The 72,089-nt window shown below is 42.3% G+C and overlaps 1 protein-coding gene across 6 annotated transcripts; it reads right to left on the bottom strand.

Annotated features, from left to right (window-relative positions):
* Window positions 1-30,754: 30,754 nt before the first annotated feature.
* Window positions 30,755-71,822, bottom strand: LOC115148589 (BRCA2-interacting transcriptional repressor EMSY). Of its 6 annotated transcripts, none has more exons than XM_029690614.1 (21): window positions 70,712-71,822; window positions 69,498-69,572; window positions 67,800-67,908; window positions 67,563-67,662; window positions 67,346-67,420; window positions 67,047-67,222; window positions 66,679-66,834; window positions 66,179-66,438; window positions 65,471-65,714; window positions 60,701-60,919; window positions 60,359-60,508; window positions 59,988-60,161; window positions 47,611-47,747; window positions 44,311-44,490; window positions 42,716-42,920; window positions 42,190-42,363; window positions 34,707-34,865; window positions 34,032-34,195; window positions 33,189-33,752; window positions 32,055-32,483; window positions 30,755-31,955 (listed from the first exon to the last, which is right to left on the bottom strand). In XM_029690614.1, exons 1-21 carry the CDS (start codon window positions 70,712-70,714, stop codon window positions 31,755-31,757), a joined length of 3,954 nt encoding a protein of 1,317 aa, XP_029546474.1. In that variant the 5' UTR covers window positions 70,715-71,822; the 3' UTR covers window positions 30,755-31,754. The 6 variants fall into 6 exon arrangements, with proteins under 6 accessions (XP_029546474.1, XP_029546475.1, XP_029546476.1 ...); XM_029690615.1 differs by having other exon boundaries at window positions 67,800-67,896; XM_029690616.1 differs by having other exon boundaries at window positions 67,800-67,893.
* Between the last annotated feature and the right edge of the window lie 267 nt (window positions 71,823-72,089).

Below are 72,089 nucleotides of genomic sequence, written 5' to 3'. Positions count from 1 at the left end.
GGGCTTTTACTAGGCCATTCCAAGACATTTGAATGTTTCCTTTTAAACCACTCGAGTGTTGCTTTAGCAGTATGCTTAGTGTCATTGTCCTGCTGGAAGGTGAACCTCTGTCCCAGTCTCAAATCTCTTGAAGACTGAAACAGGTTTCCCTCAAGAATTTCTCTGTATTTAACGCCATCCATCATTGGTTCAATTCTGACCAGTTTCCCAGTCCCTGCCGATGAAAAACATCCCCACAGCATGATGCTGCCACCACCATGCTTCACTGTGGGGATGGTGTTCTCGAGGTGATGAGAGATGTTGGGTTTGCTCCAGACATAGCGTTTTCCATGATGGTCAAAAAGCTCAATTTTAGTCTCATCTCACCACTTCTTCCATATGTTTGGGGAGTCTCCCACATGCCTTTTGGCGAACAGCAAACGTGTTTGATTATTTTTTTCTTTAAGCAATGGCTTTTTTCTGGCCACTCTTCATATAGCCCAGCTCTGTGGAGTGTACGGCTTAAAGTGGTCCTATGGACAGACACTCCAATCTCCGCTGTGGAGCTTTGTAGCTCCTTCAGGGTTATCTTTGGTCTCTTTGTTGCCTCTCTGATTAATTCCCTCCTTGCCTGGCACTTGAGTTTTGGTGGGCTGCCCTCTCTTGGCAGGATTGTTGTGGTGCCATATTCTTTCCATTTTGTAATAATGGATTTAATATGCTCTGTGGGATGTTCAAAGTTTCAGATATTTTTTTATAACCCAATCCTGAACTATACTTCTCCACAACTTGATCTTCATGGTGTCACTTGCTTGGTGGTGCCCCTTGCTTAGTGGTGTTGCAGACTCTGGGGCCTTTCAGAACATGTGTATATATACTGAGATCATGTGACAGATCATGTGACACAGATTGCACACAGGTGGACTTTATTTAAGTTATTATGTGACTTCTGAAGGTAATTGGTTGCACCAGATCTTATTTAGGGGCTTCATAGCAAAGGGGGTGAATACATATGCACGCACCACTGTTCTGTTAAAAAACAATCATATTTTTTTTGTTATTTTTTTCATTTCACTTCACCAATTCGGACTATTTTGTGTATGTCCATTACATGAAATCCAAATAAAAATCCATTTAAATTACAGGTTGTAATGCAACAAAATAGGAAAAATGCCAAGGGGGATGAATACTTTTGCAAGGCACTGGGGATTACTCCAAATATCACACATGGAAATTTCTTATGGCTGGACTCATTCAATATCCTGGACATCCTATTTTCTCTCTTCATTTTGACAAATACTGACTGTATACATCGCATATCTATGTTTTCTCAGAACATTCAAGATATGAAGCTATATTGATTCCAGATATGCTTCTCTTGGCTGAGGTTCATATCCGGATCTTGATATTGTTTTGATATGCTGAAAATAATGACGATTTCTGATGCATTTCTGAGTTTTCAGAACATTCTCAATAATTTGACAAATATGAAATCCATATTTTTCTTTCATGCACAAATACATTTTGAATTCCCTGCAGATAACATACATGATATGGCCGGATATTCACTCATTAGATATGCTAAAATAGGTCTATGTGGACATCTTATTATCTCTATATGATGACAAACACTGACAGTAGGCCTACATAGTATATTTTTCAGCACATACAATGCATATGCTCTTGACTGAGGTCCATATCAGGATCTTGATATGCATTTTGATATGCTAAATAAGGACAATTTCTGATAATTATTTGAGTTTTGAGAACATGCTCAATAATCATTCTTTCCGATTATTGTATTCCCTCTGGATAAAGGCATGCGTAAACCTCAAGCTAAAAGAACTGTTACTGGTAGCCTAGCAACAAGAATCCCATATTGACAGTTCCAACCGTCATTTTTTAATTTGCGCGCCACAAATGAATGTGTAAATGGTGTGTAGTCGAACTGACAACTGGAGAAAGTGGGAAACTGATCAGAAAAGTCCTCCAAGAAGTTAACACGAAAGTGAGTAGCTAATTTTGAGATGTGTTATTTATCTTACAAACTATAATCAAGAAAGTTCAATAATAATTTGACCAGCAGCCAGTATGGCTAGCTAACTAGCTAGCTATCTAGGCTTGATAGGGGGGTTCAAGGTAACTGGTAGCCTAGCTTGCTAACAAATAACAAAATAGCCTTCCCTTCAGAGAAATCATATTTACCCCCTATCAAGGTGACAGCTAATGTTTTAAAATGTTTAGGCATATTTTGAATTAAAAAAATACAGATACATAAATGATGAAGTATTGACTACAGATATGATACATTTTCTGAAAATATGTGGATTCGTTCATGCCTAAGTATAAAGGCTTAGATACTGTATGTCAGCATGTTGACATTTTCAGCATGTACTCCCTTTCCGGAGTTAGAATATTGTGTAGAATATCTTGAACGTATCTCACCCCAAATATCTCTCTGGACATACGGTAGCAGGGAGATTTCTGAGGTCCGGATGGGATGCATGTAGGAACTGTCCAATTTCTGAGAATATCCTAGTTCCATATATGAAATTAAGGGCATGGGTATCTGGAGCATATCTACTCCATATCCGTAAATAAATAGATAAAGATATACCCTGATATTGACAATTTCGCCCAGTGGTAAATTCAGATCACTGAAATTAGTATGATATGTTACATTTGGTATGGTTACATGAGATAGAAGGTTACTTAACCCTTTAACCTAACTCCTAACTCCTAACCCTTACCTTAACCCCTAACCCCTAGCTTAGTTAACGTTGGTCAGCTGGCTATCATACATTTAGCTAATTCGTAACATATCATACGAATTGTAATTCGTAACATATCATACGAAATTGAGTGTCTCGGATTTACATACAGAATAATCAATCAATCAAATTCATTTATAAAGCCCTTTTTACATCAGCTGATGTCACAAGGTGCTGTACAGAAACCCAGCCTAAAACCCCAAACAGCAACTAATGTAGATGTAGAAGCACGGTGGCTAGGAAAATCTCCCTAGAAAGGCCAATACTTAGGAACAAAGCTATAGAGAGGAACCAGGCTCTGAGGGGTGGCCAGTCCTCTTCTGGCTGTGCCGGGTGGAGATTATAACAGAACATGGACAAGATTTTCAAAGGTTCAAAGATGACCAGCAGGGTCGAATAATAATAATCACAGTGATTGTCAAGGGTGCAACAGGTCAGCACCTCAGGATTAAATGTCAGTTGGCTTTTCAAAGCCGATCATTCAGAGTTAGAGACAGCAGGTGCGGTAGAGAGAGGGTTCAAAACAGCAGGTCCAGGACAAGGTAGCACATCCAGTGAACAGGTCAGGGTTCCACAGCCGCATGCAAAACAGTTGAAACTGGAGCAGCAGCATGACCAGGTGGACTGGGGACAGCAAGGAGTCATCAGGCCAGGTAGTCCTGAGGCATGGTCCTAGGGCTCAGGTCCTCCGAGAGAAGAGAGAGAGAAAGAGAGAGAGAAGAGAAAGAGAAAAAGAGAGAAAAAGAGAGAGAATTAGAGAGCATACTTAAATTCACACAGGACACCGGATGAGACAGGAGAAATACTCCAGATTTAACAGACTGACCCTAGCCCCCCGGTACATAAACTATTGCAGCATAAATACTGGAGGCTGAGACAGGAGGGGTCGTGAGACACTGTGGGCCTGTCTGATGTTACCCCCAGACAGGGCCAAACAGGCAGGATATAACTCCACCCACTTTGCCAAAGCACAGCCCCCACACCACTAGAGGGATATCTTCAACCACCAACCTACTACCCTGAGACAATGCCGAGTAGAGCCCACAAAAATCTACCCAACGGCACGAACCCGGTCAGGAAGATCACGTCAGTGACTCAACCCACTCCAGTGACGCACCCCTCCTCGGGACGGCATGGAAGAGCACCAGTAAGCCAGTGACTCAACCCCTGTAATAGGGTTAGAGGCAGAGAATCCCAGTGGAGAGAGGGGAACCAGCCAGGCAGAGACAGCAAGGGCGGTTTGTCGCTCCAGTGCCTTTCCGTTCACCTTCACACCCTTGGGCCAGACTACACTCAATCATAGGACCTACTGAAGAGATGAGTCTTCAATAAAAACCTAAAAGGTCGAGACCGAGTCTGCATCTCTCACATGGATAGGCAGACCATTCCATAAAAATTGAGCTCTGTAGGCGAAAGCCCTGCCTCCAGCTGTTTGCTTAGAAATTCTAGGGACAGTATGGAGGCCTGCGTCTTGTGACTGTAGCGTACGTGTAGGTATGTACGGCAGGACCAAAATTGGAGAGATAGGTAGGAGCAAGCCCATGTAATGCTTTGTAGGTTAGCAGTAAAACCTTGATATCAGCCTTAGCCTTTAACAGGAAGCCAGTGTAGAGAGGCTAGCACTGGAGTAATATGATCACATTTTTTGGTTCTAGTCAAGATTCTAGCAGCCGTGTTTAGCACTAACTGAAGTTTATTTAGTGCTTTAGCAGAGTAGCCGGAAAGTAGAGCATTACAGTAGTCTAATCTGGAAGTGACAAAAGCATGGATACATTTTTCTGCATCATTATTGGACAAAAAGTTTCAGATTTTTGCAATGTTACGAAGATGGAAAAAAGCTGTCCTTGAAATATTCTTGATATGTTCGACAAAAGAGAGATCAGGGTCCATAGAAACGTTGAGATCTTTCACCGTTTAATTTCAGAAGACTGTACAGCCATCAAGATGAAATGTCAGATCCAACAGAATATCGCTTTGTTTCTTGGGATCTAGAACTATTTACTGCCATCCACTTCCTTATGTCTGAAACACAGGCTTCCAGGGAGGGCAATTTTGGGGCTTCTCCATGTTTCATCGAAATGTACAGCTGTGTATTGTCCGCATAGCAGTGAAAGTTAACATTATGTTTCCGAATGACATTACCAAGAGGTAAAATATATAGTGAAAACAATAGTGGTCCTAAAATGGAACCTTGAGGAACACCGAAATTTACAGTTGATTTGTCAGAGGACAAACCATCCACAGAGACAAAGGTAATTTACCACCTTCATGAGTGCAGTCTCAGTGCTATAATGGGGTCTAAAACCAGACTGAGGCGTTTCATATACATTGTTTGTCTTCAGGAAGGCAGTGAGTTGCTGTGCAACAGCTTTTTAATTTTTTTTGAGAGGAATGGGAGATTCGATTTAGGCCGATAGTTTTTAATATTTTCTGGGGCAAGGTTTGGCCTTTTCAAAAGAGGCTTTATTATTGACACTTATAGTGAATTTGGTACACATCCGGTGGATAGGGAGCCGTTTATTATGTTCAACATAGAATGGCCAAGCACAGGAAGCAGCTCTTTTAGTAGTTTAGTTGGAATAGGGTCCAGTATGCAGCTTGGAGGTTTAGAGACCAAGACTATTTTCATCAATGTGTCAAGAGATATAATATTAAGAAACTTGAGTGTCTCCCTTGATCCTAGGTCCTGGCAGTGTTGTGCAGACTCAGGACAACTGAGCTTTAAAGAGGAGTCCGTAATTTGCTTTCTAATGATCATGATCTTTTGGTCAAAGAAGTTCATGAATTTATCATTTCTGAAGTGAAAGCCATCCGCTCTTGGGGAATGCTGCTTTTTAGTTAGCTTTGTGACAGTATCAAAAATTAATTTGGTATTGTTCTTATTCTCCTCAATTAAGTTGGAAAAATAGGATGATCAAGCATCAGTGAGGGCTCCTCGATACTGCTCGGTAATGTCTTTCCAAGCCAGTCGGAAGACTTCCAGTTTGGTGTAGCGTCATTTACGTTCCAATTTTCTGGAGCTTGCTTCAGGGCTCTGGTATTTTCTATATACCAGGGAGCTAGTTTCTAATGACAAATGTTTTTGGTTTTTAGGGGTGCGACTGCATCTAGGGCATTACGCAAAGTTAAATTTAGATCCTCAGTTTGGTGGTTAACCAATTGTTGTACTCCAACATCCTTGGGTAGGTGGATGGAGTCTGGAAGGGCATCTAGGAATCTCTGGGTTGTCCGAGAATTTATAGCACGGCTTTTGATGATCCTTGGTTGGGTTCTGAGCAGATAATTTGTTGCGATTACAAACGTAATAAAATGGTGGTCCGTTAGTCCAGGATTACGAGGAAAAACATTAAGATCCACCATATTTATTTCACGGGACAAAACTAAACCCAGAGTATGACTGTGGCGGTGAGTAGGTCCGGAAATATGTTGGACAAAACCCACTGAGTTTATAATGGCTCCGAAAGCATTTTGGAGTGGGTCTGTGGACTTTTCCATGTGAATATTAAAGTCACCAAAAATTTGAATATTATCTGCCATGACCACAAGGTCCGATAGGAATTCAGGGAACTCAGTGAGGAACGCTGTATACGGCCCAGGAGGCCTGTAAACAGTAGCTATAAAAAGGGATTGAGTAGGCTGCATAGATTTCATGACTAGAAGCTCAAAAGATGAAAACGCAGTCATTTAGTTTTTTGTAAATTGAAATTTGCTAACGTAAATGTTAGTAACACCTCCGCCTTTGCGGGATGCGCGGGGATATGGTCACTAGTGTAACCAGGAGGAGAGGCCTCATTTACCACAGTAAATTCATCAGGCTTAAGCCATGTTTCAGGAAGGGCCAATCACATCAAGATTATGATCAGTGATTAGTTTATTGACTATAACTGCCTTGGAAGTGAGGGATCTAACATTAAGTAGCCCTATTTTGAGATGTGAGATATCACAATCTCTTTCAATAATGACAGGAATGGAGGAGGTCTTTATTCCAATGAGATTGCTAAGGCGAACACCACCATGTTTAGTTTTTCCCAACCTAGATCGAGGCACAGACACGGTCTCAATGGGGATAGCTGAGCTGACTACACTAACTATGCTAGTTGCAGACTCCACTAAGCTGGCAGGGTGGCTAACAGCCTGCTGCGCACCCTATCTCATTGTGGAGCTATAGGAGTTAGAGCCCTGTCTATGTTTATAGATAAGATGAGAGCACCCCTCCAGCTAGGATGGTGTACGTCACTCCTCAGCAGGGCAGGCTTGGTCCTGCTTGTGGGTGAGTCCCAAAAAGAGGGCCAATTATCTACAAATTCTATATTTTGGGAGGAGCAGAAAACAGTTTTCAACCAGCAATTGAGTTGTGAGACTCTGCTGTATAGCTCATCACTCCCCCTAACTGGAAATGCTCTGAGACCATGTTGTGAAACAGACAATCAGATGTATTGGCTTTGGTTGTCGATAACTTTCAGAGCACAGCTTAAAAATTCACCTTCAACATAATTGTATATATTTTTTTGTATTTTACCTCCAATTTCAATCTTGTCTCATCGCTGCAACTCCCCAACAGGCTAAGGAGGCGAAGGTTGAGTCATGCGTCCTCTGAAACATGACCCGCCAAACCACGTTTCTTAACACCCGCCCACTTTAGGCGGAAGCCAGCTGCACCAATGTGTCAGAGGAAACACCATTCAACTGAAGACCATGGTCAGCCTGCAGGCACCCAGCCCTCCACAAGGAGTCACTAGAGCACGATGTGCCAAGTAAAGTCCCCCCGGCCAAACCCTCCCATAGCCCGAACGACGCTGGGCCAATTGTGTGGCGCCCTATGGGACTCCCGATCATGTCCAGTTGTGATACAGCCTCGGATCGAACCCGGGTCTGTAGTGACGCCTCAAGCACAGCAATGCAGTGCCTTAGACCGCTGCGCCACCTGGGAGGCCCCCTTCAAAGTCAGTTAAGATGGCCTAGGAACAGTGGGTTAACTGCCTTGTTCAGGGACAGAACGACAGATTTGTACCTTGTCAGCTGGGGGATTTGATCTAGCAACCTTTACGGTTACTGGCCCAACGCTACCTGCCGCCCCACTTGACAAAAACTGGTTGAATCAATGTTGTTTCCATGTAATTTCCACCAAAAAAATCTATGTGATGACATTGAATCAATGTGGAAAACTGATTGGATTTGCAAAAAGTCCTCAACAAAGGAATTTACAAAAAAAACTACACGTTGAACTGACATCTGTGCCCAGTGGGAACTCCATTAAACCAACATTTCAGTGGACACTTTCTGAAGCTCTGGTATAGTTCCTTCCTATGTCCTGTAAAAATTGAAAAGATGAACCAGTACTTCTGTGCTCCCATCTCCCCTACACTACAGTAAGGCCTCATGCAACAGAGTGGCATTAGCCAGTTTACAAATGGCATCAATTGGAGACTACATGCCAAGGCAGCCTGATTTATTTTTCTTCCATGATATGACATCCCCAGGGCTGAGCCCAGACAGACAATAGACAATAGCCTCCTTCAGATTAACACATTCCTCAGGACCCTCTGTTTTAACAGGTGTCCAGTGCTAAAGCCCGTGCAAAAACTCCAGACCGAAAACCAGAATTTTATCTTGTTCTTCTGTTCATGGCTAAAATCAACGCGGATGTCACAAACACTTGCAGACTTCCCAGACACTCACCGCTGCCATTCTCAAACCGAGTAGAACGGTTCTTTGGAAAGTACCTTATAAAAATGCATATCTAGAAGGCATTTAGGTACACTATAAAGTTGAAGTCGGAAGTTTACATACACTTAGGTTTGAGTCATTAAAACTTGTTTTTCAACCACTCCACAAATTTCTTGTCAACAAACTATAGTTTCGGCAAGTCGGTTAGTACATCTACTTTGTGCATGACAAGTAATTTTCCCAACAATTGCTTACAGACAGATTATTTCACTAAATCACAATTCCAGTGGGTCAGAAGCTTACATAAACTAAATTGACTGTGCCTTTAAACAGCTTGGAAAATTCCAGAAAATGATGTCATGGCTTTAGAAGGTTCTGATATGCTAATTGACATCATTTGAGTCAATTGGAGGTGTACCTGTTGATGTATTTCAAGGCCTACTTTCAAACTCAGTGCCTCTTTGCTTGAAATCATGGGAAAATCAAAAGAAATCAGCCAAGACCTCAAAAAAAAAATTGTAGACCTCCACAAGTCTGGTTCATCCTTGGGAGCAATTTCCAAATGCCTGAAGGTACCATGTTCATCTGTACAAACAATAGTACGCAAGTATAAACACCATGGGACCACGCAGCCGGCATACCGCTGAGGAAGGAGATGCGTTCTGTCTCCTAGAGATGAACCTACTTTGGTGCAAAAAGTGCAAATCAATCCCAGAACAACAGCAAAGGACCCTGTGAAGATGCTGGAGGAAACAGGTACAAAAATATCTATATCCACAGTAAAACGAGTCCTATATTGACATAACCTGAAAGGCCGCTCAGCAAGGAAGAAGCCACTGCTCCAAAACCACCATAAAAAAGCTAGACTATGGTTTGCAACTGCTCACGGGGACAAATATTGGACTTTTTGGAGAAATGTCCTCTGGTCTGATGAAACAAAAATGGAACTGTTTGGCCATAATGACCATCGCTATGTTTGGAGGAAAAAGGGGGAAGCTAGCAAACCGAAGAACACCATGTGAAGCACGGGGGTGGCAGCATCCATGTTGTGGGGGTGCATCGCTGCAGGAGGGACTGGTGCAATTCACAAAATAGCTGTTGTCATGAGGCAGGAAAATTATGTGGATATATTGAAGCAACATCTCAAGACATCAGTCAGGAAGCTAAAGCTTGGTCGCAAATGGGTCTTCCAAATGGACAATGACCCCAAGCATACTTCCAAAGTTGTGGCAAAATGGCTTAAGGACAACAAAGTCAAGGTATTGGAGTGGCCATCACAAAGCCCTGACCTCAGTCCTTTTGAACATTTGTGGGCAGAACTGAAAAAGCATGTGCGAGCAAGGAGGCCTACAAACCTGACTCAGTTACACCAGCTCTGTCAGGAGAAATGGGCCCAAATTCACCCAACTTATTGTGGGAATCTTGTGGAAGGCTACCTGAAATGTTTGAACCAAGTTAAACAATTTAAAGGCAATGCTACCAAATACTAATTGTGTGTATGTAAAACTCTGACCCACTGGGAATGTGATGAAAGAAAAAAACGCTGAAATTAATCATTCTCTCTACTATTATTCTGACATTTAACATTCTTCAAATAAAGTGGTGATCCTAACTGACCTAAAACAGGGATTTTTTACTAGGATTAAATGTCAGGAATTGTGAAAAAACTGAGTTTAAATGTATTTGGCTAAGGTGTACAGTGGGGCAAAAAAGTATTTAGTCAGCCACCAATTGTGCAAGTTCTCCCAAGTTCTCCCACTTAAAAAGATCAGAGAGGCCTGTAATTTTCATCATAGGTACACGTCAACTATGACAGACAAAATTAGGAAATAAAATCCAGAAAATCACATTGTAGGATTTTTTATGAATTTATTTTCAAATTATGGTGGAAAATAAGTATTTGGTCACCTACAAACAATCAAGATTTCTGGCTCTCACAGACCTGTAACTTCTTCTTTAAGAGGCTCCTCTGTCCTCCACTTGTTACCTGTATTAATGGCACCTGTTTGAACTTGTTATCAGTATAAAAGACACCTGTCCACAACCTCAAACAGTCACACTCCAAACTCCACTATGGCCAAGACCAAAGAGCTGTCAAAGGACACCAGAAACAAAATTGTAGACCTGCACCAGGCTGGGAAGACTGAATCTGCAAGAAGTAAGCAGCTTGGTTTGAAGAAATCAACTGTGGGAGCAATTATTAGGAAATGGAAGACATACAAGACCACTGATAATCTCCCTCGATCTGGGGCTCCACGCAAGATCTCACCCCGTGGGGTCAAACTGATCACAAGAACGGTGAGCAAAAATCCCAGAACCACACGGGGGGACCTAGTGAATGACCTGCAGAGAGCTGGGACCAAAGTAACAAAGCCTACCATCAGTAACACACTACGCCACCAGGGACTCAAATCCTGCAGTGCCAGACGTGTCCCCCTGCTTAAGCCAGTACATGTCCAGGCCCATCTGAAGTTTGCTAGAGAGCATTTGGATGATCCAGAAGAGGATTGGGAGAATGTCATATGGTCAGATGAAACCAAAATATAACTTTTTGGTAAAAACTCAACTCGTCGTGTTTGGAGGACAAAGAATGCTGAGTTGCATCCAAAGAACACCATTCCTACTGTGAAGCATGGGGGTGGAAACATCATGCTTTGGGGCTGTTTTTCTGCAAAGGGACCAGGACGACTGATCCGTGTAAAGGAAAGAATGAATGGGGCCATGTATCCTGAGATTTTCCATCAGCAAGGGCATTGAAGATGAAACGTGGCTGGGTCTTTCAGCATGACAATGATCCCAAACACACCGCCCGGGCAACGAAGGAGTGGCTTCGTAAGAAGTATTTCAAGGTCCTGGAGTGGCCTAGCCAGTCTCCAGATCTCAACCCCATAGAAAATCTTTGGAGGGAGTTGAAAGTCCGTGTTGCCCAGCAACAGCCCCAAAACATCACTGCTCTAGAGAATATCTGCATGGAGGAATGGGCCAAAATACCAGCAAGTGTGTGAAAACCTTGTGAAGACTTACAGAAAATGTTTGACCTGTGTCATTGCCAACAAAGGGTATAGAACAAAGTATTGAGATAAACTTTTGTTATTGACCAAATACTTATTTTCCACCATAATTTGCAAATAAATTCATAAAAAATCCTACAATGTGATTTTCTGGATTTTTTCCCTCATTTTGTCTGTCATAGTTGAAGTGGACCTATGATGAAAATTACAGGCCTCTCTCATCTTTTTAAGTGGGAGAACTTTCACAATTGGTGGCTGACTAAATACTTTTTTGCCCCACTGTATGTAAACTTCCGACTTCAACCGTATATACTTTACTCACCGTGAACGACGATAAGCGTTTACCCATCTATTTTTGTACCACTACATCACTGTCAATATCAATTTGTAAATGACAGTGCATGGCAAATGGTGTTATTTGTATCGGAAAAAATTAAGTAGACGTTGTTCCACTTGGAACCCTGACAGAATACTTCCTCTTATTCGTTGTTTCATCGCGCATAGAGGTGGTGGAATTGTGAGGGAATTAAGTTAAGGTCAGAATACAGCTTATCTGTAAACACACCTCTGCCACACCATTTCTTTGATCTCCACCCCCAATGAGTAGTGGGTGAATAGCATGCTATTATCAGGCTTAAGTTCATGGGCAGAATACATGTATAAAAGGGAATTATGCTCCTTTTAAGCGCACTTAACTCGGGTTCGGAATTCCCCGAGTGCTTAACAAACATACAAATCTAAAGCTGCACAACACTGTATGTCATCTATGCTTATTATCTATTTAACTGAAATCTATTTTTGTTAAAGTGAGTTAAATAACCTAGGGCTATGTCTCGCAATTCTCCACATAAAAGTAAGTAAGCTTTAAAAGTAAGTACCAAAAACTCTCTTTAAGGCTCCAAAATGAAACTCACACATTCTCACACGTAAGCACACAACCCTCACGCCCCTTGTTTTCTTCTGTTCCTTTACCAGACAGATGTTTTTGGCAACTCCATGCCACCCCGCCCTAAAGGCATCATTTCCTTTGACGTAGATTTCCTGTCTTGATTTTTTTCTTCTCCTGTGCAGTATTTTGACTTGTTTATGACATGGACCGAGATAAGAGCGGAGTACAGGAGATGCTTGCAGTTTCTTAATTGGAAGCAGACCTCAGTCACTTTCGTCTCAAGTAGTGTTGAGTCACTGAACATCAGTCACCACTGAGTCAGGGGAGAGAGTATTGTTCATGTCAAACTGCACCACCCTTCTATTCAGGGATGGACTGGGACCAGACATTTTCCTGGGCATTTCTAACACACCAGCCCTTTATTTACATTTTTTTGAGGCCACTTATTATCCAAATAATCGTATTACTGCACTGAAGATCGACAAGCCCATCTGCCATTTGCCAGAATTGCCTTATGGCCAGTCCATCTCTGCCTCTACAGTATACCTATCTCAAGGGTGAGCAGCCCACTGAACATACCATGTCTCTATTAGTGCTGTCTCATGATACAATTTACTTTCAAATGGTGACCTTCCAAGCATATACCTCCCTCTGGACAGTTTGTTAACACATCATTAACAAACTGTCCAGAAGGGGCCTGGTCTCCGTGGGACACAAGGAAATTTCAAAAGCATGTCAAAGTTGATATTATTATTTACAAAAGGGAAGTACAAACACCAAGATCATACGGACAATAGCAAACCACTCACATATATAAATAATGACTTTAGTTATGAATAAAACACCACCAAATTGTTTTATTTCACTCTTGAAGATCCAAGAATCCCATGCTATAGAGAGGTAGACACTCCTTTCCTGCTTTCCCCCCTGAAGCTGAAGTTGTCTAGTGAAGTCAGCTTGGGTTTAAAACTGTAATTATGATCAAACTTTGCATCTGTTTAGATTTAGAGGTGCATTATCCCAAAAAGCCAATTTATCTATAAAACATGTACAAGGTGAAATTACCCAAGTTAACTCTGTTTAAAGAGGCTGTAGGGAAGTTTAGTTACAAATTGTTCACGTCAAATGGCTTGAATCTTTCCTTAATGGTACTTATAGACATATGATATAACATTAATCAATGAATGAAACCTTAGTTTTAGGTTGTGCCCCTCTCTGTCCAATGAGGTAATTTCTAGACAATATTTCTTTCCATTTTAGGGGACCCCTTTTGGCTTAGTGGCACCCACCCACAAAGGTAAACGTACTGTATAGCCTCTTTAAGAAAGACTGGTGGATTATGGCCATTGTTGATTAGTCACGTTTTTTCCAAATAGTGACTATTAAATTAAATCCTAGCACATGTGATTTGGCAGGATATTTAGATTCTTTAGCAGGCATTACTTTCCAAACTCTGGTAAATGACCATAAAATGCCATGCAAAACAATAAACAGACAGATCCAACCTGGTTTTCATAAAGCGCATGTTCTTGGACACACCTCAAAGAGAACAAACCAAATGTTCGGAATGGTGTTTTTTTGTTTTTCATTCAAACAACTGATTCATCAAGGAAAGCTAAGTGGCATATGGTTTGATTCCATTATCCTGAGTCTTCTTATTTATGTTCCACCCTCCCATCCCAATGTTTGAATATGGACCTGAGACACACAACAGCTGTCTGCTAGTAACTAGAGTCTTAAAGATACTGGGGTAAAACATTTTCAGATGAAGTTTAGAATGAAACACTTCATTGTAAAAGCGCGTTTCAGTGAGTGGGGATAGGGGTTACACCATACATGAGGTCACCCTTGATCTCTCCCATGCTCCTTGGAGATAAAGAAGGGATGGGGTGAGAAGTGGTGAGATAAGGGATGAGTATGGGAGCTCTATGATATAATGCCATGAGTAAAAGAGCGCAAGGTTTGCTCTGTGTGAATAATATGAATGTGTATATGTCTCCTCTCAGTCTGCCAACCTTATGAGGGAGGGAGTCAGAGCCAGGGGGCCCGGAGAGCAAGGAGCCAGGCACAGCCAAGGCTATGCACACACGCACAAGCACACACACTTTCCTGACGTGAAACAGATGGGCAGTGGACCGAGTCATCATCAGTCATGGACTCAGAACCTTCTCCCGGTCACGCACTTGTAAGTACACTAATATGCCCACAGTGCACACTACCTCTCGAAATTGCACAATATAGATGTAGGATCTTAATTTGAGCCAGTTTGCTACAGCAGGTAAATAATCCTACAGCAACAAGAAATGTAAATTATTATGGAGATTATAATTAATGGACATTTTTTGTAGGGGTTGATACATTTTTCACTAGGGCAAATCAAGTCTGAAATTACAAACTTTAGATGCCTTTTTAAACCTTGAATACACTACAAGTTTGCATTTCCTGCTGTGCAGGAAAATTCTCAGCAACAAAAGAGTGATCAAATTAAGAACCTACATCTGTATAGGGAATAGGGCGCCATTGGAGACGCAACCATCATCTCCCACTACAGAAACCCATTAACTTTTCCACCAGGTCTTGGGCGGATCCTTGAACTTTCTCATTCAGTACATTTTTCCCTTGTTCTTGAAATGTGGATGCGTCAAAAGTGGTCAGAGGCATTGCACTCTGCATTGGCCGCACGTCGCGCACTGCATGTCAAACTGACTTAGTTATGTGGTGTGTGAGTCAGAGACAGGAAAGGAAAGGAAATGGGACTCTCCAATCACTGGCTGCGACTGTTACTGACAGAGCTTGTCATTCACTGAAGGCCTCATTAGAGATGTTGTGCTGAAAACAGACCTCCGGACAGAACTTGTACTCTACCTCCTTTAGTGTATTATGATGACTTGGAGCTGTAAATGGAAACATATGCAGTCCTGCTCCTTAAAACAATTTCGCAAGGGCAATTAATACCAAATAGGGCGGACAACTAACCGACTGAAGACAAGTAGGTCCATAGAAAAATTTAACCTAACATGGTTACAAAAACAGGGAGTTTTCCAAAAAATGTGCAATAGGGATCTTAGTGGGTGACGGCATGTAAGAAGTGCATAATTGCTTTTCTGAAGGTAACCAACTGTCTGCCGTTGGTGGAAAGGAAGCTTGTAATCCATAGTACAGCAACGCTAACGATTGCTTTGCGTTACAGGCGAAAACTACACGTTTGGCTCTTGAGGTCATGAACCTCTACAGTACATAGTTGCGCTGGCTGATTACATTTACTAGACCATTTCTTAGCAAATAGAGCCCAACATCCTTTTTTGCACAGTCATTCCAGCCAGACAAAACATCATTACAGTCTAAACTCCCTTCCGTAGACCCATGGACCAATTTCAACCCCCCCCTAAAATATACAGTGCCCTCCCTAATTATTGGGACAGTGAATCATTTAATTATGTTGGTTCTATACTTCAAAAGTTTGAAATCAAACAATGACTGAGGTTGAAGTACAGACTGTCAACTTTCATTTTAGGGTATTTTAATCCATATCGGATGAACTGTTTAGAAATTACAGCAGAGTAGTAAAAAGTTAAGTATTTGGTCCCATATTCATAGCACACAATGACTACATCAAACTTGTTGGATGCATTTGCTGTTTGTTTTGTTTGTGTTTCAGATTATTTTGTGCCTGATAGAAATGAATGGTAAATAATGAATAAGTTAGATGCACAAATATCATAACCCCCAAAAAATGCGAACCTCCCCTGTTATTGCAATGGGGAGAGGTTAGCATGTCTTGGAGGTATGATATTTGTACGTCTGTAACTTTCTTACTCATAATTAATTACGATTAATTAAGGATGATCCGTAATCATGGTAGCATTAACATTAATGTAGAAGTGTTTAGAAACATATTCTATTCTTATTTACAATAAAAGTGACTCCTAAATGACACAATAAATTATTTACCATTCATTTCTATAAGGAACAAAATAATCTGAAACACAACCAAATAAAAAGAGCAAATCCATCCAACAAATTGCGTGCTATGAATATGGGACCAAATACTTAACTTTTCTACTTTAATACACATAAGTGAATTTCTCCCAATACCTTTTCTATGTACAAAAAGTGATGTACACCCAATATGGATGAAAATACCCTCAAATTAAAGCTGACCGTCTGCACTTTAACCTCATAGTCATTGTTTGATTTCAAATCCAACCTTTTGGAGTGTAGAGCCAAAAGAAGAAGAAATTCTTCGCTGTCCAAATAACCACGGGGGTACTGTGTATATATATATTATTACATTTTTGGGGGGTCTTAACTTACTGTCAAGAGTTAGATTGATAAAATACACAAGGTGCAATTTTGAAATTTGGTTGCGCATCAGTCACTTAATTAGCCCATGTCAGTTTAGATTGGTAAATTAGTCTAGCTGTGTCACGTGTGCTCCCTCTCCGGCCTCTAGGTCACCAGGCTGTTCGTTATGGCGCACACCTGTCACCATCATTATGCGCATCAGGGCATTATGACACTCACATGGACTCCATCCCCTCCTTGATTACCTGCCCTATACAGTGAGGGAAAAAAGTATTTGATCCCCTGCTGATTTTGTACGTTTGCTCACTGACAAAGAAATGATCAGTCTATAATTTTAATGGTAGGTTTATTTGAACAGTGAGAGACAGAATAACAACAAAAAAATCCAGAAAAACACATGTCAAAAATGTTATAAAATGATTTGCATTTTAATGAGGGAAATAAGTATTTGACCCCTCTGCAAAACATGACTTAGTACTTGGTGGCAAAACCCTTGTTGGCAATCACAGAGGTCAGACGTTTCTTGTAGTTGGCCACCAGGTTTGCACACATCTCAGGAGGGATTTTGTCCCACTCCTCTTTGCAAATCTTCTTCAAGTCATTAAGGTTTCGAGGCTGACGTTTGGCAACTCGAAACTTCAGCTCCCTCCACAGATTTTCTATGGGATTAATGTCTGGAGACTGGCTAGGCCACTCCAGGACCTTAATGTGCTTCTTCTTGAGCCACTCCTTTGTTGCCTTGGCAAGAGATTTGACGGTACATGGCCCCGTCCATCGTCCCTTTGATGCGGTGAAGTTGTCCTGTCCCCTTAGCAGAAAAACACCCCCAAAGCATAATGTTTCCACCTCCATGTTTGACGGCGGGGATTGTGTTCTTGGGGTCATAGGCAGCATTCCTCCTCCTCCAAACACGGCGAGTTGAGTTGATTGCAAAGAGCTCCATTTTGGTCTCATCTGACCACAACACTTTCACCCGGTTGTCCTCTGAATCATTCAGATGTTCATTGGCAAACTTCAGAGGGGCAGGTATGTGTGCTTTCTTGAGCAGGGGGACCTTGCGGGCGCTGCCGGATTTCAGTCCTTCACGGCGTAGTGTGTTACCAATTGTTTTCTTGGTGACTATGGTCCCAGCTGCCTTGAGATCATTGACAAGATCCTCCCGTGTAGTTTTGGGCTGATTCCTCACCGTTCTCATGATCATTGCAACTCCACGAGGTGAGATCTTGCATGGAACCCCAGGCTGAGGGAGATTGACAGTTCTTTTGTGTTTCTTCCATTTGCGAATAATCGCACCAACTGTTGTCACCTTCTCACCAAGCTGCTTGGCGATGGTCTTGTAGCCCATTCCAGCCTTGTGTAGGACTACAATCTTGTCCCTGACATCCTTGGAGAGCTCTTTGGTCTTGGCCATGGTGGAGAGTTTGGAATCTGATTGATTGCTTCTGTGGACAGGTGTCTTTTATACAGGTAACAAACTGAGATTAGGAGCACTCCCTTTAAGAGTGTGCTCCTAATCTCAGCTCGTTACCTGTTTAAAAGACACCTGGGAGCCAGAAATCTTTCTGATTGAGAGGGGGTCAAATTACTTATTTCCCTCATTAAAATGCAAATCAATTTATAACATTTTTGACATGCGTTTTTCTGGATTTTTTGTTGTTGTTATTCTATCTCTCACTGTTCAAATAAACCTACCATTAAAATCATAGACTGATAATTTCTTTGTCAGTGGGCAAACGTACAAAATCAGCAGGGGATCAAATACTTTTTTCCCACACTGTATATGTCACTCCCTTTGGTTCCTTCCCCAGGCGTCATTGTTTCTGTTTGTTCCTGTGTCTTGTCTGTGCATTGTTCGGGTTTTCTTGTTTTGTATTATGTTACGTTTATTTATTTAAAAACACTCACTCCCTGAACTTGCTTCCTGACTCTCAGCACACATCGTTACAAGCGGCCATGGATGTAAGGACGCAGAACCACGAGTCACTGCGGCCCCTCATGATGTGTTCCTTTTTTTGTGGCCCCCACCCCCATCAAAGTTGCCCATCCCTGGTCTATAGGGCTCCGCTCCACGGTTCTCTAGGAGGGCCCCTGGATGGAGATGAGAGTCTAAGGAGGGCAGAATTGTTTATGTTTGCATACGACAGACAGAGGTTGCATCCCAAATGGCAGCTTATTCGCAATGTAGTGCACTACTTTTGACCTGGGCCCATAGCGCATATTAAACCAATGTACTGCATTACTTTTGACAAGGCTTGTAGGGCTCTTGTCAAAAGTAGTGCACTATGTTAGGAATAAGGTGCCATTTAGGACGCTCCCAGAGCCTTGTTTCCTCTCCAGGATGATCAATACATTTCCTGTTCTGAAAACTTTTATGAAAGTTTGCCGGTCCTTTTAACTGTTTTAACTGGTTTCATTTGCGCTAGCTAAAACATATCTTCTGAGTCAGCCATAGCTGGTTAGTGTGCACCGTTAACCCACACTGATAAGACTGTCAGTGATCCTAAGTGTGTAAATAGGGATTGTCTGTAAAGTTAACTTCTATGTAAAGTTTAAATCACATGGGGAGACGCTGTCAACGGCGACCAAATTTGCATGCGAGAGTAGAGAGCGTGAATTCACATACACTGTGTAGAGTTTGCCAACCTAATTGTCATGATAAACATTTGTATTTGTTATGTTCGCTATGTAACCCTGGTAAATTATTGTTGTGTGTTTTGACTCACCTTATATGTCCTACGGGAGCCAGCGTACCTGCCTGTGCTAAACAGTTATTTTATGAGCTTACGAACGTGAGAGTTGTAGCTAGTACAGCTGAGCAGTTTATAAAGAATTTAGCTAGTCTCGTTCGTTTACATGACAGTATTCTCTCTTGAAATCAGAGTTCCTCTAGTTTCCCAGCCATTGCCTGCCTAGGTTATACAGGTAGGCTGCAATGGTTTTAGAATATGTAGCCTATTTGACTGATAAACCTTTGCTTACAGCCTAATACATTTTAAACAACATCTTTAGTCTACTTAACATAGGGAAGATCATAACAATTCCTCTAACTTTTATACAAACGATCCACGCAATTGATCAGCTTATTTTACCAGCATTGCTCCGCTGTGAAAAATAGATTTGCTTTTTAATTTCATACGTTACGATGCCGTAGCAGACACTGACAGCGGAGTTGTGCATTCTAAATCCAGCATGCACACGCTGGATTTGGGTTTAAGGCTAAATGGATGTGGATATGTATGGAGAGCAACAATACCCAGATTTAGCAATTTAGAGATAGTTTGTGGGCAGCATTGTCACATACTTATGAAACAGTGAGGAAGGGTGCTAATTAGATATACTTACAAAACTCTGTGAAGTGCAGGGTGCTAGAAAGCTGGATAGTGTTTACAAATTGGCGGCTGACAGGTACAGGACCCTGCTGGACATGCTGCAGGACCCTGCTAGAAACTCATAGATTAGTTAGGCAGCTCAGATAGATTGAGGAGCTGATAGAGACCAAACAGTTGGCCCATACTGTATCCTCCCTCTAGCAGGTGTCCATAAGACCTTGGACATAATGCAATATCAAAACCAAGGACACGTGGTTAACTCCTTATCGTATACATTCAGGGTTTCCACAGCCTTTTTTGTTGCCTGTTTTGCATGTTATTTTGGCAATAATACGTGTCACAGATCAGTTTGCAAACAATGTAGAATAATTCATTTAATACAAACATGGTCTCTTCTCTTTCTTAGTAAGGCAGCTCCAAAATGCAGGTGTTTCAGCTTACCTCAGTGCTTTCTGTGGTGGTGGGGCAGCCAGCGGAAAATACAGAGCGTAGGGGTTGGTAATGTTCTCTAGTTGCGCCGTGATTGGCTCAGTGTTCTGTCACTTGGGGACACTAGGTCACCGCAAAATATACGGGGAGAGCTCAAAAATTCAAGCGCCTTGGGTGCTGTCATGAAGCCACAGATAAAAAGACATAAAATCTCATTATATCTACCATAGCTTTGATTGGACTGATCATGTCAACATAATACTTTCAAAATCTTAGCTAGCAGTCATCATCATGAATCAAGTCGACAATCTACTGGCAAATCCTTTTCAATCCTTGTCATGTGAAGATAAATTATAAAGATAAATTATAGATAAAACTTATCGGTGCTCATCGGCCATTGGACATAAACATTACACAACAAACTGGAAATTGCAAATTCAACAATGAGTGATTTGGAAGGTATCAGTGGCTAACTGCAAGCGTTGCAAAGCAATCTCAAGCCTGCTATTCAGTGGAGTGGGTGTGTGGTCCAAGTCTGGGTTTAAGGGTCTCTTTTCCAAGCTTAAAAGGATAAACATTCAACATTGGCCATGCTGTCAATCCAGCATGATTTATGCCGTGTTCAAAACAACTGGAAACTCAGAACTGGTAAATCTCAGACTTCAGTGAGTTCAAGACAACTGGGAACTTGGGAAAAAAATAAGCTCCGACTGGGAAAATACGCTTTGAACGGTCATCCAACTCGAAAATTAGGCTGAATTAATTGTTTCACTGCGAGACAAGGCTCGCTGATAGCCAGGTATAGCAGTGGTAAGGATTCGCTCCATGGTGCTGAAAAGAAAGCTCTGCTGTTGGGACAGATTTATGTAGGTGTAACAGGGTTGGTTATGTTTCCACTTGCCTCTAAAGAAATGTGTATTTCATGTTCAAGCATTCTTATTGGTTAGTTCAATTCCGATGACAACAAGGTGTGTTGTTATTGGCCCCGCTTGCAGACAGGGGGAGATCACAAACGTCAGGTCTCTCCAGTATGAAAATGTGATGCAAGGGATAGGTCACGTTCTGAATACTGTATTCTATTTTTATATTTTACAATGTGTACAGTACAAGTTTACTGTACATTCCTGATTCATACATGTGTAGGTATATGGTACCTGTTAGGGATTGAGGGGATTTCTGGGATGTGCTTTCTGTATAAGTGTGTTAGCTAGCATGCGCAAATGTAATGGTCACATAAGCTCACTGCTAATTTTACCATCGACAGCCATCAACATCATTAAGCCCTGCACAACTAACGTGCTGTTTCCTATTTAACTACAAGTATTTACACATGTTATATTTTGTATTGTATTTTGTTTATGCCCAGTATGAAAATGTGATGCAAGGGATTTTTACCATTGACAGCCTTCAACATCATTAAGACCTGCACAACTAATGTGCTGTTTCCTATTTAACTACAGATAATAAATAATGCTCTACTGGGACCACCGGCTGGGGTGATTTCTTTGAACACAACGCAAGTAGAGTACGATTAGCATCTGTTAAATAGGCCCTATATAAAGTGTCTGTGTGTAGCTGGTGAGATGAGTCAGGCGCAGGACAGCAGATATGAGTAATGAAAGCAATTTTACTCAATATCACAATAGACGTTGTATAAATACAAGGCCACAAATACCAACCGCAATACAATAAACAATTACTCACAAACAAACATGGGGGAACAGAGGGTTAAATAATGAACAAGTAATTGGGGAATTGAAACCAGGTGTGTAAGACAAAGACAAAACAAATGGAAAATGAAAAGTGGATCGGCGATGGCTAGAAGGCCGGTGACGTCGACCGCCGAACGCTGCACGAACAAGGAGAGGGACCGTCTTCGGCGGAAGTCGTGACACCCTAACAGTTTTCGGGCACCGTTATAGTGCAATTAATGTATTGTTTAATGTTGTGTAGTGGCTTTGCTGGCATGCATCTAAAACATGTTTGGGGAGTTTGCCCCACCAAGATTTACATGCTAAAATTGCCACTGCTTACTGTAACACTTAAAAGGCTGCAAAAGAATGACTGAGGTAAAAACTTTGCTAAAACACCGGTCAATTAAGACAAAATTAGCTGACCAATCAGAACACTCAAATAATTACACACATGACTGCAATGGTTGAATGGGTGGAAAAGTACCAGGATCTGGATGGTTTGGTAAATTACTGATGAAAGAAACATACACAAAACAACTTGCTCTTAAGTAAATACTTGAATAGATGTGCAACAAATAAATATTGTTCCATGAAGTGGCTCCTTAAAGTTTTTGACAGCGGACTTGAGGCATACAGAGACCAACGCTGTCACGTCCTGACCATAGAGAGCTCTTATTTTCTATGGTAGAGTTGGTCTGGGCGTGACTGGGGGGGGGGGGGGGGGGGGGGGGGGGGGGGGGGGGGGGGGGGGGGGGGGGGGGGGGGGGGGGGGGGGGGGGGGGGGGGGGGGGGGGGGGGGGGGGGGGGGGGGGGGGGGGGGGGGGGGGGGGGGTGGGGGGGGGGGGGTTGGATTTAGGTTATTTAGTTCTATGTTGTTTTGGTTCTAGTTTCTTTTTTCTATGTTGGGATTTTTGTATGATCCCCAATTAGAGGCAGCTGGTCATCGTTGTCTCTAATTGGGGATCATATTTAAGTAGTTGTTTTTCCCACCTGTGTTTGTGGGAGATTATTTTGAGTTTGTGCATGGTGCACCTCTTTCGTCACGGTTTGTGTTTTGTTTGTAGTTTATTGTTTGTTTTGCAAAGTTTCACATTAAAATGAAAGATGTGGAACGATACCCACGCTGCGCTTTGGTCTCCTTCCTACCACGAACATGACAGAATCTCCCACCACCAGAGGACCAAGCAGCATGGCCAGGAGTGGACATGGGAGGAGATCCTGGACGGCAAGGGGCCCTGGACGCAGATTGGGGAATATTACCGTCCAAGGGAGGAGATAGAGGCAGAAAAAGAGGAAAGGCGAAGATACGAGGAATTAGCACGGCAACGACGGAAATCCGAGAGGCAGCTCCAAAAAAAATTGACGGGGGGGCACACGGGGAGATTGGCGGAGTCAGGGTTTAGACCTGAGCCAACTCCCCGTGCTTACCGTGGGGAGCGTGTGACCAGTCAGGCACCGTGTTATGCGGTGATGCGCACTGTATCTCCAGTGCGCATTCATAGCCCGGTGCGCACTGTGCCTGCACCCCGCATTTGCCGGGCTAAAGTGAGCATTCAGCCAGGATGGGTTGTGCCGGCTCAGCGTTCCTGGTCTCCAGTACGCCTCCTCGGTCCAGGATATCCTGTACCGGTTCTACGCACCAGGTCTCCAGTGCGCCTCCACAGCCCAGTACGTCCTGTGCCTCCTCCTCGCACTCTCCCTGGAGTGCATGTCCTCAGTCAGGTACGTCCTGTGCCTCCTCCTCGCACTCTCCCTGAAGTGCTTGTCCTCAGTCCAGTACGTCCTGTGCCTGCTCCTCGCACTCGCCCTGAAGTGCGTGTCACCAGTCTGGTGCCACCTGTCCCGGCTCCACGCATCAGGCCTCCAGTGCGCCTTCCCGTTCCAGAGCTTCCGGCGACAGTTCCCAGTCCAGAGCTTCCGGCGACAGTTCCCAGTCCAGAGCTTCCGGCGACAGTTCCCAGTCCGGAGCTTCCGGCGACAGTTTCCCAGTCCGAAGCTTCCGGCGACAGTTTCCCAGTCCGAAGCTTCCGGCGACAGTTTCCCAGTCCGGAGCCTCCGGCGAAGTTTCCCAGTCCGGAGCCTCCGGCGACGTTCCCCAGCCCGGAACCTCCTGAGACGGTCCACAGCCCGGAACCTCCTGAGACGGTCCACAGCCCGGAACCTCCTGAGACGGTCCACAGCCCGGAACATCCTGAGACGGTCCACAGTCCGGAGCCTCCAGCGACGGTCCCCAGTCCGGAGCCTCGGACTGGGGACCGGAGGCGGGTTCGCAGGATGAGAGGGTTCTTCGTCCCGCACCAGAACCGCCTCCGATGCGGGAGGATCCGCGGGATGAGAAGGTTCTTCATCCTGCACCAGAGCCGCCACCAACACTAGACACCCCACCTAACCCTCCCTTTTGGTTTCAGGTTTTGTGGCCGGAGTCCGCACCTTTGGGGGGGGGGTACTGTCACGTCCTGACCATGGAGAGCTCTTATTTTCTATGGTAGAGTTGGTCAGGGCGTGACTGGGGGTTGAGTTAGTGCATGTTGCACCTCTTTCGTCGCGATTTGTGTTTTGTTTCGGAATTTATTGTTTGTTTTGCAAAGTTTCACATTAAAATGAAAGATGTGGAACGATACCCACGGTGCGCTTTGGTCTCCTTCCTACGATAAACGAGGAAATATTGTGACATGAACACTCAGTCGATATAGAACACACTTTTTGCTCTGTCATAGTTCACTGAAGCGCTGTGCCATTGACATTTTGCTTTTCTTTCACTCGAACTGTCCCTAACTTTGTTCCACTATGCTATTCACTAGAAGTAAATGTTACACCCACTATCTGTCTATGTAGAATGTACTGCCCCTCTGTCTGTGGCCTTTATTGAGTGTGTGGGAGAGGGGGAACCTGATAGCTTTGTGTGAATGGCATTTCTCACATAGGGAAGGACAGCAGATGCTATGAGGGGACTTCCTCATTGTTAAAAGTCAATGGCACCCTATTCCCTACATAGTGCACGACTTTTGACCAGGGCCCATAGACAAGGACAGACACACAAAACCTTATCAGTGTTTTGTTAATTGTCATGTTTTGTGTTTTTTTGTGGACAGCAGAAAGAAAAGCTGCTGCCTTTGCAAAAGTTAATGGGGATCCAAATAAACAAACAAAATAACAATAATGAATACAATAAAAACTATATAGGGAAAAGGGTGACATTTGGGGTGCAGACAAGGGTATTCTACCTAAGCTGAATGAACTAACTTGCTAACAATTGCTACCTCTTTGGCAGAGATCTCCCACCTCCCCCTCAAAACAATAATGGGCACTTGAGATAGTTGAGGAAGTTGCTACAATATAATCCTTCTGACATAAGACAGACAGTAAATAACACAAACACACACTACCAGAGACATAGGAAATCATTCAAGATCATCTGTTCCTCATCAAGGTTAAATTCTGTCAATTACAGTGACATTGTATGGTCATATCTTTATTTTGCCTTATGTCATAATTCGATAAAATGCCATAGCATGTCAGCGGGTCTAACAAGAGACAATAGAGATATATGATGGCAGAATCTAAACAAAATACATGGAAAATGTCCATTCACATTTATCAAACACTGCTGACTGTCTGACCTCTTACAACCTTGGAATATATGACAGTGAGGAGCTGAGTCTGTCTCTGGGAGGGAACATGAGAAACCAAGAGGTCAAAGGTGACCTTCAGACAGAGTTATTTATGCCCTCTGCTGTTTCCCTTCCCAGGCAGACTCGCTTTGGCCCTTTTTTTGCCGTTCTTTAGCAAATGCTTTCCAGAGGTCAGTCCATCCCCCTCTCCACTCCATCTTAATTTCCTCCTTCTCCTCATCCTTCCCTTACTTTCCCTCCAACTCCTCCCTCTCCTTGACTTTATCTCCCTTCCTCCTCTTCCTCTCCCCATCTCTCTTTCCTCCTCTCCACCTCCTCTCCCCTCCTGCTACTGACCCCTTACCCTCCTCCTCTCTCCATCCTCCTCATTTCCCTGTCCTCCTTCTCTCTCCCTCCCCCTCTCTGTTCACTGTGGGAGTGCAGTATAGCACAGCCTCATTCCAGTAAAACAGCATGCTCTCTCTCTGACCAATCCAGGGCAGACTGTGTTCAGCGGGGCAAAACTTATTTAGTTAGAAAAATATTATATTGAACAAACATGCTTCTCTGACATGTAGTATAAAGAATCATGTCAGCTTATTTATAACATTTCTAACTGCGGCATTCCACAACGTTTGCTTACTGAAAGTAGACTAAAAGAGTTTGCTACAGAGAGCCTCAATGTTGGACCAACGTGGGTTTGAGGCCTTTAAACATTATAGGCATTGACACACTGTCTGATAATGGTTAGCCGTTGATAGATTGTGTTATAAAATGGGCGCTACAATAGCTGTCCACGCTGATGAGGTATAAAACGTTTAACTTTATCTTAAGTGTTGATGGCTTTGGCTGCTCTGTCCGTCTAATTTACTTGGAATCACCATGAATCAGGACGTGTTATAACAATAATATTTCAATTGGAGCAGTAAAGTGATAAAAAAACTGAAAAAGGCTTTTAAAATGCACTGTAGATATGTTTACCTCACCAGCCCAGTACATATCAGTCACAGATGTTGGCATACACTTCACAAGTTGACAAGAACCTTGGTGGTGTTCCTTTTTGTAATGATATATCGGAGAAGATGGGAGTTGTCATCTAGCAGCATGCTCACAGAAATGTACACACACACACACACACACACACACACACACACACACACACACACACACACACACACACACACACACACACACACACACACACTAAACCAAATAAATAATATTTACACAACTACTACAAAGCTATGAGTTACAGCTGGAAATTCCTTCGAAGAGGGAACATAAATGAATCTGCTGACCCCAGCGAAATCTTAATCTACATAAACCAAGGGCCTGCCTGTGTTCTATCACACACACACGGACACACACACACAAACACACAAGGTCTGGGATTCATTTCCTTTTAAAATAATTCCTATCCCTGTTATACCATGCAAATAAAGGGAGTGGGGGAGAGAGAGTGGGAGAGGGAGAAAGAAAGAAAGAAAGAAAGAAAGAAAGAAAGAAAGAAAGAAAGAAAGAAAGAAAGAAAGAAAGAAAGAAAGAAAAAGAGAGAGGGCCAGATGAGGGTTTAGTGTGTCTCTTTCACCCGGGTGAGTCAGCGAAGCGAGGAAAGCCGTGTCACACACTGGGACTTGGCACATTCATCACAGCTTGAGGAGTGACCGCGGGGGGCAAGAGGGGGAACGGTAAGTCAGCTTGCCCCTCAATAGAGCCACACTTCCTAAGGGCCACTTCCCAACCATGTCTGGGCTGCCGGCTGGATCTCAACCCCAGGAGGACATGCTCAACCCTCAACCCAGGATATCACTTCCAAAGCAGGGGAGAGGCAGACCAAAAGCAGGCCAGGTCAGTGCATACGGGGATACCCAGAGGCCTAGTCACTGCCAAAGAAGCCGCTCCTCTAAGCCTGGACAAACATCGATATGAGGGTACAAAAACGGTGACACTCCCGAATCTACCAGAGAGAGAGCCACAGCAGATGAATACAGGGTGGAATATCATATCAGGGTCTGTATACATCAAGAGTCTCAGAGTAGGAGTACTGATCTAGGATCAGGTCCACCCTGTCCATGTGGTCTTATTAGTTGTGATTTAAAAGGAAAATCTGACCCTAAATCAGCATTTCAACTCTGAGACACTTGATACATACGGCCCCAGATGCCCAGTCAACTCCCTCCACAGACACCACAGTGAAAGTGTTAAAGCCCTGGGATAAGGTTAACCAGGAGTCTTACCACAAACCAGATTCTAGATGACCCGTATACACTGAAGTTATACAACTGAGGTACAATGAATTTGGCACAATGGTTGTGATCCAATGGATTGTTTCTGCACAAAAGCAATGACACAAACATTGTGGAGAGACACAGGGCAATGGTTGTGTAAACTTGTTTGTGCACACAAACTATTGTATCACAACCATTGTATCAAATGCATTGCACATCAGATGTACAACCTGAATGTGTATACGAGGCCATTGAGGTGCAAACCAGAGCAGGGTAATCTGAACTCACTCCCCTCATGAATACCCAGCTGGTGGATTTTGTACTATGTGAATTCTTGTTCTAGAGCTGCCAGTGGATGTCTTAGAAGGACAGGCTTGATGTGCTAGGAATATGGGACAAATACTAAACCTTTGACTACTTTAGTACACACAGGTGAAATTTCCCAATACTTTTGGTCCCCTAAAATAAAGCGGTCACCCGATATGGAGTCAGCACTTTAACGTCATAGTCATGGTATAACTTCAAATCCAAAGTACTGGAGTACAGAACCAAAAGTAATAATAATGTGTCACTGTCCAAATACTTTTGGAGCTCATTGTATCTTGTAGTGAACCTACATTAAATTATCTGAACCTAAAGAAAAATGATCTATGTGTGAGTGAAATAAATGCACACTACTGAGCTAAGCCAAACCGAACAAGCCACACTGTATTGGGCTGGCCTGGTTACGCATCCACCAGAGTTGCTGGAATCGTACTGGAAAGGACAAAGTGAAATGAAAATATTTGAGCCAGTACAGTACAGTTTGAGGTCAGCACGGTTAGGTAAAATAGTATTTCTATATTGAGGCACACCTGTAGGGTGCCAAGAATGCTTGCTTGCCCCAATGCTGAGGTAGGTAGCGGAGTTGAGTGGTTGTGTTAAAGTTGTGGTCGCACTAGTTGATTTGTGGTGGCAAGGTCTAATAATACACAGAGGTTTGGGAGCCTGAACCACACGCATGGCAATGAAAGTGCTCTCAGTTCCTCTTTTATGAAGTTATATTCAGCAGTTGAGACTGCTGAATATAACTTTGTATTCAATGGAAAAATTGTATTCAATGGAATAAATTGGAACAGGGTTCAGATACAGTGGATACTAATAGACATTCATCATGACCAAACAAATAGTTCAATCAGCTTTTGCTATGACGTCCCACAAGGGGCTTCCCGTGTGACCTCACTTCCTTATCTCTCTTAAGCCTTGTTCACACTGCAGGCCTTAATGCTCAAATAAGTTTTGTTTTTCATATCCGTTTTGGAATACTGACTGTCCAAACAGCAAGTTACATGTGCCCAAATCGAATGTGTGTGTTCAGACAGCAGTCATTTGCTGACATGGCAACGCTAATTGTCATAGTAATGACAGGTGTGCACACAGTGGTGTAGGCTGATTGGTGGTGGTGCCTGCCAAGCTAAGGTTCCTGTCATGGATGTTTCTCAGTTGCTTTGAATGTTCAAAATCAGTGTAATAAACACTTTAAATGCCTCAAAAAAGGATAAGATGATCCAACCGATCCAAGATGAACAACTACTTCAAGGTCTCAGAGCGAGTGACATCACCGATTGAAACGCTATTAGCGCGCACTCCGCTAACTAGCTAGCCATTTCACATCGGTTACTCTCGCCTCCCTTTTGACCTCCTTTTCCGCAGCAACCAGTGATCCGGGTCAACAGCATCAATGTATAGCTTCCTTCCCTCTCCTCGCCCCTACCTGGGCTCGAACCAGGGACCCTCTGCACACATCGACAACTGTCACCCTCGAAGCATCGTTACCCATCGCTCAACAAATGGCGCGACCCTTGCAGAGCAAGCGGAACAACTACTTCAAGGTCTCAGAGCGAGTGACGTCACCGATTGAAACACTATTAGCGCGCACCCTGCTAACTAGCTGGCCATTTCACATCGGTTACATGTACTTACATACTTAGTTTTCCAAAGGCTTTGAGGCATGATTAGCATGCTGTTAGGATTCATGTTAATTTTGAGGTATCATTTGACATTTTTATTTACAAAACAGGCGCTTGTCACATGTTCAGCCAGAACCACTTGAACCATCTTTTGACTACTGATGTCATTTGTTAGCACACAATGCTAACCTCTCCTCAACAAAGTCAATGAGGGGAGAGCTAGTTGTTGGCCTACGTCATCCTGCCTTGGGTATACTCCCTGTGGAATACGCTTCAGTGATATCCGGATATGGAAAGTCCCCAGACTTACATGGGAAGATTTGAAGAAGCCCGGTGAGAGAGCGCAAAATCACCCTATGAGCCAGTTGTACACTGATGCTCTGTGGGCTAGTTAGCACAATGGCAAGCCTCTAACCCCAATTGCTGATTACATAGCACTTAGCCCAACTATGTGGTATAAACACTCACAAAACCTATATAGCTTGCCATTATACAATCAACACTATTATGGCACTATCTTAAGGGTGCTGGTATCCACCGAAACTTCCAAACGTACACATACCTTAGGCTAGAAACTGTATGGCATACATCTAGCCTCCACCACTGCCCACAAAGTCCTCAGTTGATGCTTTTTTTTAGCCCTATGATATGATGCAGCATCTACTATGGCAAACAGTGACGTTTTAAAAAATGAATTCAGCCAAAAGAAAAAATGTTTCGCTTAAACATGGGTGATTTTCTCATGTTGACAGGTTGTTTCATTAATATGGACTGCAGGTCCCCGGGTTATGTACAAAACGAAATTCATCAAGGGAACGCAAAATTGTGTGCAGTCCATCTTTAACCTTAGTTAAAGAGTGCAGTAAAGGTAAATGAGAGAACAGAAAAACAGTTCCGTTTTTGTATAAAAGTTTATACAGTTAAAATTCTAAACGTTACACGAAGAGAGAACACAAAACAGAAACACCATTGAAGGAACATGGGTGATTTTTTAAAATATTTTTCTTCCAACAATGTTCTTACCAACAGTATCAACTACAAAGTGCTAATTCATCAAGGCTTATTACTACAAGCACTTTATCATTTACATTTGTGTTATTTAGCATGCACGTGCCCACTATAAACAAACGGTATGTGTACAGTTATGTCATGTATTAAAATGTACCTTAAAAAACAACAAAAGGCTTTGCCAATCAAAAATGGTGTTCAACAAATACCACTATGCAAGCACAATGAATCAGCATAATTACAGCAAGGTCAGTCCAATTTCCTCTACTTATTTTGTTGAGTTAAGTAGATGAAGTTCTTAAAATGTGGTCATGTTTCAGGCTAGGTCCTATTTCCAGTTTAATATTGTCTTGCTATAAAAGTGTTAAATAAAATTTTAAATAAATGACCAGAAGAGCCACATCAACTTTTTAAGCTCCTGAACACAGGATTGCTTTACTAAAATGCCAATTCAGTGAATACAAAATGTCCACTTTGAAATTATCAAAAAACGTTGTCCTTTTTTCCCTGGATGCAGTTCCTGGTCAACTTCACCTGTACACAAGGCAGCCGTTCAGCTTAGCTAGGGTTGACTTAGGTCTCTCTTCGATTCCCTTTGACTCTTAAATAAAAAAAAAAGTTCCTTCTTTCCAGGCCTTTAAGTTCTTCACAAAGCCTTATCTGACATCATCCAGGCATATTTATGAAGTTGCTGCTCAATTAAATAAAAAATAAAAAAACAGAAAAGTCCTTGCGCAGTTATCACACATTTGTGTCCGCTTGCTGCTTAGTCCTTAGGTAACCATGATGACACAGTCATGATCATTTCCAAATCTTCCCTGTCACACCAAGATCATCCCCTTCACACCAAAGCCACAACGTCAATCCCGTCACAAGTGATGGTGTCACTGGGACTGGTCGGGGCAGCCCTCCTCCATGGGGCTGACAGCGGTGGCCTCGTCGTTGCTGCTGTCCACCTCCTGCTCCATGACGCTCTCCTCGTCCAGCCGCTGGCTGGTGTAGTCTGTGATCTCCAGGAAGCCGCTGGGCTCCACCACCACGTTGGACTGACTGGAGTCTGGCATGATGGAGTACTGAGGGATCACCTGGGGAGTGGAGTAGCGCATGTTTAGCTTTTATTGATGATAGATGTTTAAAGCTGAGATGTTTCAGAAATGTTTATCATATGTCTCACAGCAATTTACCTCAATGACGTCCATGTTCTCTTTGCTCTTGGCCGCTAGGCCCTGGATGCGGCTAAACTGGTCATGCAGGGGCTTGGAGTGGGACGAGTGATGCAGGGAGGCCCCTGAGCTGCTTATGACCGGGCCTGAGCCCCCAAGCGCCCCTGAGCCTCCCCCTGCCCCCAAGCCCTTTATGTAGGGGCTGCAGTCACTGGACGAGTCCACCACCATGGGCTCGGCACTGGGGTCGATCTCTGCCTCCATCATGGAGATCTTAAGGATGTCCGAGACAGAGGGCTTCTCGCCACCGGACGAGCTCGAGCTGCTGGGCTCGGCAGGGACCAGCTTGGCAGTGGCCTCACCGCTGCTGGATACGGGCGGGGACTGGTGGCTGCTGCTACTGCCGAAGGTGATCTTGGTGACACTGGCGCCCTGGGTGATGATTGGCGCCTGTGTTGGGAGAGAGAGGCAAAAACAGATGTGGTTGGAACCATAGAAATATAATTACTAAAACAGATATTGACATTCAAGTCAACATTTTGTAATGAGTACACATGCAGCCATATTGAATGTACCCATGAGTGTTAGTTAAATTGCCATGGTCTGAAAGGGCTTTCCCCATTCTAGTAATTATATTTCTATGGTTGAAACTAGAGTAGGGCATGGGAAAACTAAAGCCCAGGTGCTCCTTTTGAAAGAAAAACAATGGGAATTTCTTTTCAGGTGGTCATAAGTGGAGGGCTTTGAAGGTTTTGTCAGGCTCCCTGCCCTGCTGTACAAATAACGATGATGTGATTGGAAGGGAATTGAGCATTGAGGCACGGTGCTCAGAGCTCCGTCTTATCTTTTTTATCTTAAAGGCATATCAAGGGACAGGTGCTGTGAATAAGCACAGGATTAACACGTCTTATTTCTGTATGGAATGGGAACTATGTACATCTGTGTATTGCAAATGCTTTTAAATGCGCAGGACAAAATCCATCTCGAGGGCAAATAAAGTTTAAATGAAGTTCTATTCTAAAGCATTATGGCACAACGCATCTGACTATTGATGATTCGCTGTGTCAACCGGATCTGTCCCGGACAAATAAAATGTCAAAATATATCAAATAGGCACATGACCCTGGATGTGCATCAAAGAGGGAGGGTACTCACCTGGCTTGTGGCAGGAGTCTTGTCTGCACCCACCGGGTGGTGGGCCTGTAATGGCGGCGGCTGGGACAGCTGTGTGTGGATGGGCCTGTGGTGGGAGGTGGGCGCCTGCTGCAACTTGGGGAGCTGGGGGGTGAGTGAGGGAGGCTTGGTGGGGGTGCCCAGGCTTGCCAGCTGGGGGGATCCCAAGGCAGAGGAGGGTCTCTCCTTCAGGCTCTGCCCTGGAGCCTGAGGCTTGGGCTGGTACTGCTCTTGGAGCTGCGGTGGCTTCTTCGCCACTGTGGCGGTGGAAGGCAGGCTCATCTGGGGCTTGCTGTGTAGCTGTGGGGGTGGGGTTTGGGTGGAGTGGGGTATGTGTCTGCCCTGCTCCAACTGGGGCGCCAGGTGTGACTGGCTTTGGTGGTGGGGGTGTGTGTGGGGCTGGGGGGCGGGGGGCTGGGCTGCAGCGGGTTGGATGGAGCGGTAGAACAGGCCCGTCTGGGGGTCCAGGGTGTCCCCCTCCAGTTCGCCCTCCTCCATCCCAGTCTCCTCCGCCTGCTTACTGTGGATCAGCTGGCCCGCCGAAGCCTGGAATAACAATGTACATTGAGACGAGTGTCACAAGTCAAAGAAACTAATGCATACCAGAATATATAATACTGGTAGATGGATAGATGCATATTGATACACTGGAACACTTACCCAGTGAACAGTGGGATCATATGACAGTGAGATAATGAGTATAACATCCACTATCTATAAACTATACAATTTGGGAAAAAATTATTTTGATAAAAAAAAAAACATAGGTGAAGAAGAATACAAAGACTGACAAGGTCATGCATTCTACGTAGGCATTTCTCTCACCAGTTGGACAATGCGTGTGACGGTGACTGTAGAGGAGGTAGGGATGGAATTAACCACCACGGGGGTGTGACTGGTGTTTTGCGAGGGCGCCCCCTGCTGCTGGCTAGCGGACATGACCACGTCCCCCAAGCCTCCAGAGGATGGTCCGGCCCTGCTGGCTTTACCTGCACAAAGTTAGACAGTCATACACATGGAATAAAACTAATCGACATGAAATGCATCACTTCGAGCCATTCCTTAGTGAGCATGGGGAAGTACCGAACAGCCTGTTGTTTTTTCACTTAGCTAATTTTAGCCGGGTTAGGGCGGAGGCAACAATTGTGTGTAAACCCCTGAAGAATACATGAGCAGAAAAGTGCATTATTTTACATCCATGGTGTAATACCTTTATTAAGTGGTGACTACGTATGATATACTTCAATGTATTTAACAACACATTATGAAAAGGCAGTGAACAACATCCATTTAGGGCCGAAACACTTCTGGTTTTCATCCTCTCCTAATAGGGGACTAATTCAGACCTGGGACACCTAGTGAGAGCAATTCACTACTAGGTATAAACAAAAAACAGAAGTGTTTCGACACTCCAGGGCCGGAATTGAACAGCCCTGCTCGATATAGTGCACTACTGTATAGGGTGCCATTTGGGAAATACAGAGTGGTCAGGTCACGTACCGGCAGTGATATATTTAATGGGTGGTTCAGCCTCTACAGTGGACATCTCGGGGGAGCCTAGGGCCTGCTGCTTCTTCTCCTGGGCCAACTGAAGGGGAACAGCCATCTGGCTCAGGTCTATGGTTTGCTGCCTGGGCTTGGCCTCCCCTTTCTCCTTCACTGTGCGGGCAATAGAGATTGATAGTGACAATCATCTCATAACCTACTCCATTTATATTGGAGGGAAGTGGGGTGACAAAGTACTGTCGCTTATATGTGAATTAGAGTTCGGAGCAGTCTGAAAACTCAGGTGTCGGGAGCTGGGACTATCGTCCCAAGTTCAAGTTTAATTGTCACATGCACAAGTACAGTGAAATGCTTAAATTGCATACTCTATCCAACAGTGCAGTAATCAATATCAAAATATACATACATACCATTCGGAAAGTATTCAGACCACTTGACTTTTTCCACTTTCTTACGTTACAGCCTTATTCTAAAATGTATTAATAGTCCCCCCCTCAATACCCCACAATGACAAAGCAAAAATATCTTTGCAAACATATGAAAAATAGAAAACTGAAATATCACATTTACATAAGTATTCAGACCCTTTACGCAGTACTTTGTTGAAGCACCTTTGGTAGCAATTACAGCCTCAAGTCTCCGTGGGTATGACACTACAAGCTTTGCACACCTGTAATTGGGGAGTTGCTCCCATTCTTCTCTGCAGATCATCTCAAGCTCTGTCAGGTTGGATGGGGAGCATCACTACACAGCTATGTTCAGGTCTCTCCAGAGATGTCTGATCGGGTTCAAGTCTGGGCTTCGGCTGGGACACTCAAGGACATACAGGGACTTGTCCCGAAGACACTCCTGCTTTGTCTTGGCTGTGTGCTTAGGGACATTGGTCCTGTTAGAAGGTGAATTTTCACCCCAGTCTGAGGTCCTGGAGCAGTTTTTTATCAAGGATCTCTCGGGACTTTGCTTCTTTCATCTTTCCCTTGATCCTGACTAGTCTCTCAGTCCCTGTCGCTGAAAAACATCCCCACAGCATGCTCCTGCTGCCACCACGGTTCACTGTAGAAATGGTGCCAGGTTTCCGCCAGATGTGATACTTGGTATTTAGGCCAAAGAGTTCAATCTTGGTTTCATCAGACCAGAGAATCTTTCTCACTCTGGCCGGGCGGCCAGCTCTAGGAAGTGTCTTGACCGTTCCAAACTTCTTCCATTTAAGAATGATGGAGGCCACTGTTCTCTGGGACCTTCAATGCTGCAGAAATGTTTTGGTACCCTTCCCCAGATCTGTCCTTCGACACAATACTGTCACGAAGCTCTACGGACAATTCCTTCGACCTCGTGGCTTGGTTTCTGGTATGACATGTACTGTCAACTGTGGGACCTTAAACAGACAGGTGTGTGCCTTTCCAAATCATGTCCAAAAAAATTCAATTTACCACAGGTGGACTCCAATCAAGTTGTAGAAACATCTCAAGGATGATCAATGGAAACAGGATGCACCAGAGATTAATTTCTTGTCTCATAGCAAGGGGTCTGAATACCTACAGTTGAAGTCGGAAGTTTACATTCACTTAGGTTGGAGTCATTAAAACTATAGCTATAGTTTTGGCAAGTCGGTTAGGACATCTACTTTGTGCATGACAAGTGATTTTTCCAACAATTGTTTAGACAGATTATTTCACTTAAAACTCACTGTATCACAAATCCAGTGGGTCAGAAGTTTACATACACTAAATTGACTGTGCCTTTAAACAGCTTGGAAAATTCCCGAAAATGATGTCATGGCTTTAGAAGCTTCTGATAGGCTAATTGACATTTGAGTCAATTGGAGGTGTACCTGTGGATGTATTTCAAGGCCTACCTTCACTCAGTGCCTCTTTGCTTGACATCATGGGAAAATCAAAAGAAATCAGTCAAGACCACAGAAAACAATTGTAGACCTCCACAAGTCTGGTTCATCCTTGGGAGCAATTTCCAAATGCCTGAAGGTACCACGTTCATCTGTACAAACAATAGTACGCAAGTATAAACACCATGGGACCATGAAGCCCTCATACCGCTCTGGAAGGAGACGAGTTCTGTCTCCTATAGATGAACGTACTATGGTGCAAAAAGTGCAAATCAATCCCAGAACAACAGCCAAGGACCTTGTGAAGATGCTGGAGGAAACAGGTACAAAAGTATCTACATCCACAGTAAAACAAGTCCTATATCGACATAACCTGAAAGGCCGCTCAGCAAGGAAGAAGCCACTGCTCCAAAACCGCCATAAAAAAGCCAGACTACGGTATGCAACTGCACATGGGGACAAAGATCGTACTTTTTTGACAAATGTCCTCTGGTCTGACGAAACAAAAATGTAACTGTTTGGCAATAATGACCATCGTTATGTTTGGAGGAAAAAGGGGGAGGCTTGCAAGCCGAAGAAAACCATCCCAACCATGAAGCACGAGGGTGGCAACATCATGTTGTGGGGGTGCTCTGCTGCAGGAGGGACTGGTGCACTTCACGAAATAGATGGCATCATGAGGCAGGAAAATGATGTGGATATATTGAAGCAACATCTCAAGACATCAGTCAGGAAGTTAATGCTTGGTCGCAAATGGGTCTTCCAAATGGACAATGACCCCAAGCACACTTCCAAAGTTGTGGCAAAATGGCTTAAGGACAACAAAGTCAAGGTATTGGAGTGCTCATCACAAAGCCCTGACCTCAATCCCATAGAAAATTTGTGGGCAGAACTGAAAAAACATGTGCGAGCAAGAAGGCCTAAAAACCTGACTCAGTTACACCAGCTCTGTCAGGAGGAATAGGCCAAAATTCCCACAACTTATTGTGGGAAGCTTGTGGAAGGCTACCCAAAATGTTTGACCCAGGTTAAAGAATTTAAAGGCAATGCTACCAAAAACGAACTGAGTGTATGTAAACTTCTGACCCACTGGGAATGTGATGAAAGAAATAAAAGCAGAAATAAATCATTCTCTCTACTATTATTCTGACATTTCACATTCTTAAAATAAAGTGGTGATCCTAACTGACCCAAGACAGTGAATTAAATGTCAGGAATTGTGAAAAACTGAGTTTAAATGTATTTGGCTAAGGTGTATGTAAACTTCCGACTTCAACTGTATGTAAATAAGGTATTTCTGTTCGTTTTTATACATTTGCAAAAATGTCTAAAAACCTGTTTTCTCTTTGTCATTGTGGGGTATTGTTTGTAGATTGCTGAGGGGGAAATTTATTTTATTTTATTTTAGAATAAGGCTGTAATATAACAAAATGTGGAAAAATTCAAGGGGTCTGAATACTTTGAAGGCACTGTATATACAGGGTCAGTGCCATTTCCAAATAGAGGTAGATACAGTGCCTTCAGAAAGTATTCACACCTCTTGACTTTTTCAAAATGTTTTTGTGTTACAGCCCGAATTTAAGACGGATTGAATTTAGATTTTTTTGTCACTGGCCTACACACAATATTATTTTTCTACATTTTTACAAATTAATAAAAAATGAAATGCTGAAATGTCTTGAGTCTAGGTATTCAATCCCTTTGTTATGGCAAGGATAAATAAGTTCAGGAGTAAAACATGTGCTTAACAAGTAACAATAACATTGTGTAACATGACTGTTTTAATGACTACAGTACATACTCTCTGTACCCCACACATACAATTATCTGCAAGGTCCCTCAGTCAAGAAGTGAATTTCAAACAGATTCAACCACAAAGACCAGGGAGATTTTCCAATGCCAAGCAAAGAAGGGCACTTATTGGTAGAAATAAAAAAAAAGCAGATAAGGAATATCCCTTTGAGTATGGTGAGCTATTAATTACACTTTGGATAGTGTATCAATACACCCAGTCACTACAAAGATACAGGCGTCCTTCCTAACTCTGTTGCCAGAGAGGAAGGAAACCGCTCAGGGATTTCACCATGAGGCCAGTGATGACTTTAAAACAGTCAGAGTTTAATGGCTGTGATAGGAGAAAACTGAGGATGGATCAACAACATTGTAGTTACATAATTGACAGAGTGGAAGCCTGTACAGAATAAACATATATCAAAACATGCATCCTGTTTGCAGCAAAGCCCTGCACAAAAGAAAATATGTTTTTTGACTTTTTTTGTCCTGAATACAAAGTGTTATGTATGCTTGGGGCAAATCCAATACAACATATTACTGAGTACCACTCTCCATATTCTCAAGCATGGTGGTGGCTGCATCATGTTATAGGTATGCTTACCATCGTTAAGGACTGGGGAGTTTAACAGGATAAAAAAACAGCCCACCTGTTATGAATATTTGTTAGTAGTGCTAACACCGTTTGATTAATTGTGGGGTCTTTTTATTTGCTTTTAGTGGGTTTTTCATGGGTTAGAAAGATGCCCCTTAAAAAGGGCACAGGAATTACATTTTAGTAGGTATCTATTATCCGAGTTTTGGTTGCACACGTGTACTAAAAATAAAAAATAAATAAAAAACCTGGTACACTAAATGTTTCAAATGTCTTTAAATAATGGGTCTGAAGTACAGGGAAATAAACTCACTTAATGGGGTTAAATGACCTCTGACTTCTGTTCTGACTTCCTGGTGAGGCCTGATCACCCTCACTAGAAAAGCTAGAGACATTGGGTGACATTTAAATGTAATATGTAAACACTGAAAATTAGGAAGAAGTTTATAATTTATCAACAGTCCTATGTGTGATTCAGACCACGAGAAGGAGAGAGTGCTGCCCCTGAATGAGGGAAACCTGTCTCTAGTCTATTTTACTTTGAATAGCGGGTAGTTAGAACGCAAGAATGCTTATTTTTGCGAGACTGACCTTGAAAAAGGTCATGTCTCGTTTTGTTTGGAATTTTCTCAATACAAAAAACATATGGTTGAGACGCAAAGAAAATTCAAGGAGAGGGGGTACAAAATGGTCAGATTAATACTGCCATTGAGAAAATTCTAAACAAAACATGACCTTTTTCAAGGTCAGTCTCGCAAAAGCATTCTTGCGTTCTAACTACCCGCTATTCAAAGTGCTCTGAACAAATTAAAGGAATCGTTCAAACATTGGCACGTTCTAAGATCTGATGATAGTATTAGTAATGTGTTTTCGGACCTTCCCTTGGTCGTATTCTTGCGGGACAGAAACCATGTATTTGCGCCCCTACTGGATGGAAACTACAAGTGTAATGGTTGTGCTCAATGTAATGGCACTTATAAATGTAGATCCTTCAAACACCCCCAAACAGGGAAACAGATCCCAATAAAAGGTGTTATCACATGCTCCACTAAGGCAGTTATCTTATAACTTGTCCTTGTGGTAAAAAATTATGCTGGAGGGTCATGTCAGGATGAGCCTGCAGGAAGGGTCCCACGAGGGAGGAGAATGTCTTCCCTGTAACGCACAGCGTTGAGATTGCCTGCAATGACAACAAGCTCAGTCCGATGATGCTGTGACACACTGCCCCAGACCATGATGGACCCTCCACCTCCGAATCGATCCCGCTCCAGAGTACAGGCCTCGGTGTAACGCTCATTCCTTCGACGATAAAGGCGAATCCAAACATCACCCCTGGTGAGACAAAACCGCGACTCGTCAGTGAAGAGCACTTTTTGCCAGTCCCGGTCTGGTCCAGCGGCGGTGGGTTTGTGCCCATAGTCGACGTTGTTGTCTGGTGAGGACCTGCCTTACAACAGGCCTACAAGCCCTCAGTTCAGCCTCTCTCAGCCCATTGCAGACAGTCAGCACTGATGGAGGGATTGTGCGTTCCTGGTGTAACTCGGGCAGTTGTTGTTGCCATCCTGTACCGTAGGTGTGATGTTCAGATGTTCCGATCCTGTGCAGGTGTTGTTACACATGGTCTGCCACTGTGAGGACGATCAGATGTCCGTCCTGTAGCGCTGTCTTAGGCGTCTCACAGTACGGACATCGGAATTTATTGCCCTGGCCACATCTGCGGTCCTCATGCCTCCTTGCAGCATGCCTAAGGCACGTTCACGCAGATGAGGAGGGACCTTGGGCTTCTTTCTTTTGGTGTTTTTCAGAGTTAGTAGAAAGGCCTCTTCAGTGTTCTAAGTAACTGTGACCATAATTGCCTACCGTCTGTAAGCTGTTAGTGTCTTAACGACCGTTCCACAGGTGCATGTTCATTCATTGTTTACGATTCATTGAACAAGCATGGAAAACAGTGTTAAAACCCTTTACAATGAAGATCTGTGAAGTTTTGGATTTTTACGAAATAACTTTGAAAGACAGGGTCCTGAAAAAGGGACGTTTCTTTTTTTGCTGAGTTTATATATATATAAATAAAGAAAAGGAAGATAAGCTTAGGCCTATGCCCAGAGAGATAGAGATATGCCAGCGACATGCTATGACACCGACATGCATTTCTTTATGCTAGATGGCTACTGTGTCTGCGATACATATATAAACTTACAGGAGGTTCATTTGTACATTTTCAAACAGAATATTTTGTATAAAGATAAGTAATATATTGTTCGATTTTAGGAGTAACTCAGGTAGGCCTGAAACATTCTTCGTCACCTCAAGTTCGACTGTGGTAGTCAATTGGAGTGCTGGTGCGCACTGCCTTCATATCACAGGTTTGCAGTAGCTAAAGCTTAATAGCCATACCAAACCTTTACAAATGTTTCTGAACTTTATTAGGGTAATATCAAAAGTAAGTCAATCCATTATTTATAACGAATATAGGAGCAGGCTATAATATTGCGCAAACACAGCATGACAGTTAGAACTTAATTTGGCCAAAGAAAATGTCTCAACAGAATGAAATAGTTTAAACCTTCAAAAGTTCTGAACAGGATACAGAACTTTTTCTACCAAAAAAGGCAAGTGCCTACCCTACCCAACAAATGACTGAAATAGGCTGATGTTATTTATTTTACAACAGACCCTTATAACCCATCTTGAACTAAATATGGAACAGACAATTAAAAATACAGATCTAATTTAATTTAGCCAATGAAAATGTCTCAACAAACAATTCGCAGACTGGATATTTTGCATTGCTTTGGTAAGACTCTTAGCTCTGTCTAAATTGTTATTTTGCTTTGTGTTAATTATTATAACGTATTTATTGAAATATTCCTATTTGCTATAGCCTATAAGCAATTTACTCAGAATGTCAACCATGTACTCCCCTGCTGTGCGCTACCTGATCCAATTCTGATCGGAGTAATTGTTTGATAGTGATTTTGGGGTGATTTAAAAAAAATCTATATTCTGGATCTCCTTCAATTATTTGTTTTACTTGCCTCGGACAAGAGGACAAGTCATAATGTCGAGCCCTTTAGAGAGTATGTTAGAGTGTATGCTTAATGACTAAAATGTAATGTTCACATGAGAGAGAGTAGAGATAGTGGCAGGGCCAATTCCAATTCAATAAATTCAGTTTGTGAATTGAAATGGAATTGACCCCAACCCTGGTAAGTGGCGTGATAGTTGCCATGATGACGACGGTCAGTCACCTGTGGTCTGCTGTAGTTCCAGCAGGGCCTTGATGGTCGAGGTGGCCGACTGGGACACGTCACCCGTAGACACGTCCTGGTAGATGATGGTTGGGCTGGACTCCACCGACACCTCATGCTGCTCAGCCCAATCCTGCCCCCTGGAGGAGATGATGTGCACTACGGACTGGGAGTCTGATCGAAGATGACAACCATTGCAATTCATGTTTTATATCAAATTGGGTTCATTCCCTTTAGATTCCGATCGATTTAGGCATGGCATTCAAGTAGAAGGAAATAACTGAAACAATTATATTATGTGAGTGGACCTTTTACCATTTGAAACTTGAAGGTGAAGGGAAATGTTGAACACTAGTGAGAATAGATACACTTTCATACTACGGCTGTAGTAGTAACGGCTGTGTGAGACCACAATGCAAGAGCTATACACAGCAGTTTTAACTTGACCAAGACTTATATTCCCGTAATTAGCCTGCAGACTATATTACGGATTTCTTGCTCTGTGATGTGGAGTGATGCAACGTACCGTGACCGCTTCCGTGGGAGCCCTCGGCAGGCGGGGACCTGCCCTCAGCGATGGCACCCGACTCATCCTTGAGTGCCCTCTCCTGTGCGTAAGCCGGACCCGCATCGGCCACCCGGGACGCCTGCTGCAGGGTCTCGCTCACCAGCTGTCTGGTCTGCTCGCTCACAACCGCTGTTTGGAAGATGGGCTTGGGCTTGATTAGCACCTGGAGAGGCATAAAAGGTTAATAAACATTATTCAATATTACACACGTAGAATAGTCTCAGTGAATGGCACCAGGGAAATTGTTTTTTTTATTTGACTTTTTCCGTAATGTAAAGCAGAGATGAGACCATTGTCAAGTGTCCTGGCTGGTGTTCCTTTTTTACATCATACAGTTAATTAATGTGGCTATATAAAATAGTACAGACTTAATATCTTAAAGCTACAGCATTGATTTGTTGAATTATAGCTCCACTGACTTGATGTATTGGTAATTCAAGACAGAGATTTAAATATAGGTAATTCAAATAACCAAATTCAACCTAGCTAATTTCCGATTTATACGAAATTGTCTGGCTACAGAGGTAGCAAAACTGTACTTCAAATCTATGATACTCCCCCACTTAACATACTGCTTGACTAGTTGGGCCCAAGCTTGCTGTACAACATTAAAACCTATTCAGTCTGTCTACAAACAGGCTCTCAAAGTGCTTGATAGGAAGCCCAATAGCCATCATCACTGTTACATCCTCAGAAAGCATGAGCTCCTGAGTTGGGAAAATCTTGTGCAATACACCGACGCATGTCTTCTATTCAAGATCCTAAATGGCCTGGCTCCCCCTCCACTTAGTATTTTTGTTAAACAGAAAACCCAAACATATGGCAGCAGATCCACAAGGTCTGCCATGAGAGGTGACTGTATAGTTCCCTTAAGGAAAAGCACCTTTAGTAAATCCGCTTTCTCTGTGAGAGCTTCCAAAGTCTGGAATACACTGCCATCAGACACACATAACTGCACCACATATCACACTTTCACAAAATGCATGAAGACATGGCTAAAGGTCAATCAGATTTTTGAACATAATCCCTAGCTGTGTATTGCCGCTATCCAGGTCCTTAAACCTCTGTTGTCTGTAGCTTGTGAGGTGTGGAAACACTTTGTTGCTTTTTGTTCTATGTTGCTCTGTCTGTATGCTATGTCTTGCTTGTCCTATGTTGCTCAGCGTGTGCTCACTGCTCAATGATTGTCTATATTATAATTGTTTTTAATAACCTGCCCAGGGACTTCGGTTGAAAATTAGCCAGCTGGCTAAAACCGGCACTTTTACTGAAACGTTGATTAATGTGCACTGTCCCTGTAAAAATAAAATAAACTCAAACTCAATAGCCAAGACAAAGGAGCTTTGAGTGCAAACTCCACACTTGTTGACACTACTTGTTGGGTGGCTGAGACTCTACGGGTTAAGTTTCCCCTGGGTACAAACAGATAAGATCAGTTTCCCCTCCCCCAATCCTAACCATTAGTCGGGGGAAAGACAAAACAGACCCAAGACCCAGCGGCAAGGGGCAACTTTCCCCTACACCGGCTGAAACGTCGCTGGTCTGGTACTGACCTGGGTCTTGCCCTGCTGGCCGTACACTATCTTGGTGGGGATGATCTTGGTGGTGGTGGTGGTGGGCTGCACCCCGGAACCCATGCCTTTGGGCTGTGTCACAATCATCTTGGTGATGGGTCTGGAGGCTGTGATGATGGCTGGCTTGGACCCCGGAACACCCTGTAGGGTCTTCTCACCCTAAGGCACAGAGAAATTCATATTAGGATTAGGGCTGTCAAACGATTAAAATAATGAATCGCGATTAAATTCTGCTCAAATTTGGTGCTAAATAAAGATTTTTCCATTTAAAAAAAAAGTTATAGGCATGTAGTGACTGAAACACAAAACATTGTGTCAGAATGTTTTTAATGGCATAGTCACCATTAACAACTTAAGCAATAAAAAGTCCTGTAACTTACTAATGCTCCCAGTAGGCCTGCTAATGCTCCCTCAAATTCACACACACACACACACACACACACAATTAAAGCTTCAGCCATTCCAAAGGATTGTTCTCCCAATTACTTATTGGAGGGTTGGCTCTAAGAGAAAAAAAAGACAAAGAGCAAAAACCTGTCCAAGAATGTCATGAATTCCCCAGAACATAAACCTGTGACTATACATTTCAGACATCCTCCTATTTATTTTGACTAAGCCAGTTACAAAGACAAACAAGCCTGTTAACATGATGATAAAGCTGCTCTCTTCTTTTGTACGATATGTCCAGAGAGTGAAAACAACAAGGCACTGATGTGGCAGGCGTTGCCAGGTACCTTGGTGCAATTCAGGCCAGCCTGGTGTGTGCACCTGCATACTATGACCACCACTGTAGTGGACATACCTCCATGTTGATGCTGGGCTCTACTTTGTAACACCCCATATATTTCTCAATGGACTCCTCTTCATCAGGCTCAGAAGAACAAGAAAAGGGCAGCTTTATTCTTTGGTGGCTCTGACTCTGTTGCTTTATCAGGTTGCTGTGCAGGCCTCTCATCCTCCAGCAAGTTGCTGACCAAAGCCCACACCTCACCCGTCAGGCTGGGAAGGCACTTCAGGTCCTTAAACCTTGGGTCGAGTGCTGTGGCGATCTTCATCCATGTGAGGTTGGTGTTTTCCTTGCGTTTCTCCAGGTCTGTTGTGAATGTCAGCATGAATCTTACCACTAAGGCAGGGTCATCATCAGAGCTCTCCATCACCCGAAGGAGATGGCACAAAGCAGGCACAAAGCGGGCAACACCACTGAGCAGGAAATGTAGTTCAGTCAAGTGCCTGCAATGGAAGATCATTCAAAATCACTTCAGTCAATTGTGAGAGACTAATACAGACACACCGCTCTCTTTCTCGCACACACAATTTACACACTAGCTCTCTCACACACACAAAATATTATTATAACACTAACAGTGAGATAAAGATAACCGGCAGGTCTCCAGTTGTGGCTCCAGCTTCTGCAGTTTGTCCAGTTCAGCTGTGGTTGGCATGGTGATGTTCGTTTTCTGTTCGGCCAGAGCATCTCTCAGTGGTTGTTGGTTTCTGCGGACGAGCTTTACCATTTCCAGAGTGGAATTCCATCTTGTTGTGACATCTTGTGCAAGTGATGACTCCTTTTGCCCATTTGCAACTTGTTGTTGTCCTAGTTCTGCAATGTTTGGTGGGTTGTGTTTGAAATGCCCAAAAATAAATCAGCATTTGGCTAGGGCATTGTCGAACCCGCTGTTCTGTAGGGACACTGATGGACCTTTGGAGACTGTGCATGGTAGGTGTTCAAAAGGAAGATGTCTCGCAGCTGCAATCATGTTCCATGCACTGTCTGTGCAAAGTGTGGTAACTTTGTTTTCAATGTTCCCACTGATTTGCTACATCCATGAAATGCTTGGCTTACGTTTCAGCATTGTGCCTCTTCTGTCTTCATTATGGCCAGAGGGTGTGAATGCAGTGACCAATTTTCACCGATGTGGTGCGCAGTAACCCCAAGGTAGTTGTGGTTACTCACCAAAGTAGGTGGCAGGTAGCCTAGTGGTTAGAGCGTTGGACTTGTAACCAAAGGTTGCAAGATCGAATCCCCAAGTTGACAAGGTAAAAATCTGTTGTTTTGCCCTGAACAAGGCAGTTAACCCACTGTTCCTAGGCAGTCATTGAAAATAAGAATTTGTTCTTACCTTTATTTAACTAGGCAAGTCAGTTAAAATATGTATATATATGTATATATAGTCCATTGGTCTCAAGTGAGAGCAACAGCCGCTGCATGTTTCAACTCCTCCGCTTTCATTGCCCTCTCGCTTTCATACAGCTCGTGAATTCTTCTGGCTCGAGGGTAACTCATATGTTGAGTGATTCGATGAGATCCGAATGATATCCCTCAAGCCTTGTCGACTGGCCTGCAAGCTGTAGCTATCCACTTGGCTATTGCTTATGTGATGCTCGTCGACTTGTCCACAGGCCTCCTGCGTGCATACACTTCTAGCTTAGCCTGACGAAGATGTCCTACATTGCTACTAGTCACGTTACTTGTATTTCTGCCGTCTGTTCGCTTGTAAATTATAACGAAGACTCGATGTACTTCGGTGCTAAACAAATTCAGCCTTGCAGTAGATACAAATTAATTTGGTTTTTATCCAGAGAGCCAATTGGGAGGGTTTTAAAATAGAATTTGCCATTTAAAAGCCCCTTAATAGCATTATCCATCAATCAGTCATACAAGTAGCTAGCTAGTAAACTAGTTGTCAAAGTAGCGCATCGGCTGCCGGGGCGTGAATTTGAAATAAGGATCAGGGGGTCAAACTAAGAAAAATGCGTTAATGGCGTCAACAAAATGAACGACATTAAAATTGTAACGCATTAAAGCTAGCATTAACTTTGACAGCCCTAATTAGCATACGTACCAAATGGCACCGTTTCCCTATACAGTGGACTACTTTTGACCAGAGCCCAATGGGCCTTGGTCAAAAGTAGTGCACTATAACAGGAATAGGGTGACATTTCTCACGCTACCATAGTCATTTGCCTTTCTTGCACCAACACTTTCACTGGTCTTTTCTTACTAGCACTGACTTACTATGACTGTGATATGTGGTTGTCTTAATCTAAGTTATTAATAATAGTGTCTGCTAAATGAGTAAAATTAAAAACCTTAACGTATAATATGATTAAAGCAATAGACTGATCAGACGGAAAGGCTAAACTAAAACTACCTGTAAACCTAAAATAAGTTGTCGGGTCAATACATTTGAAAGATTCTGAAATAAATCATTACAATCTAGATAAAATGTAACATCACAAAATGGCTTAATTAATAATAAAAAATTATGTTGAACTGACCCCTGCGTTCAATAATGTGGTGACCACATTCTTGCCAGGCAGACCCTGGATGGTCGTTCCTTTGCCAGTAGTCTTCTGCACCACGATAACATTGGGTTTGGACGTCATGGGAATGGTGGTGATCTTAGTTGTTGTACCTGCAATGGAGGGGCAAAGAAGATCTAAAAGGTTTGCCAAAACACAACCTTTTAAGTCACTATAATTTGAACATTTAGTTGCAGAATTGTCTGTCAGAATTGGTAACACTTAGGGTTGCAAAACACCTGGTAATTTATCAATATTATCAGAATTTAAAATTAGTTTTTGGTAATTAACAGATAATATTGGTAATCTATGTAAACGTTGGTAATTTACTTAACTTTTTAAAATATGTATGAATATATTTTTCTATATCTGTGTCCATGTGTTTCTTCCAACTATTGACTTATTTCACTAGTTACACCAGTTAAGGCCAAAAGCATTTACAACAAAGATATTATGTACTAAAATAACACACGCAGGAATGTTTGTATTAAACAGCAATGGTAATGGGTTATACATAAGATAATGTTTCACAGCTTTGTGATTCTATTTTTCATTAAAAAAAATCTATTTTACATGTTATGACAATTACCCAAAATCCCTGAAAGCTTACAAAATTCTGTAAACGTTACTGGTTATTTTCCTTCTCTTTGCAACTCTTGTAACACGACTAAGGAAATTGGCACTTTTTTAAAATGTTATTTTCCTTTAAAACAATAAGGGAAAAAAACATAAATTAGACCCAAATTCCAAATGTAGATGGTCTACATCGCACATCCCGTGGAGAAAGATATATATTTTTACATTTATGCTGCTGCTGCTGCTCTCGTTTTTCACGAGAGTGATCTGTGTAGCTTGTTGCGGTCGTCGTCCAATCACAAGTCATCAAACCGGCACTAGGCAACAGTCAGCGCTAGAGCCTTAGTGTGGCAAGTTATTAGGAGATATCTAGGCTAATTAATGGAAGATGAAAATAAAATGACAGAACTAAAAGTTAAATGGGAAGGACAGACTACAACACCAAGAGGCAACAGGTAGGCTGCTACTTAAAGGGGAATATCGGCACATTTCGAAAATGTGTCCATGTTCCTAAACCCCTCTGACGCTAGATAGAATTTTGTGGAATAACGCAAAAAACATTATGTCACAGCGAAAATACTAAATTTGTGAAGTCCAATCGATTGTGAGATATGGCATATAAATTTATCACAAAAATGTGGATTGTGGGTTCTGAGAACTGCCAAGCAAGGAAGAAAGGATGCAACCTAATCCTACTTCCCACTTTTACCTTGCAACCCCATTGGACATCATTTCACCTGCCAATTAACATTGTCCATCTTGTCTCTGACTGTAGGCTACATCCCTCGTTGCATGGTGTGATCAGATCATTAAGGCAAAATATCTTCTAAAATTAGAGGGAAAGACCAGTGAGTGTGCAACATAACGTCCACTTCAGAGGATTACACATACGGGATGAAGGCTAATTTATGTAACAAATATTTCATTAGATTGTCACTTTCCTACAGTAGCCTGATGACAGTGAACATATCCTTGTAAAATCAGATAAGACAGATGCATCAGTACCTAGGCTATGAAAATGCAATTTATGCTCAATGTCCAATATGGTATTATGACATTTATTATTAGCCTACATTTACATTCTCAAAAATAGATAGAATAATCACAAATCATTTACAAGATGACGCAGGGGATTTCGTTTGCAAGCCAGGGCCAAATTGCCTTTCTCGAGCGAGCAAGATGTGATAATGTAGGCTAATAAAATAAAAAAAAGCAAAAGTATAAATACCCTTGCATCAAATAACCTAATGTATTGATTACAGTGGTTCCTCCTTTAAAAGTTGTGTCATACTGCGGCACACCTTGCGGGTTGCAGCAGCATTCTGTGGCACGTTATCTAATTGTCAGCCATTTTTTCTGTTAATGCAAGTTAGTGCTAGTTTGACCACCAGAGGGCATCTTTGAGAAGCATTTGAAAGTCTTCCATATTGGCATAACCAGATAATTTAAAACCTTTTTTGTAATAACATAGTATATGGGATTGATAAAGAAATGTGGCTTAATTAACATTATGGTGTTTCTATTCCAAGAAAAAAATGAAAAACGAAATCCTCATAGGCTGACCACACCGCTCGCGTCGCAAAATACATTTAGAAATTCATGTTATTCAATTATTGCCTGCGTGGCCAAGGGCTAAAATAGAAGTCGTTCCCATTTCTGACGCAGATCGCGCTGCAAGTCCTGCCTCTCCCATCTCCTCATTGGTTTATAGAAGCAGGTACCCACATGCCATCTCCTCATTGGTTATACCCACGTGGGTGACTGAAAGACGAACTGTTTTGCCGGTCGTCGTGGTAATACTATGAAAGTTTAGATGCCAATCACCATTGGAGTTCAATGATGAAAAAGCCTGGAAGGAGGAGAGATGACTAGAAACTATTTGGTTGACCGTTTTATGTGTGGATTAATTGTCGGAGTAGAGGACCTTGTGCATTTCAGGTAAAATAACAACTCAATGTTTATATCCCAGGACAAATTAGCTAGCAACAGCAAGCTAGCTAAATAGGACAAATTAGCTAGCAAGAGCAAGCTAACTAGCTAACAAGCCATAAATGTTTAATGCTTTTCGACCTGTCCCCAAATTAATGTCATTGGTTCAGAGTTTGTTTTGATATTTTAACATGCGTGTCGTGATCGCGTTTGGTGTTGGGGGACAAAATATATTTATGCACGATGGTGCACGTGCGCAGCCTGTTTGGGTTCCGTGTCAGGGTTTCCGTTAGGATGGAATGGAAAATATGGCGATATACGGTCGGGAGTAGGGTGGATGACTAAATTGTTTGCCTTTATTAGACAACTTTGTTACAATATTTCTGTAAATCAGTGACATTTATTCCCATAGTAATTCATTATGGATCCATAACTAAATCAACATCTGCATTTTGAAAGTGTAATTTTATCATTATTTGATTAACGAAAGCATGCAGATGAAGAAATACAGTACTGTACAGTATATGCTTTAACATTTGGATAAAGCATTTTGAAGATATAAGCCGCCTGCATTTGTTGATTAGGCTACTGTGCTGTCTACAATACAAACTGTAGTAAACATGGGTGCCTAATTCCTTACATAAGGGAGAGCAGGCCATGTCTGTACTGCAGAATGCCGGAGACCGGGGTTCAAATCCCCGACAGGGAGGAAGGAGTAGGCTGTCCTTGTAAATAAGAATTTGTTCTTAACGAATTCTACATGATTCCATAGGTGTTATTTCATAGTTGTGATGTCTTCACTATTATTCTACAAAGTAGAAAATAGTAAAAATAAAAGACAAATCCTGTAATGAGTAGGTGTCCAAACATTTGACTGGTACTTGCTTAATTAATCTGATTAATATTATGTTTTTTCTAATCCATGAAAAACCCTCTGGGTTTCAATTAGGATGGAACGGAAAATATGGCGCTGTACAACGTGACGGTCGGCAGCACAGTACTGGGCTATTTAGCTAAAGAATCCCTGTGGGGCACGCGGGAGACCAGTGTTTAATTCCTTGTTTTCAGATTAGCCTTGTTAAAATCCCCAGCTACAATAAATGCAGCCTCAGGATATGTGGTTTCCAGTTTACATAGAGTCCAATGAAGTTCTTTCAGGGCCGTAGAGCTGTCTGCTTGGGTGGGATACACACGACTGTGATTATAATCGAAGAGAATTCTCTTAGTAGATAATGCGGTCGGCATTTGATTGTAACCGAATTCTAATTTGAGGGATTTTCACAAGAGTAGCCGGGCTATAAAAAGTATATTGTCCTGCTAATAGTTAACATTTGCATGATGGGCTACACCTGCTACAGATGTGAAAAGTCAGCATCCTGTTTCAATTCTTTATTGTTACCACAATGTCACAATTTGTATCTACCTTCCCAATTACTTTTAGAGTTTGGGATTTACAAATGTGCACTTTTCATTATTAGTTATATTGTTTTATGTAGGATGATACATTTTTGACCAGTTGCAATTGCAAGTAGGCCTAAAAAAACAAAAAACATAACATGTTAGCTATATATTCAGCACCAGCCACTGTTCACCTCCTATTGATTGCGCTGCAGTTGCCGCCAGTAATTTTTTTTAATTGAACCTTTAACTAGACAAGTCAGGTAAGAACAAATTCTTATTTACAATGACGCCTACCCCGGCCAAACCCGGATGATGCTGGGCCAATTGTGCGCCACCCTATGGCAATCCCAATCACGGTCGGATGTGATAGAGCCTGAAATCGAACCAGGGACTATATAAACTCAGCAAATAAAGAAACGTCCTCTCGCTCATTCCTTCGACGATAAACGCGAATCCGACCATCACCCCTGGTGAGACAGAACCACAACTCGTCAGTGAAGAGCACTTTTTGCCAATCCTGTCTGGTCCAGCGACAGTGGGTTTGAGCCCATAGGCGACGTTGTTGCCGGTGATGACCTGCGTACAAGCCCTCAGTCCAGCCTGAGGCGGGGGGTTTCACACCTAGCTCGGCTATTAGACAATTCTTTAGTAAAAAGGTTGAATAGTCTATTGTTCAGCTAATAACCCATCCTGCTACGCTTGTGAAAAACTAATAATACTTTTTCCCCCATTTCCACATGTTAAAAGATTCCAATTGATAAAGTTTTTTTTTTAGCCCCAATCACCCCAACCCCAATTAATACATTTGGGCACAGTCGATAGCATGCTGGACTTCGGGCTAGAATGTCAAGAGAGTTTGAAACCTGCTCCCTGCTTGTTTCATTACATTATTCTGCCGGTCTCAGAGCAAATAGCCTGGATTATTACTCCCATCTTGTTCCTCAATCTCTTCCACGCGTCATTCTCCGCCTCCGCTCGCTTGTGGGTGTGCTGGCAGGATGTACGTTTTTTTTATTCTGTATATACGAATTACAAATCAGCCTTTACTTAAATCATGTTTCTAGTCTATTGCATAGTTACAATGTGTAATCATTGATGTCCCAGGAGCGGTAAACACTGTTGAAGTGTATAATTGTAATACATACATGCAGACACAGCATCATTCAAATAATGGAGTTTGATACACCTGGTATTGGATATGATTGAGAAGGGGAAAAAAACGATTTTCATAAATGAACTTTGACCAAAAAATATGCACAATCGTTTGTCTCTACATTAACTAACATATTCCTCTCAAATTGTACATTTTTTGCTTGACTCATTATGACATAATTACTTACATTTGCTTCCACCATGTTTTGTCAGCCATCTTTGCTGAAGAAAGTCACCAGGGACAGGTGGCTCGCGTCAAATTGGAACCACTCGATATGATTGGTCATATAAAAACCTTGGGACTCAAATGCATATAATCAGTGCTCTAATTCCGCCTCGCGGGGGTCTGGAGCAATAAAGCCATGACGCTGGGTACCTCTAAATCCCGCAGTGTAAGCTCACAACTTTTAAAGGAGGAACCTCTGTCTGTCTGTCTGTCTGTCTGTCTGTCTGTCTGTCTGTCTGTCTGTCTCTCTCTCATATGTGACTCGTTTCAGGAAACTAGGCGTATGTCGTACATCACAGGAGAGGCATTTGAACGTAAACATTATTTATTTTATAAAAATGCATTTTTGGCCAGAAATGTGTTCTGGAACAAGTGAACTTCCAAGTGCATTAATAACAAACTTGTATTCCATCAGTAAAATAAATAACGAGCTTAAATTACGAGACAGGAACCTTCCCGCTAGGCATGGCTGGCTGAGATAATGGATGGGCTGGACATGAGATTAGTTTGGATTGGATTGGTCTGCCATGTAGCATGCTCAGTATGTGTTGATATTCCTTTCTACCACACCGTTTTTGAAAGATATAACATTAGCCATCGGGAACTACAAAAGTTGAGCTACTTTTCTCAACAACACTGATGCCCTGAATTTTTAGCAGGCGTTAAATCGACAGATCAGTTAGAAAAAGTGACGGGCTACTTTCTGCACACGCCACAGTCAGTGTGAACCAGAGAGACTTGACAACACTGGCCAAACAAGTTACAAACAAAACTGAGTTAATGGTTTTAGTCTGCCGTGAAGCATTCATCCATGTATACGGGTAAGAGTCTAGCTATATTTTCAGATATTATACATTTCTAATTTGATCAAAGTTATTTTCATCACAAGTTAAAGCATACTGTTAGCTAGTGAACGTTAGCTTGCTGGCTTGCTAGCTAACGTTACGTGTATGATCTGTGTAGCAATATTATTTGAGTCAGAAACCCATTTGCTAGTTAAAGCCTAATGTTAGCTAGCTAGCTAACATTTAACCTAGTTGTAAGCTTTATCTACCTGCAGATTCATAAAATAGCTATGACAATGTTTGTATTGGTAGTAGTATGAGTTTGGATTATGCCAGTTCATTGTTTAGTTAGCTAGCTACATGTATAAACTTCGCCAAATGATTACATGACCCATCAAGTTAGCAGGGTGCGTCTGGGGGTGATTACGGCCATCTATCTACATGTCTAGAAAATAGTGACCTATCCACTAAACTAGATGTGGTTGAGGGGTGGTTGTAGTATTTCCTTCACATAACCCTTCTGTATCCTGTGAATGTGACATATAAACTTTGATTTTATTTGATAGTGTGTTTACCAGAGATGGTAATGTGAACAACAACATTACCTGCACCAAAGTCAGATTAGGATATAGGCAAAGGACTGATAGTGTATTTTTACCTGGAGTTTTTCCTTATTGTAGGCTACTACTTTGTCCACTTTCAGTCTTGAAATCGTTGGATGTTTACTAAACTACTCACTCTGTTTAGCACATGGCCTCACATGTGAATCCTTAAAGAGATGGGTGGGGCTAAGGCTTAAGAGGGTGTGAACGATGCAGAATGGGTGAAGACAAAGAGCGCTCCAGTAGATGAACCATTCAAGGGCCATTTTCTCATAAATGAGATTACAAGTTTATCAACTTTCAAAGCAGAATTACTTTCCCCATTGTTCCTCAACTGCAGTGTATGATACCATTTTCTCACTCCACTTTTATCCAATGTATAAAAAATAAATAATAAAAGATTACAAATTTTGCTACATAAGACCAAATCGAGGCGGTGGGTCAAAAACTCAGCAAAAAAATAAACGTTCTCTCACTGTCAACTGGAGGGTCCGTCATGGTCTGTGGCGGTGTGTCACAGCATCATCGGACTGAGCTTGTTGTCATTGCAGGCAATCTCAACGATGTGCGTTACAGGGAAGACATCTTCCTCCCTCATGTGGTACCCTTCCTGCAGGCTCATCCTGACATGACCCTCCAGCATGACAATGCCACCAGCCATACTGCTCCTTCTGCAAGACAGGAATGTCAGTGTTCTGTCATGGCCAGCGAAGAGCCCGGATCTCAATCCCATTGAGCACGTCTTGGAGCTGTTGGATCGGAGGGTGAGGGCTAGGGCCATTCCCCCCAGAAATGTCCGGGAACTTGCCTTGGTGGAAGAGTGGGGTATCATCTCAGAGCAAGAACTGGCAAATCTGGTGCAGTCCATGAAGAGGAGAAGCACTGCAGTACTTAATGCAGCTGGTGGCCACACCAGACTGTTACTTTTGATTTTGGCCCCTCCCCTTTGTTCAGGGATGCATTATTTAATTTCTGTTAGTCACATGTCTGTGGAACTTGTTCAGTTTATGTCTCAGGTTGTTGAAACTTGTGTAAATATTTGTATGAACATATGTCAAGTTTGCTGAAATAAACGCAGTTTAGTGAGAGGACGTTTCTTTTTTTTCCTGAGTTGATATGCACTGAGCTTGTATGATAATTTAAGCACACCGTTTGATTCAATAATTGACACACAAATCACTAGAGGGAGTCCAACCAGCAATTGATTTGATTATGCCAGGCTGGGCTCAGACTTGCTGCTTTGTGTACATTTCTTAAAATAATTTCTTTAAAAAAAAGAGAGAGTCACTTGCTATGTGACTAGCACCCGTTCTCTCTCGCCTCCCTGGTGCAGCGAACACCACAGAACATCCGTGTTTATCGCGCTGTAGGTGTTGCTGAAGCTGCAACATAATTAGAGCCATTTCTGACTGAAAAGTTCTGTTGCCGAAATCCCTCATTTGTTTAGGAAAAACATTCCCTATTCCTTTAACCCTTTCTCTCTTTACGTGACTCATGTATGCATCGCATGCACGTGACAAAACATATTCGCATGGGACTAATATTACTAAAGAACGTTGGTTATGTAATTATTACTCCAGAATGTCCGTTATTCCAGAGGACAATTCTGACAGGATCCGTTTTTTACAACTGACCCCTGTAATTCAAATTGTTTTTTTGTTTTTTTTTCAATAAATTGGCAGTTATGACAGAAGAGTGAAGTTATAACGTGAAGATTTACATTTTAGTAATTTAGCAGACGTGAGTCTATACATTTTCATACTTTTCCCCCAGTACTGGTCCCCCGTGGTAATTAAACCCACAACCCTGGCGTTGCAAGTGACATGCTCTACCAACTGAGCCACACGGGATACAGCATTTCAACATGTCCAGGTGATAGGGTCACACTGATAACTCAAGCTTGGTTCCCAAGTTTCTAAACCATCTTTGGTATAGTGACGCCATAATATTTGAATTGATGAAGTGTGATCATAATCATTAGGATATTTTAGCAATCCACAGTATGTACTACAATGCCCTCCAGCCTTCAGATGTGAGCTAAACAGTGCAATTGCACTTGAGGTGCGTTATAAGGCTATGGATGAGAAAGTTAAAAACATATAATTTCCAAACGTTTAGGTTAGTTGTACGCTGCTTTACGATCTATTAACAGAAAGGGTTGCATGAAATATATTTTTTACTAATGCATTTCGCAATATTAAATGAATTTGCACAAAAACAAAGAAAAGCATTCACTGTGAAAGTTCATTGGCCTACATGTATTCATATATAGCTTATGCGCAGCACTTAGTTAAATTTATCGAATCAGTTATTATTTTCTTGCACAAACCGGAGCAACACCTGTCAAACTCAGACATTTCTCTTAAAACACAGGGATGTCGATTTGCACTGGACTAGTATTATCCGAGGACATTGGAGTTCGCCCCCAAAAAGTAGGTTATTCGGGCTGGAATTGTTACTCTCCTTCCATGTAGAAATTACTGACATGGCATATTTGGACAGGACTAAAATTACAGATGTGGTGTTTTGTGCTCGTGCACATAATTACATTACCCCAGTAAAATGAATCCTGTCTGAATAGGGCACAATATGTCCTTACCTATAGCATCATATCACATCAATAAATTGGTTATAACAAACTCTGAACACCGTAACACATGACAGCAAAATGGATGCAAAGGATGTGACAAAAACTCAAAATGGGGAATGTTTACTGGTTGCTCAAGAGGTGAAGGGAAAGTAAGATGTGTGGAATAAATTTGCCAAGTTGTGGGAAATACTGGAGATCAAGAAAAAGAAGATAAGGAGCAAGCACTGCGTGCATATTATGTGTGCCAAACAGGTGCTGCGTAGATTAAATTATAGTTTTTCTGACCGTTTGGAACAATGCAAACACTAAATAATACCAGAGAGGCTGTTTTAATGAGAAAAAGTGTAAAGCCTTTATTAAAGCATTGAAAAGATTAAACACAGCGGAATTTGTGAAACCTTTTACTTGACATGTCATTGCATGAGGCTTGGTCCTTGCAGAATCAGTAGGTTATTAACCTATTGGGGCTAGAGGGCAGTATTTTCACGGTCGGATAAAAAACGAACCCAATTTAAACTGGTTACTACTCTTGCCCAGAAACGAGAATATGCATATAATTACTAGATTTGGATAGAAAACACTCTAAAGTTTCTAAAACTGTTTGAATGGTGTCTGTGAGTATAACAGAACTCATATGGCAGGCCAAAACCTGAGAAGATTCCAAACAGGAAGTGCCCTGTCTGACAATTTGTTGTCCTTCTGTTGCATCTCTATCGAAAATACAGGATCTCTGCTGTAACGTGACACTTTCTAAGGCTTCCATTGGCTCTCTAAAGCCGTCAGAAAGTGGAATGGGGTGTCTGCTGTCTCTGGGCAAAGTACAGCAGCAGAGTTTGTAAGTGGTCAGCCTGGGGACAGTGAGACTGAGATGCGCCTTCACGAGAGTTCTCCATTTTTTTCTTTCAGCCTTTGAATGAATACAACGTTGCCCGGCTGGAATATTATCGCTATTTTACAAGAATAAAATCAATTTTTATGCTATTTAACAGAGTTTGACATGCTTCTAAGTACGGTAATGGAATATTTTGACATTTTTTGTCACGAAATGCGCTCGCGCGTTACCTTCGGATAGTGACCTGAACGCACGAACAAAACGGAGGTATTTGGATAATAACTATGGATTATTTGGAACCAAAACATAATTTGTTGTTGAAGTAGAAGTCCTGGGAGTGCATTCTGACGAAGAACAGCAAAGGTAATCCACTTTTTCTAATAGTAATTCTGAGTTTAGTGAGCCCCAAACTTGGTGGGTGTCAAATTAGCTAGCCTGTGATGGCCGAGCTATGTACTCAGACTATTGCAAAATGTGCTTTCGCCGAAAAACTATTTTAAAATATGACATAGCGTTTGCATAAAGGAGTTCTGTATCTATAATTCTTAAAATAATTGTTATATATTTTGTCAACATTTATCATGAGTCATTTAGTAAATTCACAGGAAGTTTTCGGTGGGTATGCTAGTTCTGAACATCACATGCTAATGTAAAAAGCTGTTTTTTGATATAAATATGAACTTGATTGAACAAAGCATGCATGTATAACATAATGTCCTAGGGTTGTCATCTGATGAAGATCATCAAAGGTTAGTGCTGCATTTAGCTGTGGTTTTGTTTCTTGTGACATTATATGCTAGCTTGAAAAATGGGTGTCTGATTATTTCTGGCTGGGTACTCTGCTGACATAATCTAATGTTTCTGGCTGGGTACTCTGCTGACAATCTAATGTTTTGCTTTCGCTGTAAAGCCTTTTTGAAATCGGACAGTATGGTTAGATAAAGGAGAGTCTTGTCTTTAAAATGGTGTAAAATAGTCATATGTTTGAAAAATGGAAGTTTTGGGATTTTTGAGGAATTTGTATTTCGCGCCACGCCCATCATTGGATATTGGAGCAGGTGTTCCGCTAGCGGAACGTCTAGATGTAAGAGGTTTTAAGAAGGAAAGAAATTCCACAAATGAACTTTTAACAGGCACACCTGTTAATTGAAATGCATTACAGGTGACTCCCTCATGAAGTTGGTTGAGAGAATGCCAAGAGTGTGCAAAGCTGTCATCAAGGCAAAGGGTGGCTACTTTGAAGAATCTCAAATATAAAATCTATTTTTATTAAACAATTTTTTGGTTACTACATGATTCCATAAAAACCCTGGAATGAGTAGGTGCCCAAACCTTTGACTGGTACTGTATATTTTTCACTGCTCAATTAAAGAAATCTCGGTCAACTAATGGACTGTGCGATCCCAACGGCCTCCACAATGGATCAGTCCACTCAGACAAGCGTGAATCAGACAGGTATCTTGCGCACCATGACATTTTTTATAAAAAAAGGTTTTGCTACTGCTCGACTAAAGAAATCTCAGTCGATCAACAACCTATCGACATGGGGACAGCCCTATCTCTCTGACAGAACGTTTATATAAGTTCTATCTAGTGCTGCAGTATAACCATGTGACATAGCTCTCGCTCTACCTCGCTCTCCCTGAGAGGGGTGCACACTTTGACAGACGACCCCTCTGACTTGTTGTTGGACTTAGGAACAAACACATTTTCAAAATTTGCCTATATTCCCCTTTAATATGGAGTTTGGAGTTTTTATTTACTGTAGGAAGGTGAGAAAGTGCACAGTTACGTAGTCTTAATTAGCCTAACTAGTGCTAGCTAGCTAACTTATCTTGGTTTGATACAGTCAAGACAGACACTATGTAATCAGATGAGATGATAACTAACTAGCAATACGTTAGTCTACCAGCACGAGTCGGCTTAGTTGCCCCTCCCTGCACCCCTCGTTACTCACACCAGTAACTCTGCTGCTTCTCTCCCTCGTACATTACAGCTCCGGTTAATGAAGTAGCAAAAAATATATATTCTCCTCCTAAAGTTACAGCTTTGTTGGGTTAAGTATTTGTTAATTAAACTTATTTTCCTATGATGTTGATCGGGACCCGTTTTATGATCGTTTTGTGATAACTGCACTGTGAATAGAATTTGATATGTTTTTCAGTTAGGATTTTTTCTTCAAGTTAAAGATGACATTTTTTTTTTTATGTTTAAATGTTCACACCCCTAAACTGTATAAAAATAATAATACCAGTCTCACCAGACACAATGTTGCTGCTGATGATCTTGCCGCCCAGTGTGGCTAGAGACTTCGGGACCACCGTGATGATACTGCCACTGGTGGTCTTGACATAGGTGGCACCACTGGCAGACGTCGCCATCCTGGCTCCAATAGTGGAGCTCATGGCGGGCCTTGAGTAAGTGGCCTGGGTGCCTGAACAAAAACAATGTTTTTCCTCAATTTAAAAAGGGCCTTGCTTAGCACAGTTTTCTTTCACCACATCAATATTTAAAGATAGAATAAAGGTAAAAGCACACAGAACAACGCCTAAACAATTAACAATTGAGTATTATATACATGCTTGGACGAGAGTTCTGTCTGTTTAGGGAGTTTTCTATGAGAAATTACACCTGTGGGCTGGGACACCAGCTTGGTGGTCATGATGGCCCCGTTGCTACTGACGACCATGATGGGGGAGGAGCTGCTGCTGGGCATGCCTGCAGAGGAGGGCTTGGGCAGGATCTTACTGGGCTGCATCTGCTGGGTGATGATTTTCACACCTATAGGAACAATTAGACAAATAAGTAATTACATAGGTCACATATTTGTCCTCTCCCCAGATTTTCTGTACACTTAAAGTTCAGGCGAGAAGGTCCAGAAAATGAAACATTGCACACTCATTAAAAAGAAAATGGGAAACTCAGTGTAGAGTACTAACACCAGTGGGTTTGGGGTTTACGCCCTGTACTCACCCGACTCCTGCTTGATCTGGATGATGGGCTTGGAGCTGGATGGAATGTTGGAGGCCTGGCCCATGGTGCCAGCCCCCATGGGGGAGCCCTGCTGCAGCTGCTTGGGGGACTGCGGGTGCTGCTTGGGGAACTGGGACAGAATCTGGGTGGGAGAGCCCACCATGGTCTTAGGAGAGGGGAGCCTGGCAGAGGCCACCTTCACCCCTGCCGATGAGCCACCTGGCACAGGGAGAGGAAAGGAAATAGGGTCCCAATCAGAGATGCACAATTCCAGTTTAAAATGTGTACTTAAAAGATAGATACAAAAGTATGTGGACACCTCAAATTTGTGGAATTGGCTATTTCAGCCACACACTGTTGCTGACAGGTGTATAAAAATCGAGCACAGTCATGCAATCTCCATAGACAAACATTGGCAGTAGAATACCTTTACTGAAGAGCTCAGCAACTTTCAACGTGGCAAAGTCATAGAATGCCACCTTTTCAACAATTCAGTTTGTTACATTTCTGCCGTGCTAGAGCTGCCCCGGTCAACTGTAAGTGTAGTAAGTGGAAATGTCTAGGAGCAACAACGGCTCAGCTGCGAAGTGGTAGGCCACACAAGCTCATAGAACGGGACCGCCGAGTGCTGAAGCACGTCGAAATAGTCTGTCCTCGGTTGCAACACTCACTACTGAGTTCCAAACTGCCTCTGGAAGCAAAGTCAGCACAAGAACTGTTCGTCAGGAGCTTCATGAAATGGGTTTACGTGGCCGAGCAGCCGCACACAAGCCTAAGATCACCATGCGCAATGCAAAGCATCGGATGGAGTGGTGTAAAGCTCGCTGCCATTGGACTCTGGAGCAGCGGATACGTGTTCTCTGAAGTAATGAATTACGCTTCACTGTCTGGCAGTCAGACAGACAAATCTGGGTTTGGCTGATGCCAGGAGAACACCACCTACCTCAATGCTTACTGCCAACTGTAAAGTTTGGTGGAAGAGGAATAATGGTCTGGGGCTGTTTGTCATGGTTCAGGCTAGGCCCCTTAGTTCCAGTGGAAGGAAATCTTAACGCTACAGCATACAATGACATTCTAGACAATTCTGTGCTTCAACTTTGTGGCAACAGTTTGGGGAAGGCCCTCTCCTGTTTCAGCATGACAAGAGTGGAGGCTGTTACGGCAGCAAAGGGGGGACCAATTCCATATTAATGCCCATGATTTTGGAATTAGATGTCCAATGAGCACCAGTCCAAAGTTTGGACACACCTACTCATTCCAGGGTTTTTCATTATTTTTACAATTTTCTACATTGTAGAATAATAGTAAAGACATCCAAGCTATTAAATAACACACATGGAATCATGTAGTAACCAAAAGTGTAAAAATCAAAATATATTTTATATTTGAGATTCTTCAAAGTAGCCACCCTTTGCCTTGAGGACAGCTTTGCATGCACTTGGCATTCTCTCAACCAGCTTCATGAGGTAGTCACCTGGAAAGCATTTCAATTAACCGGTGTGCCTGTTAAAAGTTCATTTGTGGAATTTCTTTCCTTCTTAATGTGTTTGAGCCAATCAGTTGTGTTGTGACAAGGTAGGGGTGGTATACAGAAGATAGCCCTATTTGATAAAAGACCAAGTCCATATTATGTCAAGAACAGCTAAAATATGCAAAAAGAAACGACAATCCATCATTACTTTAAGACATGAAGGTCAGTCAATTCAGAAAGTTTCTTCAAGTGCAGTCGCAAAAACCATCAAGCACTATGATGAAACTGGCTCTCATGAGGACCGCCAAAGGAAAGCAAGACCCAGAGTTACGTCTGATGCAGAGGCTAAGTTCATTAGAGTTACCAGCCTCAGAAATTGCAGCCCAAATAAATGATTCAAAGATTGCAAGTAAAAAACATCTCAACATCAACTGTTCAGAGGAGACTGCATGAATCAGGCCTTCATGGTCAAATTGCTGCAAATAAACCCCTACTAAAGGACACCAACAAGAAGAAGAGAATTGCTTGGTCCAGGAAACATGAGCAATGGACATTATACCGGTAGACATCGTGTCTTTGTGTGTGTGTGTATATATAATATATATATATTATATATATATATATATATATATAATATATATATAAATATATATATAATATAAATATATAATATAAATATATATATTTATATATATATATATAAATATATATATATATATATATATATATATATATATATATATATATATATATATATATATATATATATATTATATATATATATATATATATATATATATATATATATATATATATATATATATATATATATATATATATATATATATATATATATATATATATATATATATATATATTTATTTTGGCTTGACCCATAAAACCCTCAAACTTTTACAGATTCACAACTGAGAGCGGCAACTGCACCGCATGCAACTACAGAGCTATCCAGAGGGTGGTTCGGTCTGCCCAACGCATCACCGGGGCTAAACCACCTGCCCACCAGGACACCTACAGCATCCGATGTCAAGGGCATCAACCACCCGAGCCACAGCCTGTTCACCCCGCTATCATCCAGAAGGCGAGGTCAGTACAGGTGCATCAAAGCTGGGACCGAGAGACTGAAAAACAGCTTCTATCTTAAGGCTATCAGATGGTTAGATAGCCATCACTAGCCAGCTTCCACCCAGTTAAGCAACTCTGCACCTTAGAGGCTGCTGCCGAGTGGCGCAGCGGTCTAAGGCACTGCATCTTATTGCTAGAGGAGTCAATAAAGACCCCAATTCGATTCCAGGCTGTATCACAACCGGCCGTGATTGGGAGTCCCATAGGGCGGTGCACAATTGGCCCAGCGTCATACGGGTTAGGGTTTGGCCGGGGTATTGTAAATAAGAATTTGTTCTTAACTGACTTGCCTAGTTTAATGAAGGTTAAATTAAAATATACATACAATTACTGGCCACGTTAATAATGTTTACATACTGCTTTACTCAACTCATATTTACTGTATTTGCTTGATCAAATACATATATATAGTTGAAGTTTACATAGCCAAATACATTTAAACTCAGTTTCACAATTCCTGACATTAAATCCTAGTAAAAATTCCCTGTCTTAGGTCAGTCAGGATCACCACTTTATTTTAAGATTGTGAAATGTCAGAATAGTAGTAGAGAGTGATTTCAGCTTTTATTTCTTTCATCACATTCCCAGTGGGTAAGAAGTGTACATACCAAATGAGTGTATCATTGCCTATACATTGTTTAACTTGGGTCAAACATCTCGGGTAGCCTTCCACAATAAGTTGGGTGAATTTTGGCCCATTCCTCCTGACAGAGCTGGTGTAACTGAGTTTATAGGCTTCCTTGCTCACACACGCTTTTTCAGTTCTACCCACAGATTTTCTACAAAATGAAGGTCAGGGCTTTGTGATGGCCACTCCAATACATTGACTTTGTTGTCCTTAAGCCATTATGCTACAACTTCGGAAGTACGTTTGGGGTCATTGTCCATTTGGAAGACCCATTTGCAACCAAGCTTTAACTTCCTGACTGATGTCTTGAGATGTTGCTTCAATATATCCACATAATTTTCCCACCTCACGATGCCATCCATTTTGTGAAGTGCATCAATCCCTCCTGCAGCAAAGCACCCCTACAACATGATGCTGCCACCCCCGTGCTTCACGGTTGGGATAAGGTTCTTCGGCTTACAAGCCTCCCCATTTTTCCTCCAAACATAAGGATGGTCATTATGGCCAAACAGTTATATTTTTGTTTCATCAGAGCAGAGGACATTTCTCCAAAAAGTACAATCTTTGTCCCCATGTGCAGTTGCAAACCGTAGTCTGGCTTTTTTTATGGCGGGGGTGGAGCAGTGGTTTCTTCCTTGCTGAGCAGCCTTTCAGGTTATGTCGATATAGGACTTGTTTTACTGTGGATATAGATACTTTTGTACCTGTTTCCTCCAGCATCTTCACAAGGTCCTTTGCTGTTGTTCTGGGATTGATTTGCACTTTTCGCAACAAAGTACGTTCATCTCTAGAAGACAGAACGCGTCTCCTTCCTGACCGTTATGACGGCTGTGTGGTCCCATGGTGTTTATACTTGCGTACTGTTGTTTGTACAGATGAACGTGGTACCTTCAGGCGTTTGGAAATTGCTGCCAAGGATGAACCAGACTTGGAGGTCTACAATTTTTTTTCTGAGGTCTTGGCTGATTTCCCATGATGTCAAGCAAAGAGGCACTGAGTGAAGGTAGGCCTTGAAATACATCCACAGGTACACCTCCAATTGACTCAAATGTCAATTAGCCTATCAGAAGCTTCTAAAGCCATGACATCATTTTCTCGAATTTTCCAAACTGTTTAAAAGGCACAGTCAACTTAGTGTATGTAAACTTCTGACCCACTGGAATTGTGATACAGTGAATTATAAGTTAAATAATCTGTTAACAATAGTTGGAAAAATTACTTGTGTCATGCACAAAGTAGATATCCTAACCGACTTGCCAAAACTATAGTTTGTTAACAAGAAATTTGTAGAGTGGTTGAAAAACGAGTTTTAATGACTCCAACCTAAGTGTATGTAAACTTCCGAATTCAACTGTATATATTCCATTCTTTTACTTTTAGATTTATTGTTGTGAATCGTTTTTAGATACTAAGGCACTCAGATACTACTGCACTGTTGGAGAACAAGCATTTCTCTGCACCCGCAATAACATCTGCTAAATGTGTATGTGACTAGTAAAATGTGATTTTACGGGACACTCAAACCTACTCTGCGCTATGGTCGACATGAGCACAGACGGGCTGGAGGAGACCACGGTGGTCACAGCGACAGTGTTGGGGGCCAAGGAGGGACTTGAGCTGGCCGGGATGAACACCGTCTGTTTCTGGCTGGCCGAGGTCAGCATGGAGGTGGAAACCAGCTTTGACATGGCCGCCGCGTAGTTGTGGGAATGAGACTTGGACAGGATGTTGGGAACGAAGTTGGAGCTTGGAGAGGTCGTCACAATGATTACCTGACAAATCAGACATTATACAGTAAGTTATACAGCCACGTACAATCAAGTTCATATACTAAACAAAAATAGTAACGCATCATGTAAAGTGTTGGCTGAAATAAAAGATGGGATTGTCTGGGGGGGTGCTGAGAAGTATTTCTGTCTGTAATAAAGCCATTTTGTGGGGCCCCAGCCCAGTCAATTGAAATACATAGGGCCTAATGAATTTCTTTCAATTGACTGATTTCCTTATATGAACGGTAACTCAGTAAAATCGTTGAAATTGTTGCTTTATATATATTTCTGTTCAGTGTGTGTACAAAATCACTTGCACATCAAGTTTGCAGACATTATGCAAAAATTACAATCATACAAACATATTCAACCATTCCTATAGTATTTGTCTTACACCTAGCTATATTGACTCTGACTATAGAACAAGAGTCTTTTTTATGAATTACGGACAGTTCTCTCCTGCTCACCTTCTGCGTGGTGGTGTTGGTGGTCTGGGTGGTGGGCTTGGTGAAGGTGATCTTGACGGGGGACATGTGCGGTGGCAGCGAGTTGGCGATGCTCTGCATGATGTTGCTCATCTTGGGGCTGCCGCTTACTGGCACGGTGATGGTCTTGGACAAGGGAGGGGCAACCTTGGCCAGCTCCTTCAGCACCACGGGGGAGGAGCTTGAGGAGTTGGTCCGCCTCCGCTTGCGTGGCTTCTCGTCCTCGTCAGAGCAGCTAACGCCTGGGAGTGAGAGTTTGACAGAGGGAGAGAAAAACTAAAACATACAGACAGAGACAAATGGAATTTGAGACAAAAAAATTCATTGATACATTAAATGGTTTTGCATTGTTCCGATTTGCAGGTTCTGTTTAAGGAGTGTTACACCGGAGATCCCTTAACCAATGCAACGCTCTTAAACAGTTATTTTTCTTTCCAAAGTAAAGGAATAAACAAACATGGAATCTCTGTTCTGACACTCACTTTTCACATAGACAGTGCTCCCGCTGGGCAGCACCACCACGTTGGAGGCAGGGCTGGCCGGACGGGGGGATTTCACCGTGGCTGTTGCACTGCCGCTGGGCGCCGTGGCACTGGTGGGGGTGGACGTGGTGCTTGTGTAGGAGTAGCAAACAACCACTGCAAACAAATAACAACCATACTTCATATAAAAATACACTATAAGGAGAGATAAGTCATTCATCATTTATAGTCTTCCTCCCCCTTCCTTTGATCCTGCAGGTATATTTTTTCATCTCCAAAATCCCTCCGGTTATGATTAGGAGTAAAGTAATCTGATCCTAAATCTGTGGTTAAGGGCAATTTCCACCTTGAGCTGTTGGTGATCTTACCTTCTTTATTTCCTGTTTCCGCAGGCAGCAAGAGAGAAGCATTCTGATTGGCTGTGGCACTGGCCACTGCGTTGGCAGTCACGGTGAATGCCGTCTGGGGGACCAGTCTGGGCATCAAGGGGACCAGCCGACGTCCCTCGATTGACCACTCCGAGGAGCTGTTGGGACCCGACATGCTGTGACAAATGAGAATTGTCATGGTAAATTGATGGACTGATGAGTGTACTAGTATTTGGTAGTAAGTCATAATGTGTATGTAGTTTTAGTATTGATCATCTTGGGGGGGTAACATGACTTACTGATAGGCAATGGTGGTAAGGCGCTCATCATTGACGGCCCTACGGACCTCGGCACGATGACGCTCTGTTGAAATGCTGTGGGAGACAACCATACAATTAGCTAAGTAAGAATGAGCAATTAAGTCACAGGCAAAGTTTGTATTTACAAAGGGACCTAAATTTCGTAGGTTCCTCTAGCAATGGAGAAAAAAAAAATACAGTGACTTTGCAGGTTTACCTGAGGACTCTAGTGAGTTCTCCAAGGAGGTCCTTCTTGTCCTTGGTGAGGTCGCCTTGGGCTCGCAAAGCACTGATTACTCCGGCGTACGCCTCCAGCTCTGTTGAAGCAATACAGGCTATCATTAAAAACAACTTTGCTTTCACTCTGAAACATCAGAAACATTTTGGGTCCTTTGAAAGTGACAAGTCACTTAACGCATGAGGCAAGCCAGAGAGGAAGTTGAAAGGGTCTTACCAAGTTTACGGAGGATTCTCTTACACTCATCCCTGCCCAGGTCAAGGAGGGTGGGCCACACCACAGGCATGGTGCCGGTCAGATGCGGTTTCACCTGCTGAATCATCAACTACATTTAGAGTGAGCAGAGGAGGAGAGGACATGGCACATATGTCATCTTCTAGATCAGTGTTGCCCAACCCTCGTCCTCAAGTATCCCAAACAGTACACATGTTTGTTGCAGCCCTGGAAACCCCATCTCATTCAGGGCTTGACGATTAGTTGACAAGTTGAATTAGGTGTGCTTGTCCAGAGTTACAATAAAAATGTGTTCCAGATTATCCATACAATACAAATCCTTCATTTGAAATATGAATGAGTTCCTTCAATTCTGGATGTTACTATAAACAAGCACGGCCAGCGGCTTCCAAATCAGGCTTGATACTAGCTTCGGACTGCAACTAGCATCTTGACAGGATATTGGGCACAGAATGTCCCGTCAAGATCCTAGTTGCTGTCCGAAACTAGATTGAAACAAGCCAACTAACCTAAGGTCTGTTATGAGTACGCTTATTCCCTGAGTTGGAACCTGCTGACCATGCTTTCAGTAAGAGGTTTAAATAATCCAAAAATCAGGGTTAGCTATAATGTTACCATCTAGACATCAATGACATAGCTAGTTGGCTAGCTCTTTCAGTAGCCTAGGGGCAATTACACAGTAACAGAATGATGCTAAGCTTCTGATTTTCCCCTTTAAAATGTATGCCAAACAAAAAACAATGATTGCAAAGTTAAACAAACCATACAACCTGGTAGACTCGATGTAGTCAGTGGTACACTCCACTGACACTCATCGCAACTAAACTCTGTTGGAAGGAGTTGAGTTTACTAAGCTAAGAGATCCTAAACACAATGTCCTTCGATCCTATTTGTGGTCCGAAGCTAGGCACCCGTAAGCTAGACCCGTAGGCAAAGTTAAACCAGAAATCTATGCACAAGGACGACTTTTAACAATTTCCATTGAACATTTTACAAAACACATTTACTTAAATAACAGTGCAGATGCAAAGTTTGGTAACAGAATGACGGCACCAACCGTCAAACTTTACATCTGTTATTCAAGTAAAAGTGTTTTTGTAAAATTCTGTGGAAATTTTTAAAAGTAGTCATTGTGCATAGATTTATGGTTTAACTTTGCCTACGGGTCTAGCTTACGGGTGCCTAGCTTCAGACCACAAATAGGATCAACAGAATATTGGGTTTAGGATCTTAGCTTAGTAAACTCAACTCCTTCCAACAGAGTTTAGTTGCGATGAGTGTCAGTGGAGTATACCACTGACTACATCGAGTCTACCAGTCGATGTCCATTATTTCATGCTTTCCTTGTACCTATGGTTTGTCATGTGTAACTGCAAGCTTTTCTTTGGGTGCTAAAATCCATAGTTTTTGATAAAAGTATCATTTTAAGTGACCTCTGCCAAGGGGGCCGGTGTTTGTTAATGAAGAAGGAGAAGCCCGTCATTACTTTGTTTTGTCAAGGGACACAAAGAATGGAAGTGAAAAATGTAAGGTTGTACATAGGCTGCTGTTTGGCTGCAATAAGGAGATAGACTTTTTTTCTAGTAATGCATTGTTATTGATTATTGCATTGTTGGGTTTTGAGTTTGCAAGGAAGGCATTTCACTGTACTTGTGCATGTGACATTAACTTGAAACTTACTTGGCAACGCTTTTGTCGTATCTCGAGTCTGAAGAAAATGTTACCATAAAGGTCGGTGTCCAGTTGCAGGTGGCTCTAAAAAAAGAAACAATAATAATATAGACAGATATTAAATCCACCTTTTGCACTGACAGGAGTTCCCTCTTCATTTTGGCTGCCAGACATCTCGCATTTCTCAACACGGCCACATGTAGAAGTGACAGCATGTCACAGTGCAACCAAAACAAAGACCTACACACATGCATGAGTCATTCCTCACTTGGATTTAAAATCTTTCTGCATTTCTCAGTTTTTTTTAGAACCACATGCAACTGGACAGACATTTATAAAATACACTTTTCTTCCAAATCAAGAACTTAAGAAATATTGGCAAGAATAGATTAGTTGAAACATTCCTTGCTAAACTTTACACTAGCGAAGCTGTAATTGCAATATGGAGACTCGCATATCCCGTTACGACTGTAGCTATCTACCTAGTCTAGATCAAAGTTGCGGTCCGAAGCTAAAGGGTGCCATATATAACTTACCAACTTTAAACATTACAGCAAATAAACACTGTGTACAAAATATGAGTAACACCTGCTCTTTCCATGACAGTTTTCACCTGGTCAGTCTATGATCCCTTACTGATGTCACTTATTAAATCCACTTCAATCAGTGCAGAAGAAGGAAAAGTTACAGGTTAAAGGATTTTTAAGACTTGAAACATGGATTGTGTATGTTTGTCATTCAAAGGGTGAATGGGCAAGACAAAATATTTAAGTGCCTTTGAACGGGGTATGGTTGTAGACGCCATGCGCAATGGTTCGAGTGTGTCAAGAACTGAAACGCCGCTGGGTTTCACACTCAACTATCTCCCGTGTGTAACAAGAATGGTCCACCACCCAAAGGACATCCAGCCAACTTGTCACAACTGTGGGAAACATTGGAGTAAACATGGGCCAGCATCCCTGTGGAACGCTTTCGAAACCTTGTATAGTCCATTCACTGAATAACTGAGGGTGTTCTGAGGACAAAGGGGGGGGGGGGGGGGGGGGGTGTAACTCAGTGTATATTCGTATAATATCTTGTTAAACTGTGTTTGCATAACTGTTGTTATCAAGGATTTAAAATTGTCCAAGCATCCCCCAGAAATGTTTTGCAAGTAAGCTAGCTAGATTCGTTACCGAAGTTATTCGGCTAACTCGGAGTGAACTTCCCGTCTTCCAACTTACCATGTAGCGTTGAGACAAGCACAACGTCGTTATTACAGTCCTGATTTACAGGATGAAGCGATTCGCTACATATAAATCCAAAGTCAGTTGCACCCGCCAAAACATGACAGATACATGTTTTTATTTACTGAGGATCCACCTCAGTTCAATAGACCTTCCATTCCGCCATGATTGAACGACGCCAAAACACTCGGGCCTGAAATAATGCTGCCTAAACATAAGCCTGGATTGGACTGACACATAACTTGGAAATTATCACCATTGTTTCGAACAAATATGGATCCAGTTAGGAATCGCCAACACCAATATTTTTTTTAACATACAGAATAATTTAAAGACCTCTAAAAATAAACTCAAAGTTATGCACTGACATCAATCCAAATAGGCGCTTTTTCTACCCCTAGTTTTAGGACCATTTACGTCACTGTTGACGTTCTTCGTACCACCATCTTTGGGTATAATTGCCGCGTTCCAAAACAACTGGGAACTGAGAAATCGCTGACTTCAATGCGTTCAAACAACTGAAAACAAAAATAAATCGATTTGAGCGGTCATCCAACTCGGAATTCCAACTCGGGAAATCGAGCCTCTTTCTATTGATGGGTTCAAGACAACTGAGAACTCGGGGAAAGAAACTAGGTCAAATCATGACGTCAGTGATCTTAAGGTCGAAAAAACCGCGCTCTAGAAAAAGGCCTGAGTTCCCGACTTGGAATTCCGAGCTCGTTTTTCGTCCGAGTTCCCAGTTGTCGTGAACAACTGAAGTCGGAAACCGAGTTCCAAAGCTCGAAATTGCTTTGAACTCGGCATAGAGTTCCGACTTTCCTATGGAACGCTGTTTGGTCTTTGCGTGTCAAAAATATACGTCAATAAAATTAAAAGCTTATTTAACATGTCAAATAGTGTTATTTGACGTATCTTTTTATGGAACGCCGTTTGGGTCTTTGCGTGTCAAAAAGATTTGCGTGTCAAATAACACAGTTTAATTGTAGAATGTTGAGTAGCTAGATTTAGCTTGGTACCTGGGTAGCTAGATTTAGCTTGGTACCTAGCTAGCACAAATACAACCAGCCTGAAAACAATGACCAGTAGAAACTGCAGTTATTTTCATTATTGTTGACAATGATTTAGGAATCCTTGTAAGTATTAGCTAGGTAACCACTTGTTCGCCTATTGAAATTGAACCAGTTCTTGAAAATAAATAGCTAGCCAGCTACTAAACCCTGTTGCCAAAAGCTAAGGTTATAAGCAGCCAGCTAGCTTCATGAAGCTCGACTGGACCGGGTTATGTGTTGTGACGATAGCCACAATAAGGTTTAGGCACAATAATGGAATTTGTGGGTTGCTTTCAAAATAAAAGTACTGTAAATGAAACGGA

This window comes from Salmo trutta, chromosome 15 (assembly GCF_901001165.1).
Source record: "Salmo trutta chromosome 15, fSalTru1.1, whole genome shotgun sequence".
Taxonomy (NCBI): domain Eukaryota; kingdom Metazoa; phylum Chordata; class Actinopteri; order Salmoniformes; family Salmonidae; genus Salmo; species Salmo trutta.
This window is presented reverse-complemented; position numbering and strand designations above follow the sequence as displayed.

Excerpts from the sequence above, each read along its gene's own strand:
- LOC115148589 (XM_029690614.1), bottom strand. Across the intron at positions 67,223-67,345 it reads CTTACCACCATTGCCTATCA|CATGTCGGGTCCCAACAGCT; the intron begins GTAAGTCATGTT and ends CATTTGTCACAG. Across the intron at positions 60,509-60,700 it reads CCAGATCAAGCAGGAGTCGG|GTGTGAAAATCATCACCCAG; the intron begins GTGAGTACAGGG and ends TTGTTCCTATAG.